The sequence below is a fragment of the Hippoglossus stenolepis genome, chromosome 17, assembly GCF_022539355.2.
Source record: "Hippoglossus stenolepis isolate QCI-W04-F060 chromosome 17, HSTE1.2, whole genome shotgun sequence".
Lineage (NCBI taxonomy): Eukaryota > Metazoa > Chordata > Actinopteri > Pleuronectiformes > Pleuronectidae > Hippoglossus > Hippoglossus stenolepis.
The window spans coordinates 13858675-13930763 of record NC_061499.1 but is presented as its reverse complement, the minus strand read 5'-3'; the positions used below and the strand labels follow the sequence as shown (position 1 = coordinate 13930763).

At 42.8% G+C, this 72089-nt stretch overlaps 2 protein-coding genes across 2 annotated transcripts in view; both read right to left on the bottom strand.

Annotated features, from left to right (window-relative positions):
- ptp4a2b (protein tyrosine phosphatase 4A2b) overlaps positions 1-18097 on the bottom strand; it is a 21536-nt gene extending 3439 nt beyond the window's left edge. Inside the window, exons 1-5 of the mRNA XM_035182051.2 lie at positions 17917-18097; positions 1160-1451; positions 740-848; positions 552-644; positions 329-459 (exon numbers count right to left, since the gene is read on the bottom strand). Of these exons, the coding sequence (XP_035037942.1) occupies positions 329-459; positions 552-644; positions 740-848; positions 1160-1164 (338 nt within the window). The 5' untranslated portion in view covers positions 1165-1451; positions 17917-18097. The remainder of the gene's footprint in view (positions 1-328; positions 460-551; positions 645-739; positions 849-1159; positions 1452-17916) is intronic.
- Positions 18098-21189: 3092 nt separating this feature from the next.
- Positions 21190-69926, bottom strand: col8a2 (collagen, type VIII, alpha 2). The gene is made up of 3 exons (XM_035182050.2): positions 69144-69926; positions 33236-33427; positions 21190-26519 (listed from the first exon to the last, which is right to left on the bottom strand). The coding sequence occupies exons 2-3, from the start codon at positions 33396-33398 to the stop codon at positions 24616-24618; spliced, it is 2067 nt and encodes a 688-aa protein (XP_035037941.1). The 5' UTR covers positions 33399-33427; positions 69144-69926; the 3' UTR covers positions 21190-24615.
- Between the last annotated feature and the right edge of the window lie 2163 nt (positions 69927-72089).

Sequence of the window (72089 nt, the reverse complement as noted above, 5' to 3'; positions counted from 1 at the left end):
TACTAACAGGAAGGGGAAACTGCGGACGAGAGCGATAAGGTCAGCGAGACACTGGGGAGAAGATGATAGTTTGTGCTGCTGCCCTTCCAATAAATGTTTCCAACCTCACAAAAAAAAGAAATCTGGGAGGATGAAACTTCATATATGTGCCACTGCATTTGAATTTGTTGGGTCCCATCATGTATTTAATGTCCCCACCTGATCCATGTCAAAAAGGCACGTTACTCTAATGACTCAACACGGTTTACTTTGTAGGTGGAAAGTTGTTGTCTTTGCCACAGTAGACCAACAATCCAAAAGATGAGACACAGTAGTGGTAGTTACTCACCGGCCAAGCCCTGCCACGCAGTGCACAGCGATGCAGCAGCCAGGCTCCTCTCGAAACTTGGTGTTGAGCAGCTTGAGCCAGTCGTCCACAATCTGAGTGGGAGGAGGGGCGCCATCATCGAAGGGCCAGTCCTGGAGGAGACATAGGAAGCGAGATTAAGTTGGACATGAGAAACTAACAATAAGAAAGGCTGCCAGAAATGTACCTTTGAGTCAACTCTTACCAGGACCTGGATCCCCTCCTTCTCCACTGGAGCCTTGTCGTAGGTGGAATCACAAACTCTCACCAATGTGTTCACCTCAAACTTTTTCAGGTCCTGACAGATATGAAGAGAGAGAGAGGACTTCAAGCAGGAGAACTAACAAACGGACACAGAGGTACACTGATACAGACGGACAGGTGAGGGCGTACCTCGGTGAACTTGTTGAGCGTGGCATTGGTGGGGTTGTGGGTGATGAGGAACCTCATGCACTCGTAGACAATCTCGACTGCAGCGGGGCGGTTCATGTTGGCGAGACGGCTTAAAAAACAATTACAATACAATACTCTTACAAAACAAAAGCGACTTTTGGCTCAGAAGTCAGCAAAGACTGCTAGGAGATTAATGAATTCAGGAAAATGGTAGAATAAATTAAATTGACAACACGTGGATAATGATGGATCAGGACGACAACTATGGGATGATGTACACAGAGAAGGGTAACAAAAAGGATAAACTAGTCCACAGTACTCCGGGATGTAAAAAATTAATTTATACAAAACAAAAAAATTTAAAGAATAAAAAAGACAAAAAGATGGAGATAATATCCAGGAGTCATCCAATCAGTTTACCCCATTCAGGAGAGCTGTTTGTGATTGGCTGTTTGAGGAGAAAGAAGAGAGCAAAGATCTTTCGTATTGGTTGAGGCAGGGCAGGGCGTTCGGGCCAAGGACTACGCAATATCCCAGGAGGGCCTTTGGAAGAGTCTGCAGTTCCTCGTGCTGGCAGTCAGGGGGGTTTCTGGGTAGCGTAGTCCCTCAGGGGGCGGCCGATTCACTTCTCCACAGAGGTGAGGTGCTGTGCCTGGCAGAATTCTCCGCTCACACACGCCATATAGGTATGGCTCAAGTCAACACAGAAATTCTATGAAGAGAAGAGAAAAAAAAAAGAAGAGAAAGAACAGATTAAGCTATTTTTATAGAAACTGGTGCTGTGCCTGTTGGAATCATAGTGCATCAAACTGTAAGTAAAGTCCGGTTGCAGTCAACAGAACCATGAAGCTGCACCACCGCTGCTGCGCAAAGAGCTGTTCACCTGTATATTCAAAGTTCGGTGAAGCTCAACTCAATACACACAAGTGCCTGTTTATTCTAAGTTTATTAACATTGGACGAATCAAGTGTCCAAATCGCACATAAATCGATAATGCACTTTCTTGGGCCATTAACAAAACACATGTCAAGTGTGAGGCCAGTTCTCGTGGTTATGTGTTCTACATAGAGACACACAGACAGTTATCTGGAATTATTAGATGGAGGACATCACACATCAATTGTGCCTTTATAAATATCAAAATTATGAATAGAAAGTCTACTTTCAAATTGGTAGAGCCATTATTTTGATTACATAATAAACAGAGTGTTTAAAAGGGCAACTTAAAACTAGTAAATCCGCCTGCTAAAATGACAACTCCTAAATTGTAGCTTGTTACCATTAGTCCTATGTGTTTGCAATTGTCTAGTTAATGGGCCCTCAGCATGCGGGTGTCTGTGCGTGCGCTCAGCCAACCAACTCCCATCTGTAAAATTAGATGCTTGAAAAAATACCAACTGAGCTTTGTATTTTTTGCTGCTCATGAAAGACCAGCAGATCAGGAGGCCAATTTATACATGAACACACTGGGTGATTGCCACACGTCACTTTCAGTTTGGTAGCAAGAAGGTCTCTGGGTGGTTGTCAAGTAGAAGATAAGACAGCTCCTGAACAGAGTTGTCGGATTTAATAATATTAGCTTCAGAAGTTCCTGTCAATGGTAGCGTTAAAATTAATCAGCCAATCAAAACATTGTCAAATGTGATCTACCAGCACTTCAGCGTTATCACCCTAAAATTGATTTTCTATAGAGCACCTGCCAAGTTTATTTTGAGATTGACAGCTATTGGAACATTTTATTTGATCCTATTTTCGTAGAAACAGCAAGTTCGGGATTATGCTTTTCACATACGGGGTTTGTACCCTCATGGTTGAATGCACTTATTGGAAGTCACTTTGGATAAAAGCTCCAGCTAAATTAAATTTTACAGTAATAATAATAATAATAATAATAACAATAATAATAACAAAATACAACTTGCCAATTAGACCATAAATACATTGTTTTTCCAAATCATTCGGCTCTTCCCTCATCATAACTTAATATTCATTTCCAAAAAACGGTATTTACTGCAGTCTTGAGTAAGTGAAACTATCAGCAGCATGTTCAAAGCTGTGGTCACAATGGAAGACGGCAGTTTCATTTTCAGCTTAAAAGTTTAATTGGACTCTTTTGCTCAAGAAATGTGTACCGAAACTTGCAACACAGAACTCGTCTCCCACTTCTGACAGTGTGAGTAAATACACAAACACAGTTAAAGCGTGTTTATGATGTATGCCCTGTATATCTTCTGCATTGATTGCCTTCTTTTTTTATTCTTCCTCCAAGTTTCTTTTTTTGTACCTGGAGCATCAGAAACTTTTCTTGGACAGTTCCAACTGTTTTCTCCACCATTGGCTTTTGTCAAACTCCAAGTTGCTGTCCCCTACTGCACCTCAGTGGCTACAGTCACCTGCAGTTGCTCTTCACTGCAGCTCTATCAAAGCAATCTTTGCTGGTTGATTTACAAAACAGATGCAAAACGGGATGTCACCACAGACATTGAATTTAAATCTCCAACATACAGAGTGATGTACCTGGTACTGACAGGCTTAACCAGTGTAGTGTTCACTTCTTTGCAAGACATTTTGTGTGTGTGCTCCCAGTCTCTTCTGACTAAGATCGAGGTGGAGTCCACACACACGCACACGCGCCCTGGGACCCCGCCCCACTCACTCACACGCAAGCAATGATCAGCGCAGCTGCTTAGTGATCAGAGCAGAAGCAGCAGTTGGTTTATACCGTGCTGGAGTTTCCTGTGTCGTCCCTCAACACTACTGCTGACCTGCACCCACTTTAACTCATAAAACCCAACAATCATCACAAGTTATTAGGACCTGATCAGTACATAAAGTAACTTAGTGTTTGTTTGATTCATTCCAGAGTTTATGAGGCTGCATTTAAACATAATGAAAAATGAGTCTTCAACATTGTGTGCGCGCTCAGTACAACACGAGACCTGACGCGCGCAGCCAGGACTCAGCGTTAAAGTGTCTGGAACGACACGGATTCATGATCCGACACCATGGATTTATAACTAAGTACATGATCGTAAGTTTGTCATCTAAATCTTAACCATCCTGTTTACCGAGCTGATTACACATACCCTGTGCCAAATGTTTAATATTTATTCAAGAGCAATTTTTGTTAACAGAGCCAAATAGTCCATTTTATTTATTTATGGTTTATTTATTGAGGATATTATAATATTTTTTAATTCTAATACAAATGTCAGACTGAATATTCATGCAGGGTACCTGCATGTGGAGACAGTGGAGGACCTGATAAGAATAAGTCTTGAGGGAACAAGCTCGGAGGAGGTTGATGCCAAGGTGTCTGTACAGATGAGGTTCAGTCAGGGCAAAAGAGCTAGAAGGCCCAACTACAAGGGTTGGCTTTCAAAGGTGCCAGGCCCTAGTGGTCCTCAGGGGGATGTGCTCTAAAGGGAGGGGAAGTAGGGGCATGCTGTACTGTGCTTGTGCTCCTAAAATCTTCAGCACGGGGCGACAGTTCTCCAAGTGTAAAAGGTTAGTCTGGAGCCCTGCTCTGGTTAAAGGCTTGAATGTAACAGACAATTTTTTATCTTCAAGTCCCACAATTCAGCTTTAAAAAGTCTGCTATGAACCGACTACACCTTTGGATTACATCACTATTTCAATAACCAACTGTCACCAAAATGGAAACTAATAATATGCACAGTATGGAGTGAACAAACAAGCGCACAAGGGTGTCTTAGAGAACAGGTAATGTCTGGTCTGTAACTAGCTGGGGAGCAGTCAGGCCAACTGTGCCAAGTCCTTGACAGTCTAAACCCAGCCGCCACAGACTGGCTGGAACCGTCTCAGAGCAACACAGGAGGGAGGTTACAAAGGGGGATGACGAGAGCTGGCTGTCACTGTGTCTGCCGCGTACACGTGGTGAGTAGGAGGGCAGCAGAGAGAAAGGGCTTGGACTTTAGCACCGTGTCACAGGCAGTAGTCACAAGGTGAGGATTACAGGGTGGGCAAAGCTTCAAACAGCCAAAGTATTTCAAGTCCCATGCTCCCTCTTTTCACCTCCTTGAGATTGACACAGTACTCTCTGTACTCCCTCCATTCCCATTTTACTCTGACACAATTTACTCAGGATATTAAACTTTATGAAAGTGCATTCCGATTGTTTTGTCTCTCAAACCCACCTGCTTGGTTTCCAGTACAGATAAAACCCGAAAAGTCATTTTTTGCAAGCCAATGTCGCTCTTAAAAACTACAACTATCTCCCTTTTTTCCTCTTGCTCCAACTCACTACTCCTCTGTAACTTATCCTTTCAATTAGCTGCCAACCACAGAGCCTCTGTAAAAGATGTATCAACTCACCCTCTAAATTTTTTCTATCCTCCCCTTCATCTTTTGTACTTGGCAATAGCCAAAGGGCCACTCGAAACAGCCTTGATTTCTCTTTTTTCTCCATGTGAGACGGCTGAGATCCTCTGTAAGGCCTTTAATTACCACCTCTGAGCAGTGCTGAACACAATATGGCATTGCTGCATGTACGCAGCTAAAGCTTGGACAAAGGGTAACAGGGCTAAAAGGTTTGTTTTAATCAGCTTCTAATCCTCCAGAGATGAGAAAGGATGGAGAAGGGGGGGAGAGCAGGGACATCAACATGTGTTGTCACCTGTGAAAATGGATGGTGGAGAGGAGAGAACGGACTGAGACATAGAGGAAACACTGAAGAACAAAAGAATCGACAGACACAGTGTGGACAGCTTAAGCTTAAAGATTAAAAAAACATCAATATTGTGGAGGGTTGCCTAGAGGCACTAAATGACTTTATACGGTAAGTGTTTTAAATACAGCCAATAGCAGGGGTTACTGAGGCAAAAAGGAAGATCAAAACACCACTTCAAGGTTAACACACATGAGTGGAAACATATCACGTTTAGGCAGGAAGTACGAGCAGTGGCCAAGAAACAGTGCAATTATACTGTAAGTACTGTCTGTGTTGACTGTCATTCCCCTCACAATGTTCAACTGTTTAAATCCAACACACTTTTACTGCACTGATCTGACGGGGGACAGTAGAAATAGTTCATGTCTCAATGTACATGTCTGATTATTTAGTAGTCAACTGAAAGCTGGAGGTTTCATGTAATGCAATTCAAAATTTGACGGCAGATGAGTGAAAGCGATGCCTCCTCGTCCTCCTTGAGTACACGCTTGTCAAAAGAGCAGAGAGTAAACCGTGGTAAGATCAAGCCCAAAAACACAGTCTGCCAGCCTGTCGGGAACGCATGCAAATCACTCTGAAATGCAAACTGGTTCTGCAGTGAGACACTGCACAGATGCAGGAAGGACAAAACAAACGCACATACATGCACGTTGAATCTGTTTGTTGAAGCGAATAGACACGTTTAACCACACAGGAAACAAGACACATTGTTTACTCAAGACTTGAAAGCTGTAGACTTGAACGTGAATGGGTGATGGATGTTCCTTTCGTGTTTAATTGCTAGTACAAAAAATTAATTGAACCACCAACAGTCCAAGCCACATAGGGAGCCAGTTTTCTATAATAGAAGACAAGATATAACAAAGTTTTTAAATTCCATTCTTAAGTCCTCAAAATCCTCAAAGTTCAATTTAACCTTAAGTAACCAAATGAAATTCCAATACACAGCCACTATTATCAAGTCAAATGTAGGTATGAAATGTGAAAACTGATCTAAAAGCAATGTACAGCATCTTATCACCACTCATCATATTCTATTTTAGTGATGAAGTTACAGTGACAGGTGCCAATGAAGCCATCTTTTCTCGTGTGTGATGAACTACACAGCTGTGAGGAGTGCACCTCGACTAAACAAGTGTTTGTCAGTGTGCAGGGGGACATCAATATATTTTGGTCCCCCGAAGTATCTGCAGAGTGAACACTCCTCGCAGTCACACTGCTCTCTGGGGTAAAACCCTCCCAATACATCGCAGTCATCACGTCTACTCTGGAAAGATGTCGTTGACGGGTACGAAATTAACCCCGGTTGAATCTGGGTGAGACGGAGGCCTGCGTAGTCTCATAGAATACTTGTTCTTTATCTTCTGCTTAGAGGTGGTGAATTTACCGATCAAAGCAACTTATTAGCTGAGTAAGCAGACATCAGCTCAGAGGATACCTTGGCTTGTTTACTCTATTATATGACCTTTGCTGTAACCTGGAAATTACGATCAAGCCCCAGTCAGAAATCTGGCAGTTCAATAAGGCACTGCTTGATATTCAATATGAAAGAGAAAGGGCAGATATTAAACGGCCAAATCTGATTAAACGGCCTCTAATGATGCACTTCTGGTACAAAGTACATTTGGTGTACATGTGTCTATGTACAAGTATATATGCTCAACTGGGAGAAAGGTCACGGAGTAAAGGCAGAGGCCCACGCAGCGGCCCAGAGAAAGCTCCCTTGGTGCCCTGTTCCTCATCACGTGTTCCAATGTTGGACTAGAGCTGCAAGTGGAGGGGTAGGGGGAGTGAGTGGGGAGGGGGACGCATTGATAGGGAGACCTTCCCAAATCAGCTGGCCTCTCCCAGAAACCACCTACAGTGACTAAGGAGAAAGAACAGAAAGAGAGAGAGAAGGGAAGTGTGAGAGAGCAGAGGGTAGCAGTACGAGCTGATAAGGAGCGCAGTATCTCAGAACAGAAGAGGGACACGCAAACCTAAACAGGTGATAAAGCGGCAAACGAATGGGAACTGGGTCATGGGTATAGTGCAACTGCTCATGCCAACACATCATTTTAGAATGATTCATCAATGTGTCGAGCAAAGTATCGCGACATGTCAAGTTTAATTATCAAAAAATGAGAATGAGGCAGCTGTTCACTATCAAGTTTATACAGCTGACAAAGTAGCACAAGGTTGGAATACAGCCATGGAAGGTGTAAAGTGCAGAAACTGAACTGCTACAGTGGGAGTGCTAACTGAAAGCCTTTTACTTGTTAAGGAATTCACCACCAGTAGTACTGCCGTGGGCAGGTTGTGCCGACACCTGATAGCTGTCAGGAGCCCCATCTTCAATCAATAGCCTATAATGTGCCAAAAATTCACCAAAGGGGTGACAGGGTTGTTCTAAATTTAGTAAGAAAAAAAGACAGTCACGGGAGCAAATGAGCTCCAATGTCTGGATATGGCATGTACAGGGGCACTGTGGCAAAACGTCAGGCCGTTGCACAAAATGTGGAACGTCTTAGTCTGTCTTCTTCCCCCATAGTGAAAGATGTTAGTGTCACATCCAGCCATGTCTGGTGGTCTGAGGTCGTGCCTGAGTCCTACTGATGTTTTGTCTGGAGCCAGACTGGGCATGACCAGACTGTACTGCCTTGAAGCAGCTTGAGGGCTAATTTGATGTGTGGGAGCCGAGTCAAGGAGCAGGGGGAGTGCCTGTCATCCATGGCAGGATGGACTTTGAGAGGAGGAGGGAGGGAGGGAGGAAGCCCCTGTTCTCCTTGGGGTGAGAGCAGCATGGACAGCAAAAGAAAAGATTAAGGCCCTGATACACTTGCCCCAGATACAACCTGCTTGCAACACCCACCTCTCCTTTTAGTTTGCAAGGGCTGTTGACTCAGCTTCACACTTTCATTAACAAAATTACACACACACACACACATACAGGCAAGGTGTCAGAGACATATTTCTTTTCCTTCACACTGCCTGATCTCAAACTCACCAAGAGGTAATATTGAAAACCACATTCAAATGTAGAGAAAGCAGTCTGGTTGGAAGTGAAATGAGGTGTCACAAAAGCATTTCCTCATTACTATGGCCGCAGTGATTGCCAAATAAGAGATAATTGATATCCATGGAAATGTCAAGAGGGACGGCGACAAAGGAATTGTGACATGGAGAAAGCCGGTAAGACTTGAAGAAAAATTCTCAAGAGGACATAACAATGGATAGGCCAAATAGGAGCAAAAAAACACAGTCAAGCCAAGAGATTGGCAGTGCCAGTGGCTGAGATACATCACACCTGCTGAATGGTCCAGCTGGTTCCATGCAGTGACGTCAATGCTGCTGATGGGCTGAGTGCGTGGATTTCTCAAATTGGAGCCATCCTCAACCCAACTCATGTCTCGCAGCAACAAGAGATAAAAGGAAGCACCATTCATCCATTTCAAACCAATCCTGGTTTATGAGAATAAAAAACAGCAGCGGCTGGTTGAGCAGAGCTTAGGGATTTGGTGACAGAGAAAAGTTGAGCAGAGGCCAGCCTTATATGAAAAGCCTTGTTGACACACACACGCACACACCCTTTTTATGGTGTTTTTCACACATTGAACAGGGGATGTTCATATGGGCCTGAGGCCATTTGCACAGACCTGGGTATATATACATTTTGTGAAACTTGAGCCGTTTTCAGACATGACCAGCGGGTAAAATCCAGAGTCATGGCTCAGGAGTTAACCCGCAGGCTGCCTTTCACACATGCACAACGCAGCAGGAGGTTCTCTTCAAAGATGCGTTTACAGGAGCAACAAATCCTCCACATTATTCAGGCAAGAGGTGGAGGAGCCGGACAGCAGACAGAGGCAGTAAGCGACGTATTACCTCCAATGCGGAGATCACGGGATTTTCTTGTCAACACACAGACACCCGCGTCGGCTCTTATTACCACAAACTCGCTATTCCACGTGTGTGTCATTCCTTTTTCACCGGGAGACTTTTTCACATTTAGAAGCATCATCAGAATCTAGCCTTGTGGGGGAAGGTGCAGCTGCATTGTGAAATGACACACACCCACAACCCACACTGGTTTTCCTTCCTCACAAATTTTGTTTAACTTCAAGTATTTGCATGCGAGAAGCCCTCAGTAGGTCATTAGATTACAGCATTAACTTCATGGACCGAAGGGGGCCTGTCAATGAGGGGTATGGTGACAGGTCACCACAGCATTCCGCAAACAGTGCACACATAAAGGAAATAGTGTGCACACCTCTCCCTCACCATCAGTCATACTTAAAAACGCACAAAGACAAACAGACGAGCAACAGCGCAAACACACACACTCAAAATTATAATAAGCTGCACTAGTTAAGCCTCTGCCCCTTTTTCTAAGCCTTGCCAGTTTATCTAGTGTAACAAGCAAAACACTAAAATCCCTAGGCATGCCTGGACAAGACAGCATTGAGAGATTGAGAAGAGAAGGCTTATATTCAAAAAACCTGAACTCCAGCAGCGATCCCAAACTGTTGCTGTGCCTCCCTCTCATGAGCTGCACACTCCTGGGATTCGCAAACAAGAGCCTCAGGCTGAAAGTGATACTTTAAGTCACTAGATTCGGTGAGGCCTCGTGCTTTGTTGACTGAATTCTGATAACGTGCCCGCCTATGGGTTTCTGAGAAGGGAGCCATGGCTCTGGGAAGAAGCGGTAGACGTTTATTCAAAAATGTTCTAGGAAAGGCATCTTTACTTCACCTGCTGTGCAGGTAGAGCAAGAAGAGCATAGCAAAACTTAATTATAGCTGTGTGGGGAATGCTGCCTCAACTACAAGCAACTTGAGCTGTTAGTTATAATTTTGTTATATATATAGGACCTCACTATATATATATATATATATATGCAAAAATACCAAACATTCTCTGGTTATAGCTTTTCTCATGTGATTATTTGATCCTTTTCTTTCATATATATATATATATATATATATATATATATATATATATATATATATATATATATATATATCACAGTAACTTGAATATTTTTAGGTCACAGGCTGTTGATCAGACACAACAAGCAAACTGAAGGTGTCAACACATGCTTGGAGAATGCTAAATGGCATTTCTCTCATTACTATTTTAACATTATTGATTAATTAGTGGCACATTAATTGATTATGGAAGTCATTGTTAGTTGCAGCACCTGCTGCCTGTATTTTCATTCTCAGACACTCAGTTTGAACTATAACAAACCTGTGGTTTACACAGAGCTATTACTGCAGGTCCCTAAGATATACAGCTTACCCAGTGTGGGAAGTAATATAAAGAACAGCATTCCAGAGAAATGCCATCACAAAAAGGTAAGGTAACAGATGTATATTAATTAACACAAACATCTTCCATTGCTGACAAAATGTAACCTGAAATGGCAACACTATATTTAAAAATAACTTTTTCAAGACTTGCCTGTAAAGACGGAAACATTCCTCCTGTTTTAGCTTGTCTGTGGGTGGACCGCATTTGATCAAGCCTAGAAATATGCTGGGGGTACAGTATGAGCCTCTTAAACGCAACAGTCCAGATTCAACAGATGCACAAAAATCCTGAGGGCTGTTTACAACTTAAGTCCACCAAGCCACAGCAGACCTCTTTGAATTTATAGATCTACCACACAACAATGCTGGATGTCTATAAATGTGTAAGTAGAAAAACATCAGTTAACTGCATTGACAAATGGCTTAGCACTTGAGTGTCATCTGACATAAAGGAATACAGTATTGAGGTGCAAATAAATCTTTTGGTAAAAAAGACAATCAAAGCCAAATGGTTTAAGTCAAAAGTACAGATGATGTCTTTGTGACAATAACCTGACTCTGATGCAGACGTTTTAATTTCAGAAGCTAAAGATAATAAGGTGCTTTACACTTCATTAGAAGTTTAACTACTAGATTGTTTCCTGAAGAAAGATTAGTGATACTGTCCAACAGCTTTAGTTGAAATATGATAATAGAAGTAGTATTGGATCCAAATTGTTTGTTTCCAGAGAAAATATTTGTTATGTATAGATACTGCAGCAGTGACGCAAGTTCCAGAGCGCACACTAACCACACCTCAGCCAAAACTCCCATTTTTTTCTTCTTTGGCAAACTTACAGAATTTTTTTGCTGCAACTATTAACAATTGCAAGCAAAAGCAAATACTATCTAAAAGATTACAATACCACATCTATCCACCCAAATCAGATGAAAGATTTTGGGATACATAGCTGCCTACCAGTTGTGAATAACACACACGTACCATAACTGCACAGGAGAGATGATGTGTATTAAAAGCAAATGAATAAATAACATGACGGTAATAGATTCTCTGTAAACATTTAACTATGTCCACAAACATTTTTGCAGTGTTTGTCAAAAACAAGGAATGTCATTTTATCATTTCATCTTTTTGATGAGATCCACTTATCATGCAAGCCTTGTCAATGGTAGCACAATATGTAATGTTGTTGTGAGCCTGTGTCCATCTTAACAGTGCATAACATTAACTGTTACTGGTGTGTAGAGCTAATTGTGTAGACTAATTGCAATTTACATTTAACAACTTAATGTCTCAAGTTTCTGTGCAAATTGAGCACTGAAACTAGCTCAACATGCTATTATATACACTACGTCCATACTACATACCCAGGGAGTCATCCTGTTTGTTGTTTACACCCCCCCCCCGGCAATGGACTGAGACACCATGCATTCTGTTACCTCGAGACTCATGGACACATTACTGTCATCACATTTACATAATTTTCTACTCACTTCCTGTGTGACTATTATTGTTACAACTTCATAGTTGTCAATTGTTACTTCCTCTTTCCTCACTGTATCTTGAGCAAGTGTAACACAGCAATTTCCAGACTAAAAATGTATAAAGTTTTTTTGACATCCTCATTCTGTCCCCTATACGGCACAACGGGTTACCTCATCTGCTCCCAGATGACAGGAGCTGATCTTCCTGTGGAGTACTTGTTATTCTGGCCTTTGCTTTCCGTGTGTAGCAGCCTGTAGAGGGGAGGTGAGAGAATATGTAACCCCCCCACCACCACCCCATACACACCCCTATTTCCATGAACAGACAAGCACCAGCTACACACGCGCTCACACACGGCGAAGCCCACTTATCACACTGCTGTGCAGCCTCTGAGTGAGCACAGATAAACAGTGTGACGATCAAAGGCCTCTGATAGCGCTCTGGGGGAGGGTGAGGGGGGACAAGGACTGATCCGTCTCTGGAAAAGACTGAAAGAGACCAGGGCTTGGTACCTTAGAAACGGGAATGAAAAGGGGAAAAACATTTCCTGACAAAGGCCTATTCTCTCCTCGCTGTGGCCTTATTGCACTTTTAATCACACTTAACACAAAATTAAACTCCAGCACATGAAAAACAATTACATTTGAAAAGCAAAACAAAGCCAGAGATAACACTGACATTTGACTATGATTTGAATGAGGATTTAGAGTGACGACACAAACTGATTATCTGCTGACAACAGAGTGAAAAAGGACAACAAAAACAAGTGCTTGGGCCTAAAATGTGGTTCAAAAAGGGAAATCAAATTAACTATTCTGGTTCATTACTTTTGTCAACATAGAAGTGCAGTTTTACAATTAGGTAAATATTTTCAATCTCGTTCACAGGTTTCTGAAAACTGGGTCAGTATTTTGTAGTAAAAATCGCTGACTACTACTAAATGCTCTGGAGCATTTCAGCCTGGAAATTGTAGCCGCTAATGAGAATTTGCCAACAGCCAAAAAAGACAAAAGAAACAATATTCTGTCCTTAAGTTGGCACTGTGATTGAAGGCGGTAAACTATTTTGTGGTTCGCCTTTACAGCTTAACTACAGTGTGAAATAACGTGTTCACATTGGTGAATACATATACTTAAATTTGCTTGAACATGTAATAACCAATTAATAATGACAGCATCAGATTTTATAATTGTTCCCCTTTGTTCCCGCACTTTCTCGGACCAATTCTCTCATTCACCTGGCACAATTTACTGCATAAAGGAAGGGCATCTGCCACTATGCAACCAACACAGATAGATGATGATGCTTTTATTTTACCTGGTAGCTATGGGTAGGTTTACCCAAGTAGCAGAAATGTTGGTTAGCAGTAAAATCAGGGACCAAAGTTTAAGACATCCGACTGGAGGCATACCTAGCTGGTTACGTATTACTTTTCACAAGCCGAAGTGTATGAAAGTACCCCCATTAAAATACCTTTCTGTGTATCAAGATTGATTATTTTTTTAGTACTACTGCAACTTCACCAATACAAGTCAGGTGTTCTAGTTTATTCTGGACTATGGTCGAGGGATTATATTAAGCCATCACTGTCCTACTGTGGTTAATCATTATCTCATGTCAGAATCTCAAATTTCGTATCTAGGATAACATCTTGCAGCCTGGGCGGACATGTACATGAGTCACACCTCCACCTGTTGGCCAACACATCAATGAAGCTAAAATCAGGTTTTAAAGAAAGCGGTTTAAAGATTAGTCAATCACAATAGAAATTCTGGCAAATAAAAAACACTTACACTGAAGTAAAACCAGAGTGTCTGTGCCGACAAAAGCTACTTGTATGTAGTTGTGCGTTTTTGTTGGTCAAATTAATTCTTGAAATGTGTTTACAGGAGGCAAAAATTTACCTGCAAAATTCCATGACAGCCTGAAGAAATAAGTTTCGGTGCAAGAGGCCAGAAGACAGAAGAATGTCTGCTCGCATTTTGCCGAGAGGTGCAGAGTCCCACTGCGCCATCAATTCTTCTGACATTTGGAAACTAACGTGGCCTTCTGACAGCAGCATCAGGGGATGCCTGTTGCCACATCAACAATTGTCCCAACGGTAGCAACAAGTGCTCCTGAGGGGAATTTTGGTGCTTCTCGTGAAGCGATCAGAGAAGAGCAATGGTGCTCTCTTTAAACATTCACAAAGCGAAGCTGAAGAAGCGGCAGGAGGTACAGCCTTTGAGAGGGTCAGGGTTCAGAGTAGATGGCAGCACATATACACTAATCTAGGAACTTTTTAACTTGTGAAAGCCAGTATTCCTACCAGAAGCTTAACGTATACCCTCTGAACTTAGAATAGTCCCTGATAGAAAATCCATCTTTTTAAGATTACGGCCACAGTTAACACATTAGTTCGAGGTCATGTTGTAAGAGGTACCCACACATTTAATGCGTTTAATAAGCTGCTTAAGGAAATTAAGGAAAAGTCAAGCTCTACCGAGAAACAACACAGTGCCCAGGCAGTAGGAAAACACAGCAGGCTTGTTTATGTGTAACAACCCAGCCTTTTCTGGACTGTACTTGCTTCAAACCTGGAACATTTTCTGGATCAGCAAAGGTGAGCATACGCCTAAAAACAACAGCTCTAATAACAACAACAACAACAACAACAACAACACCCTTCACTATAGCATGTTTTGGCAAAGGACTGTGTTTTCCCCAGCTAACTGAAGCTCTGGCAGCTTTAGCTAGACTAGGTGGCTGAAAACACTAATAACAAAAGGTAAATCCTATGCCTACCTGTTGCTATAGTTTCAGTAGGCAGCCTTGCAGCCTCATCTAGAAGAGGCATCAATCTGTCAGACACGGCCAGCGCTACAGAGCTTGTGCCTTCGCTTTATCCCAGCACTGTGGCAACAACAGTAAACGAACACCGTGCCGACCCGAACATGATTCATTAACAGACACAAGCACAAGCAAAAGAAAAACAAAAAGGTGCCCATAGCGACTGGTGCATAATTATATAGAGGTTTTTTCACTTAATGGCTTGAAATGACAAGAAAAAAGTGTGGGCATTTAATCCTGGCTTTCTTCTTGGGCTGATTTCAAAACAACACAATTCCTTTAAAGCCAAGGATCTTGAACACGTAGTAAAACCAACACCTTTGTCCTTTTAGCTCATCACAGCCAAAGACCCAGGGGCATTACTGGATTTTAAATTGGCTAAATCTGTTCAGCTGGTCACTGTGGAACGGACCCCAGCTTTCAACACTCACAGCCGCCCAGTGGCGAGATGGGCTGAATGCCAGCGGTCTACAACATAGGTGTTCCTCTACCTCAATAATTCTGCTTCCTAAGTTGGTGTCATGTTACTGTTAACTGGAATCACCTTTCAGTTACGGTAACCAAGGCCAAGAACTTCCTCTCTGTCACATAGCCTTTATTTTTAAATGTCGCCTTTAGACAGAGGAACCACCCTTTTGCTGGGGTAAAATCCAGCTATATAAACGCCTACTATCACACTTCAACATAAACCAATTTATTCATAAGCAGAACAAAGCAATGCATATCTAAAACGTAGCAGCTGCCATCAGCCAGATTCTTAAGAAACATCTCTTAACTGCTTTTTTGCAAACACAAAAGCATACAAGGCCAAAAATACCAATTATGTTAGTTACAATTTTCTTCAAATTAAAATATTACCAAGTGACGTATGATTATGTCCATTTCGTGGGTGTTACAAAGAAATTGTGTGTTTTGTATTGAAACACTTCTCGGAGCGTGGGCCTGGGGATGATGGGGGTCTCACTTGAGGAATGGCGCCTCGTGATAGAGTGCCTTACACTATGCGGGGCCTGACGTTCACCGCAGCCTCTGCTCTGAGTGGACCGAGCAGAGTTAGGCTATTTCTAGATTGAGTTGTGCATCATGTGTCAATTAGCTATAAAATAAAGCAGGTCACTGGCTCAAGTGACCTACTTCCTCAATAAAAAAACCCGAACAGAGCATAAAGACTCGAGTGGACGCCGTTTGTTCTTTTGCATAAAACAAAGCGGTGGAATTATGTGATTTGCATAATGAATATACTGATTACAACGACAATCTCAACCGTCACGTCTTTTGTACGTTGGCATGGCCTCAAGTTTGTTTTGATGACCGACGCATCCCGTCTTCTTCACTCTGTGCCTGTAATATGGGTCACCTTGCAGTGACTCATAAGCAGGAATGTATAATTAGCTTACCTGTTACTCCAGTTAATCATTGACTCATACACTAATGTGGGTGGGAGTGTTCGGAAGCTACTCTTTTGTTTTAGCCACCCATGAGAATTTACTACCGGAGAGGAGGCTCAAACCATTGGAAGGTCATGAATTGAAAACTGAGAGGCATGGGAATGTGCTGCGGCCTTTAGTGTCACAGCTGCTCCAGTCAACTTCCTCCCTGAGCGAGTTTCCTCATTTCACTCCAGCCCACATGGCTAAAATGGGGTTTTGGGTGCTTTCTGTTAAAGGGAAGCAGACATGGCTAAATTAAAGAACCCACCTAACCCGGGTGTAAGCTCCATTTCCACATGGTCAAACCGGCCAGTGGACAATAGAGGCAGTCTGACTTATCAAATGATGACACTAAAGGCAGCCAAACAACCACCAGACATTACATATCTTGACTTGTTATGTTGTCATGTTTTGACATTCGGTTTGTTAGCTTAGCACAAGGCTTTGAAACAAATGGGTAGACCGTGCTGTGGATCCGGATTTTGTCACAAAGGGCGGAAGGCAGCTCGCTCGGTCGCCATCTACCTTTAAGTCAAAGCTTCTCCCAGCTACCGACGCCTGTCGAGACCGCACCGTGACCAGCACTGTGACAGAGCTGAAAAAAATGCTCAAGAAAACACGGGCGCCGGTTATAATGTAAACCCCAAACCACGGTGCTAAACATTAGCCGAGACAGCTGTTAACATGTCACCCACGCTGTTCGTTAACGCGGAGCTAGATGTTGTCCAGGAGGAATGCTACCTTCACGGATGTACCCAGAGCTCATTGTGTAGCTAAGGGTTAGCTCTTATTTTTACAGGATTGCAGTCGACGTCAAGTTGAGACAACAACACAATACTAACAGACGCCCTATGTCGCCGTGTTTCACGACAACACCCAAAGCGAACGAGAGCACGTTGGTGTAATTCTTCCTCCGTCGTGTTTTGTTTTTCTTGAGCTTCTTCTCCATCTAGGAAATAGCCCTAGCCCTGGTAGCAAGCTAGCATGGCTACATCAGCTAGCAGGCTAGCTCAGCTCCGTACTTTGCATTTCCCGGCAGCGTTTAGCAACAAGCCCAGACATCAACTATCGCTAGTTGACATTTTTTTAAAAACACGCGTTACTGACAGCAATATGCTCAAAGACGATTTCGCATAATAATAATAATAATAAATGTCAACACCATTTTTTAAAAAGCGTACGTAGCCCCAACACTACCGCCCAAGCTTTGCTCGGCGAGCTAATGTTAACGTGGCTACACACAGACACAACCACTCACTCACAATCCTCTTTATCTGCCCCTGTGTTATCACAGCGATCGTAATATTATCCGACAATATGGAAAACAACTTTTTAATCGTCGGACTCCGGCGCGTTAGTGTCGCTGCAATCGCGTCCGATCACACGAGAGAAGACGAGCTCAGGCATCTCGGTTAGTTTCAGTTCAGTTCGGGGTCATTCGTGCTACTTACAAAGAGCAGGCTGAACATTGAAATCCCGTGACTGCCCCGGAGAAAGTGGAGGGAGAGTGGAGAGCTGTCAGGTCGCTGTTTGTGTTCCTCTTCAATGTGGCAGCTTCTCGGCGGAAGTGGAGAAGTGTTGTCGAGGAGGAGCCTCCTCAGCCCGGAGACTCCCTCAGGGGCAGTGGGAAATGTGGCTTTCAGGGCGGCCTGTCCACACGGCGAGAGCGGGGACCTCTTCACTCGGGGAGATTTGTAGTTGTGAAAAATACATCGTTTTTTGACGGTGAAATTTGTAGATCTACGTAGTTTAACAGAGCAGCTAGTTACTAGACAATGCACAATGTCATCGACACGAGTTGCTGTTTCCTATTCAGACTATTGTCCTAATCTGGTTTATGGGATTTAACTGGAAATGCTTCATTTATAATGTGTAGTTTATTTTGTAGATGACGTTAGTAGTTTTGGCAAAGTTCAAAAGGGATTTTTTTTTTTTTTTTAAATGTCAAGTTTTTATTTGTAGTTTTGACAATGCACAGTGTTACTTGCTGTTTACACGACAGTGTCTTATTTATACTACTGTCCTACTATCTGGTTGATATAATTTAACAGGGAAATTCTTTTTTTATGTCAATATGTCTGTTTTTATGAGAAATTTTGACACTGTACATCGTAAAATACAGGCTACACTACAATGTCTTAATTGTTGCTGTTTAAATGGCAGTGTCTTATTTAGACTATTGTCTTAATCTGGTTACTATGTTTTAACAAGGATTTTTTTCATTTTTATCTGTAAAAATGTTGTGTTTTTTGTTGATGAAATTCGTAGTTTTGAGACGACACTACAATGTCTTCAACGTGACTTGTTTATACGCCACTGTCTTATTCCGGCTATTCTGAGAATTAATTATTAAATTATAATTGTCAAAATGCACACAGCGAGGTGCAGGCTACACTACAATGATTGCATCATGTGTGTGAGGCCGTTTGAAACGTTTGAGCCTTATAAACAGTATATTAGAGAAGAGTTACGCAAACAAAAATGTCATCATATAGACAGATAGAAAATGTTATAATCATAAGTGACACACATTTCCTACTCATGTGTTCAATGCTTGTCACTCCCTTTGCTCCCCGGTTGTAGCGCGTTATTATAACTACATAAGTAAACAACAGCTGTTATTTCACTCTGCTACAAAAAGCTGATGTAAGCGTGTGAACTCACATCCTCAAGCACTGTGTAGGCAAAGGAGTCGAGTTTCCGGAGATCACTGAACGCAGCACCGAGGCTCTGGCGTCAATACGACGTAAGAAGAATCCGGGTGCGTGATGACAGCTCACCATGGTGACGACAGTTCCAGAAAATAAGCGCACAATATTATCCCTGCCCTCGTGGCTTGTTTTGTAACATACATATTTTAATACGGTGTCTTCTTCCAGTCACATGTCAAGTAGCTCCATTAGATTAATAGATACAGAATCTATATGGAGACAACAACACCATGGTGTTCTACAGTTCTTGTTTTAATTAAAAGTGAATTTATTTCAGAGTGTGTTTGTGTGTGTATATATATATATATACTTGTTTGGACTACATACTATTTTAGATGGATACCACTATCACAGCAAGACTTCATTATATCAGATTCAGCACCCAATCTAAAACAAGACAACCCCGTCAAATGGAACATAACACATCAAGCACAACAAAAACAAGCAAACACTTTACCCAGTTCCCCCTGAAGCAATTTGCATTTCCTCATCTCGTTTGTAGCTTGTTTCTTTTTTTATGTTTACATGGACAGCAACATCCCAGCTATTGGTCCTATTCTGAATAAGATATTATTCTGATTATGATGTTTACATAGAATATTCCATTCAAATTCACGTTTTACATGTTACAGAGCATTGTGTCATTGTGTCACAAAATGTTGTAAACCTCCAACAGGAAGTGTAATGCAAATAAGATAAATACATGTCTACTATGCTTCACATTATTTAAGTATTGCTTATTCTGGGTATGACCTTATTCAGGTTACGGTCATGAGATAATGCTGTTTACATGGCAGCATCTCATTCAAATTGTTGTCCTAATTGGGTTAATATCCGAATATTACTGTCCACGTTAACACAAACTCTAATCGAGGCATGAGTGTTGAGAGCTGACAGGCTGGTTTCTGAAACCGTTGATCTGAGGTTTTCACACACACACACCAGTCTGTAGAGTTTTCTTACAAAGGTGCGAAAAAACCCTGTTGACAAGAGAGGCCAGAGGAAGAAAGATGAGATGGCAGAGAGGCTACGCCAGCAGTTTATCCGTCTTTACACAATATCGAATGGATACGTAATGCACCATGTCACAAAGCAAACATCGTCTCAAACTGGTTTCATGAATATGGCAGAGAGTTCAGCTGCCTCCTCACTTGTCAGATCTGAATCCAGCAGAACAACTTTGGGACGTTGCAGAGCAGGAGATAAACGGCATGTATGTGCAGCCCAAAAATGTGCATACATTATGCGAAGAGGTTATGTCATCATGGATCAGAATGTCAGTGTTTCTAGCATCTTTGGGAGACCGTGTCATGAAGAGTCTGTTTTAAGATGAACGCATGTGATGTTATTTACAATTATTTGATATCCCAAGTGTCTGACCAACACATATTTGTTATCAAAGTGATCTGAACTGATTAGCAAAAGCTTATCTGAGCTTAAGGGCAGATCAGATGTATCAGAGGCCTGACGCACAGTGTATCCTATAATTGAATATCTCCCCCTAGTGTCTACTCCTATTACCTGCGACAGATATCTTCACCAAAAGTACAACACAGATATCTTTACCTGGAAAAACAAAATTAATTGTTCGACATATTCCCCCTGAAGGCACCAAGATTTGTTAAAAATTCCAATTTAGTATGTGATCCATGTGGATTGACTTTATCCAGCCCTTAAGACAAGATTGTACATGAGAGATAGGTGCATAACTTGAATTTCCCAGTTGTCTTGTTTTATTTTGTGTTGTTGAGGTTGGTACCAGAAATGGAAGATGCAACTGTTTTTGTTGCGATGTATGATTGTAATAGCAGGCATGAAGTAAAACAATTCTAATTGTCTTCTCTCTGAGGGCCAATAAAAAGCAAATTAAACAAGAAACTTTTAGTGGCCCCTGAAAATACACTAATCCCACTGTGTGGTAGTGACTCGGTGCATTTTATGTTAAATTCATATTATCAACATATAATAATATACAGTATATGCATCAGAGAGAAACAGGAGCCGGACACCAACTTTCAAGAAGGTTTTTATTGATGTGGTATCAATACAATCAAGTACTGTAGATTTTGTATAAGCAGACAAACATTTTTCAATCATAAAGAGTGCATTTTATACCCAAATTCTATTGCATAGAGTGCACGCAATAGCCTTGTATGACAAAAATCCTATACGTTGATACATTGTAAATGACACAAAATAGAAAATAAAAGTCCACAAAATAATCCTTCACAAACAACACTAGAATGCTAACTAGAAAATAGTAAATGCTCTTAACTCATCAATGCCGTTAAATACCATTTTATACGTTCTAGGCTTCGGTGGTCGGTTTTGGCATCCCTATTAAATTATCATAAATGTATAAATACATCTTCATTAATTTCATGTGCAAATGGGAATGACCGTTTGTGTTACTTGAAACTAAGACAAACAAATATCCCTTAAGAACCGAAGCGAGGCTGTTTTTTTCCCCATATTTTTTGTTCATTTTTGTAAAGAAAAACAAAACAACAAACACTGAAAAGCAGTTTTGTGATTGAGACGGTACACGGATCTAACTGACACTTCACTTGTGAAATGATTTGCACACGGGGCAAACTCTGCAAGCAAGTGACATTGTCTACGAAAACATAAGGAGAGCGAGTATTAGCCATGTGTAACTCACATCACCATGTCATATGTTAAAAAAAAACTAAAAAAAGAAAAGAAAAAAGAAGGTGACAAAAAAAAAAGGCAACATACAGTACATAACGAGCCTCGGACTGCCTTGTAGACCCACGTAACAATAATGACACATAGCAGTTGTAGGTGTGTTCATGTTATTAGACGGAAAAGGGCGAGAGCGAGTGCATTGTCTGCATTACATAAATGTAAAATACTGATTTGGCCTCCTCCTGGCACTGCTCTCCTCGAGCAACTTTAACTGTTTACACGTAGTGACGCAGCATGATTTGGAGAAACCATTGGTAATGAGTCAAACAGCAGACATTCATTTTGATTGCAAAGCTAGGTTTGGCACAATCCTTTCCGCACATTGACGTTCCCTCCATCAGGGTGTAAGGTAGTCAGAATTCAGTGTAATGAAAGCGTTATTGGGCGGCACGAGTTTGATCAGAATCCTGCCTGAGCTGAGGCATGTACAGGCACAGATATGGTAATATAAGCACCGGCGTTTTCATCGTTTAATCACAGCAATGTTGCCCAGATCTCTTCTTTAACGGCAATATTGAATAAAGAACTCGCAACACTTCCCCAACTGTCTTTTTTTTTTTTTTGCTCATGACTTGGTAAAACATAGAATTATTGCACACCATTGGAGCAAAATAGCCCATTCAGTGTTCACCAGGAATGTTATCTTCTTATCTCATTGTGTAAATTAAATTCCAGGATTTGTCTGTCTCCCATCATCGATCCATTACATTCATCACCTGTTCCCTTACTTTGCAAAGGCACTATTAGAAAGCATGGAATTTCCTTAACCCCCCCGCCCCTCCTCCAAAAGGATGCAGCACCATTTAAAAGTCAGATTTCTTGTGGAACATTAACAGGACTGTGAGGTCTTCCTAACATTTTGTCACTTTGTTCAAGTTTATTATTACCTTTGCGGAAGTGTTCAAGACCTGAATGCCAGGGGCCCAACGTGACACAACGACACACACACACAAACACACACAAACACACATTGACAGGGTGACAGAAAGGTACATCTAACACACACACACACACACACACACACACACACACACATTCAGCGTGTATCTTTAACGACTTATTCAACAGAAATGAGTGAATACATAGCTCTCACCTCTGGCCTACTACCTCTCCCAGAAATCTGGCAGGGATTTGTTAAATGTTACACAACCTGCGTTTCACAACCTGTGGGCCTCAGTCAAGTCCCTTTACTTATTCATCCAGTAAATGCATATCCAATCTCATTTCCAGCTGTACGCTTTGACATTAGTCAGTTCTGTCACATCCTGTCCTCATACTCACGGATGTTCCATTAAGCTAAATAATAATCCGGCCATTTCCGACACAATGGTTTGGGAATTAATAGAAAGCTTTTTCAACCAGAACTACAAATGATTCAGAATTGCTCTCATTTGCACGGGAACAAGTCACACGGACCACTCGCATCCAGGGAAGAAGTGGATCTATTTGATTTATTATGCTTTTGCCTCCTTTCTTATTTATGAGCATAAGTTGACAGCATCTTCACATGTTATGTAATACATGGTCAGAATGGGATTTTCATAGTATGGCAGTGCAGATTACTGACTTGGAATGTTAATGTTACACTGATTTATTAGTAGGTAGTATACCAATAGAAAAGTGGGGATGTCGTGGTTAGAGCACGTGAAGATGATGCCTGCCACATGGTGATGGGGAAATCAGATCCATACAAGGAAGCAGGGCCTTCGATCAATCTGTAGTTGAGTCCTTAAAATCCATTTTCATTTGCTCTCAGTATTTATTTTATGGCATGTAAACACTGACTGTATACATACATGTAATCCTTGCATGATGGTGTTGATCCTTTTAACACGGGTGATTTATATAAAATAATTCCAATATTGTAAGGCCATTTTTTCCTGGATTGTATTTCTGGACAGATTAGTAAATTGTGAAAAAAGACAAAGACCCATCGTTTAAAATGGTCACCAACTAAAATCAGAAAGATGCAAAGAAATCAGCACCAAACAGATGCCTATACCAACTAAATGTCAAACTATATATATCTCACGCTAAAACAAAGATTCAATCCCATTAATATTTTTTTTTACCAAATAGGTCAAATAAAAGAAAAATGTACTAAATGCATTCTTTTGCTATTGTTTGTCTATACTTCCTATGTTGTACTGTTGCTCTTTAAGTCAGTATTCTCGGTTTAAATAAGAGGACATGGGGAAAGTAACTGCAGCCAGAGGAACCAATCACCCCCCCACCCACCCCCACCAGGGTCTGGTGATGTCGTCCTTATGATGTCAGAGCTTTGGGCAGGATGTGCAGTCACACGGGAAGGTCTGTTACTAGCACATTACAAAGTAAGGCACTTAATAGTCTGAATTCAATAAACAACAACAACAACGATGATGACGAGGACCAAATAATAACAATAAAATTATGACAATATAATAATTAAAATAATATAAGCTAAAAAACACCAACATAAAATACAACCCAAAACACACATTTGAAGGACACTGAAACAAGGAAACACAGTATGAAATTCCATCCCCTGCTTTTTTTTTTACTTTCCATTTCTTTCACAAAGTTTGTTTTCTCTTTCGCTCATATTGTTGAGGGTGAGATATTTAAAGATGAAGGCAATTAGTTTGAGAATCGTATGGGTTTTGTGTTTCTATTATGGCTGCAGGTAATTTAGGTTTAGGGCTGCTCTGAGGTGCCAATACAGGAACATATTTGAAGGAGAGGACAAGGTTATGTGGGACAGAGCAGGAATCCTGAAAAGGAGGAGTGGATGTACTCGGTAGAATAGAGGCCATTTGCCTGATCCGAGGGCATCTGGATCCATACCTGGTCACCCTCCTTCAGCTCGAGGACAGCACTACCAGACGCCTGGTCCATGTAGCCTTTCTTGTATTCATCATATGTGTAAGTGGCTGGTACATTGTTCTTGTACAGTGCCACCCACAGGCTAGTTCCCTTTACATGCATATGGTATGCAAAGTAGTAGACGCCAGATAAAGGAGCAGTGAACATGCCAGTTGCAGGGCTGTAGGCATTTTGCCCATTGTAAAGGGTCCTGTCAAATTTGATTGGCATGCCAGAGGGAGGAAAAGGTGTGCTGAGAATGGCTGTGAACGCTGGTGCTACAGTGGCAGAAAGTGGAACTTGACTGTACACTGACCCCTTCCTGTCCCCTGGTACTTCATCCCCTTCCAACTGTGAATCTGTTGGCCCTGCAACAACTGTTTGGCCATTTCCTGAAGGACCAGGGGGCCCTGGAGGCCCAGGAGGGCCAAGGTTACCATTGAGCCCAGAAGGGCCTGGTTTCCCTGGAGGACCTTGTGGACCCATAGTTCCCTTCTCTCCCACCTTACCCAGTCCTTGAGGCCCTGGAAGTCCAGGTTCACCTCTTGTGCCAGGACCACCCTGTGGCCCCATGGGACCCATGGGCCCCTGAAGACCAGGAATGCCTGACTGGCCCCTGGGGCCTGGAGTCCCAATAAACCCATTCTCCCCTTTAGATCCTGGACCACCCATAAACCCTGGATTCCCAGGTAGGCCAATATGCCCTGCTTCACCCTTGGGTCCAGGTTTTCCAATTGGACCATTAAGCCCAGGGATGCCTTTTTCCCCAGACATGCCAGGTTTCCCATGGGGTCCACTGGAGCCTTGGTCACCTCTGAGGCCAGGCAGTCCAGGAGGGCCTTGGGGTCCCAGCTCTCCCTTCTGTCCTGGCATTCCATGTTTTCCTGGAAGTCCCATTGGGCCTTGAAGTCCTGCTGGCCCTGGTTGTCCATCAAGACCTGGCTCCCCAACTTGGCCCACCATTCCTTGCAGTCCTTTGTCTCCCGGGAAACCAGGCAGGCCACCATGGCCTTTTTCTCCTTTTATCCCACTCAGACCAGGTTTTCCATAGCCAGGAGTCCCAGGAAATCCAGGAGGACCCCTGGTTCCTGACTCTCCTTTTGGCCCTAGTGGACCTGGTGCTCCTGGTAGTCCATCTGACCCAGGCTTCCCAACCCCGACTGGCCCTGGAAGACCTTGTGAACCTGGAGTGCCAACCTCTCCTGGTTCCCCACGATCCCCATGGAGTCCATGGTCACCTTTAAGACCAGGCAGTCCAGGCAAACCTTTTAGTCCTGGTTTGCCTATACCTGGAAGACCAGGTGATCCTGTACTGCCCTTTAGACCGGGAGGACCCCTTATACCTGGAACCCCTGTCTTACCATTTCCATTCTCGCCCTTAAGCCCACGCTCTCCGGGTTGGCCAGAAATACCCTTGAGTCCTGGTTCTCCCCGTGCCCCATAGGGGCCTCTGATGCCTGGAAGCCCAGGTTTCCCATTCAGAGAGAGACCAGCTGGGCCAGGAAGGCCAGGCTGCCCTGGAAGACCTCTAGCACCTGGTTCGCCACGAGGGCCAACCTCACCAGTCAGGCCTGCCATTCCAATTGGCCCAATCTTTCCTGGAAGACCTGGAAGTCCAGGCTTACCAATTCCTGGAAAGCCAGGAGGCCCCTGAGGGCCGGGTTGGCCATTGAGGCCTGGCTTCCCCAGTCCGGGTTTTCCTGGAAGTCCTGCTGGCCCAGGTGGGCCTCTTGGTCCAGGTTTTCCTTGAGGGCCTGGTTCCCCCTTCACTTCCATCATGGGTGGCATATCTAAAAATGAGAAGAACATGTTGCTGGTAAAATAAAGTGTATTTAAAAACTGAAAAAGAAAACAGACAAATTAGAGTCAAATTAAGTTGTTTGTGTGTAGTGTATGTATCTTAGGGTTGGGTAGTAAAAAGGTAATCTGGTATATTTGGTTTTTATTTTTTATTACTAGATGTTGTTAATGTTGTTACCAAATACCATTATGTTGGCAATGTTGTTCAATAAAAACAAATCAAATTTTTTCGCATTTGCTTTTCATAGCACTTTTCAGAAAAGAAATACTAAAAATTCTTTTAAGGAATCACATAAACAAACAGACAAAATGAACATAAAAACATGTATTTTTTAAAATAAGATGTAGAATACAGTTTTGTAAATGTTTTGTTTACTGCAGCCATCTTGTGGCTAGAGATGGTATATCAGAATTTGGCAGTTGATTTTCGATTGCACTACTGTAAACCACTAACATTCTTTGAGAAAATAAAAAAATAAACTCTTTAAAATTCTGTAATTCAGAAATATTACCAAAAAATGAAAAATTCAATTCATATCAACACAATACGAAACTCTATCCTACAGCGTCCTCATGAAGCAGTTGGAACGCTTTGCACGATACTGCCACTTAGTGCTATTCCCATCAGGCTGTTAAAGGGGCCAAAATGAAAAACAATGGATGAAATATTTACCAACAATGGTTTATTTGTATTGCATGATATTGTTTTTTGATTCCTTTAACCACACATCATATAAGGGTGTATACAAAAGCTGTATTTGTTGAGGAAAAGGAGACTGCACATCTCTGTTGTAAATGTATTTGAAATGACAACATAATCAATTTTAATTGTTCTTAGTAACTGGCTTAGTTTGGATTAGTTTCCACAAAGTCCACTTCCAGTAGAATTCAGAAATTGTATATGTGTTATGTTTATTCTGAAAGATTCTGACGAATTATCAGACTCTTATTTCTTCAACAATTATCGTTACCAAAGTTACTTCTTGGTTTATTTACATGTACTCATGGCACCATACTGACACCTGCTGGGAAGAACACCACATTACACGTGAGAGCCACTTGTGGATGCACTTGCAGGAGAGGAAATAAAACAAGCTACTGCTCAGAGCAAATGTTATTGATGTGACAAAAAAGCGCATTTTGCAGCAGTGTTGGAGTAAGGACCTAGACACAAGAAATGTGGCACAATGAACAAGCCAGGTAAAAGTAGGAAAGTTAACAAAAAATCCACAGAGGTCATCTGATTATCTGAAGTTCCACACTCCTTTGAAGACAAACGTGTCACCAGTAAGACAGAGGAAGAGAATCTGAAGAACCTGGATGCCACTCTGCAGTGATAGTAGTAGATAATAGTGCTTGCGCATTGTGGGAACTGTTGGGTTTCTCTATAAATATTAAGGTATATGATTTGGCCCTTAAAATTGAACTGAATGGAATTCCTTTTATATGAGTTCATTATGCTTTTTCCCATGGATCTTTTTGTGAAGCACTTTGTAACCTTGTTTAAATAAGTGCTATACAAATAAAGCTATTATTAATATTATCCTACTGACCTACACTAACATGTGCATTGCTCATGTCTATCCTCCTTGATACGCCAGGCTTCAATTTTGCTTAAGACATCCAAGATCACCCGTCAACTTCTTCCTTTCAGCTCAGATCTTGTTCACATTCCTTATAACCTTAGTTAAAATACACAGACACACACACACACAGACACACACACACAGACACACACACACACAGATGACTGAAGTTGTATGCTGTTTGCGGTCACATGGCTCCACAGTCTAGGCGAGTTTAGTCGAGTTTAGTCTAATGTTGACAGTAATTGGATGGTGGTTAGTTACAGTGACACATGCAAATACCCGTAGTTTTAGATAGCACTCTGTTTTATTTACTGTTCAATGTGGTTTACTTGTGTTTATGGTGCAGCCTCTTCGTTGAGTGCCAATACGATTTATGGCCTCTTACTGACACCTGGTGTCAAGAACAACACATTACAAGTGAGAGTCTCTAAGAAGCGCCTGTTGCAGAGGAGATGATATAAGCGAAGAAGTCTCTCTCTGTCGTATTAGTGTTGTAACTTGCAGTTTGAGTAGTACTCGGGAAGATTGATTTGAAAATGCTTGTTTTTAATGCCCTGCATGGTCTGACACCTCAGTGTCTCCGCCCTGCTTGAGCCATGAACCAGCTGATCCCTCAGATCAACTGGAAAAAGCCGGCTGATTATTCAGTCTCCATGAAAACTGGTGAACATAAAGGTGATATCTGACATCATAATATCAATAATAGGAAAATGAAAACTCAAATTTCACGCTTGTCAAAAGAAAAATTAGAAATTGCTCAGAGGACATCTAGAGTCCTCTGGATTCACTTTTATATATTTTCGGTGCCTTGTGAATTTTTCCATCCAATGCATAATATCTTTTAGAGCATTCAGGTAATGTATCCATTCTTTTTTAATAACTGCTGGTTATGGATTGTGTGAGGTTACAGTTTTCCTGGCACAGAGTGGGCAGAAGGCAGAGTACATAATGGACAGGTCGTGAATCCATACGTAAAACAGTTCTCTGTGAGTTCCTGAGTCAAGCACTTCTTATATAATAATTAGATAATGCTTCTGTTCTCCAACTGACTGACGTGAGAGCTCTTATCGGGTTTGAGTGTGTGTGTAAAATGCAAATGTTTTTGTTTTGTGTAGCAGACAGAAAACTCTGGACTGAGGACGGATGCCATATGAACTCAGAAACGGTCTCATTATTCTTTCCCAGCAAAGTGGAGCAGAGCGGAGAGCGAGGCCGGGCCAGAGAGAAACACAAGCCTGGTCTGCAGAACACAACAACAACCCCGAGCCAGTTTCTGCTGACTTGTTGTTCCACTGCCTCATCTCAGAAACACTGGGCCTGAATGTCACTCTTCAAGGCGGCTCACACGACCCCCGGGGGAAATCCAAGCCTGCTCAGTCCTCCAGTCGTGTGAATAATTCCTCTGAAACTTGTATCCATATCAAAATAAACGTGTGACAGTTTATCACATTATATTACTCCTAATGCTTATTGGAGGGCACCTCAGCAGCAATAAATTACTCTTTCCATTCCTTTTAAGTAAGCTTGCAAGGAAAGTTCAAATTCCCACTCGATCCCTGAATGCAACCACAGCCCACTACTTCCCCCTTGTGGCAGTCGATGAGACTTGCAGCCTTTTCAAGATGATGCAGAAAAGGGTTAATGATCCTCAACAGAAAACAATAATAGAATTTATGAGTTTTATTGTAACAGTCATGACGTGTGTGAGCAGCATGACACGTCAAGTGGTTTTAAGCCTGAAAATTATAATAAAAAGTTCCAGAGAACACAAGCACATTTAATATAAGTGGTCGTCTATGGCCCTACACACTGTATCTTACTTTAGGGGCTGTGGTCATCCTTCCTATTGTTTTTACTTATTCTATTCACCAACTTTATTGCAAAAATCTGCTAAAATGCTTAAAAAAGCTGAAAAAGCTGAACCATCAGGCAGATTATAAACAAAACCCTTAAAGGGGAAATGTGGCAGATATTAAAATGAATATCCAATATGTGTATTGTCAGTATCCATGATTTAAATTACAGACCGACTTCCCGCTCTAACTTTCATCCGTTCTTTCATTCACCGCAGGTTTTGTACAATAATGAGATTTTGGGGTCGCCTCATTTTAGGTTTCACTCCCACATACATGTTTTACATAGCGTGTCTAAACTTGTGGTTTGTCTACATAAGTGAGGGGGACACCTTCTGGCCGAACTGCAGTTTTGCACCACATCCAACAGAAGCAATTCTTTTTTTCTTTTTTTTTTTTGTGGAAATGTGCAATAAGCATTAAAGGCTCAGTCTTGTTTCCTGTTATGCAGCTCTGTGCTGTAAACCACCTTAATATATCACACAGAGAGGAAAGATAGGTGCTTAGAATATAAAGGCTTCTTCGTGTCTTAAGTAAGTAAAGTTGAGTTAATATGGCGCCTTTAACAGAACAAGCAACACAGTGCTTCACTAAAGTACAGTTTAAAACTGAAAAAAAAACAGACAATGCATTAGCACACATTAAAAACTCTATTTCCTAGAGGTTTTTACTTCATCTTTTCTATTTTTCCTCTTTTCTCCCTCTCTCTTTAGGCGAAGGCATGCTGGAATAGGTTTTTTGCTTGTTTTGCGAGCAACTAGTAAGCCCTGGTCAGATGACCTACAGGTGACCTGCTGGTGATGTGGAGTAGCAACAGGTCAGAGATATATACATGTCTGGCAATGGAGCGCTTTGCATGTTATAACGAGAACCTTAAAATCCATCCATCAATCCATTATCTATTCCTCTTAGCCTGTGAAGGGTCGCGGGGGGAGCTGGAGCCAAAGAGCCATAAAATGATTTCTGAATTTAATGGGGAGCCAATGTAAAGAAAACAGAATGGGTGCGATGTGGGTCATCTTGCTGAGTCCAGTTGTGATCACAGAAGTTGTGATAGTTGTGTTTTCAAATATATCTGTCTGATTATGCCCAGTAATTGTAAAACTGCAGCAAAGGTTGCAGTCTGACCCAAACTCCAGTAGATAAAGTGTCAGTTGGAATTTTAATGTTTCCCACAGGAGAAACTGGGAAGAGGAACTCATGTATTAGTATTGATCACATTGTCACATTAAATATCATATGTTACATTCTCCTCACTGACGTAGACAGAGAATTACCTTCATAGGAATAAACTAGGAATCTTTTCAAGTGCTATACGAATGCTACTGGACTTGCTTGTAGCTCTGGAAAACTTTTTACCTCTCATGCAAAAGATGAGATCGGAGGTGAAACATCTAAAAAAAACTCAAGTTAAGTCCTATTGCTTTCGTGCAGCAGTTGGAGATACCACGACCCATATGACTGAGGATTTGCATAGATGTAGAACATTAAATATCATTATCCTGGGTAGTATTTAGTAATCATGGTCTGACTGATAGCGCTATAGTAATGATTTACAACATGAAAAATCCAACATTTCTGTAAAAGTGAATAAAAGACCATTGCAGGAGATTGATTTAACACCTAACACAGTAGATCTAATGACGATTGTAAGCTATAAAATATATAATTAAATTAAAAAAGCTGAAATGATATATTGAATATGTTTTTTCATGCAGTTGTTTTCTTGTGGGATGTGTCAGATGTGCAATGTGCACATGTGACCACTGGGTGGCAGAGCAGTGCACTCATGTGAGGCAGATGAAGTCTAAGTTGCTCTCAGCCCAGAGTAAATCTTGTTCCTCTTTGCTCTCCACATTACAATTTAACAGTGTGGAAATTATTTTAGCAGATCTTTGATGTTTCTGTGGGAGATTTAAATCTTCAATTTCAGCAGTGAACTTGATCTCAATCCACCGTCAAACATCGTTTTATAACGCTGAAATAATAATTTGCTTTGCATTTCGCTTTGAAGAAGGGGCCTTCGATAATGCAAAGCACATTTCATAGGATCCAGAAATCCCATTCGCAGCTTGAGTCAAATTTGATAATGATGGCAGTGACAAAATGCACATTTTTTAGGGATGATTATTGCCACACGGCTTTTCTCCCAGTTCCCGTCTCTGACTTTTATTGAATCTATTTTTATTTCCTTCACACCCTCTTCTCTTCTTGCAGCTGAGGAGCATGTGTTAAACAATGGATTAACACCATCCAGATGGCAGGAGCAACAACTGGCCCAGTGGGCACTCGGGCCTCCATTAGGACCCGTCTAAAGCTACTGGACCCACACGTTCGTGAGCCCTTCAACTGCCTGAGAAGAAACGATAAACTAAACCTGTGGCTTTAGTGCAAAAGTCTGTCCTGCTCATGGGCTGGACTCCCTATCAGTTACACATTAAACTGTGATGATGGAGACCTCTTTGTTCGAAGAAGGTAATATTTATCCTTATTATTGTATAGGTTTGGAGACTTTGTGCAGACTGATCATTATCATATGATAATTATCATGCTCACTTTGGTGCAAATAGCTGGAAAAAGATCTCAGGCTGCTGCCAACAGGACACTGCATGGAAATATGCTGTTTGCAGCAAATCACTTTGGGCCATGCAGGGACTATTTTGTGAACATGTTCGAGAATACTTGAGTTGATATAAGAGAGACACAGAGACAGGGTTGTATCTCACAGAATCAGTGTAAAGTATTAGTGCTTCCACTGACCCAGTGGACTGTTATAAAGTTTCCACCACGGCAGTTCATGGGCCGGTTAAGAGCCAGAGACTAATCTTGAACCAGTTCTTTGTGTTTCGACAGCCAAAGAACTGGTTCTTGGCCAGAAGAGAGGTTAGATTCTGTTCCAACATTTTGCTGGTCTGGAAGAAAGAACCTCTTACGTCAGGGGCTGAGGGCGGGATCATGATCAACCAGACCAATAAGACCAACCAAAGCATGACGACTATTTTTTTTAAATTCAGAGCTTGGGTCGTGTGTTATCTGCGAAGAAGACTGAACATTTGAAATAAAACTGAAAAGAGAACACTGGGTGATGACGTGGCTCTATGCTTAAAACCTATTAAAACCTCTACTGGTTCTTAAAAGCACCAGGTTTCCCTTGATCAAAAATGAGTGTAATGAATTGGACCTAGTGACCTGCAGAGTTGACGAGTAAGACCTTTAAATAAAAGAGACACACACATATACTTCACACCCACAGGGATGACTTACCAACATAATGCCCCTTGCCCTCTCGAAACGGGGGTCCAATGGGCCCTTTCATCATGGGCTGCATGTACTTCATGTGGGGTATGGGGGGATAGCCTCCAGCAAGAGCACGCCCCCCCAGCATCAGTAGCACACATACAGGAGCCAACAGCATGGTCACCAGCATCCCAGGCTTCAGGCGTCAAACACAAAGAACTGCAGGAGACAGAGAAAGAGGACAGGGAGTGTTTATTAATATGAGCTTCATTGGCTTTGATTGAAGACCTGAATTGTTCACATAGAAATAGCAGTGATAATGAGTGAGAGAGCAACCCTGATAAACGTTTTGAATAACACAGCACAGTACCACACATTTGTGTAAAACTCTTCATTTGAGAGACTCGAAGGATGCAAGGTGAAACATGTGTTGATCAGCTGAAATCACTGAACGAATCTACCAAGGTTTGGTCTGACATTCTCTCTACCTCCTCTGTCTGTGTCAGCCAACCACACACACTTAGCCAAAGCAAACCAAGGGAAGCAAAGGAAACATGTTTCTTGCTCAGAAGCCTAGAACCTGCTTGGTACATATATGTCCAAATATAAAGGGAATGTGGACACAGCCTCCAGCTCTGATGATGGATAAGTTGGAGCGATCCCTAAAGTTTTATACTTGTAAACGCAAGATGCAAAAACACACAAATATGACATGTAAGCGTATCATGTAAGTCCCTGCAGCCTGCTGCCACACAGGTAGGGAGCAGGATGTGGTAAGTACTTGGCCGGGGCAGTTGTTTGGTCTAGGTGGCCCTAAGAGGCTGTGACAGGCCGATCTGTTTACTTTAATTTACCCCAGGAAGAAGTGACCACATCGTCCTCCGCTAAATATTTTCACAACCGTGGTCAGGTGCGAACAGGAAACCATCGGAGGAGGGTGAGTGTGTTTGTCGACCATAAGTGGGCAACTGTACGTTTTCCAGTACAGGCTTTAACCGGTGAAATGATGTGTGAAAATGGCAAAGAAGGGAAAAATTCCACTCCAATTCTGCCATGAGCTGTTTTCATCAGCTCTCTCCGGACTGATGACCTGTCAGGAGTTGATGCCAAGAATGCCACGGTTACTGTATGTGAGGCACGGAAAGGGTTCACTGCAAGTTTCTCTCCATTAGCCTGTCGGACAGGACGGAGCAAGTAAGTCACAGAAATATGTGGGATGGAGAAAACACAAGAGATACACCTCACCACTCCGGCATTTTCAATTCAACACTATCACCTTTTAGTTATTCTGTCTTATTAGAATAAAGCAGAATTAAACATACAATATGTTACTTTGGCCATTAGGGGTCTCTCAGTCAAAACAACAACAAAAGACAGAGTTTGATGATGTTGTGAAACAGCGTGGGATCATGGGAGATGTTGTCAGACTATGCTCTGTAACATTTCAATGGCAATATAAATAAATGTCTTACAGTATAAGGTCAACAGTCATGTTATTGGTCCTTGTCTCTCACTCCTCATCCAGTATTTTATTCAACCATATCAAGACCTTAACTTGTTTATGTTTGCAGATCCAATCACATAAAACACTAATCTTTATTCTTAATCTCTCCGGTTTTATAGAATATTCTTTTATTTTTGGTGTGTGTGTATGAGGGAGGGTTAGGGGGGGTCAGGTTTAGAAATAGCCTCAGCTGAGGTTTGCATTATGTCGAGGAGAGCTCTCTCACAAAGTTTATTCAGAAGCACGGGAGTTAAACAAACACCAGTTGACGTTTTTTCTAATTTGCCAACGATCTGACATTTTCCTAATTTGAAAATGACATGAAATTACCCAGCGCAGTTAATTGGAAGCAGGGATTGGGCGTAATCTGGGAGTCCGCAGCAGACCTCAGATCTAAAGTACTTAGGAAAAGGTGTGTTCATTGACACCATGTGTGCTGAGCTCAGGTCTGTTTAACAGCTCTGCTCTCCCCGGCCGTGTGTGACTGCTCAGCAACCGCATAGCTAAGCAGTCAGATTCTTGTTTTACAGCCATTCACCAAAGTGTTTCTCTTTAGCTTTCGGAGTTATTTTATTTGTAATTACTCGTAAGTGTGTGTGTCTGTGGTGTCTGTTTATGCTTGTTTCTGTTGCTGTGTTGTCTTTGCCGCCGTGAATCAAACATCAGGGTTTTTCCCACCGAGGCTAAATCCACGAGAAAAGCGAAGATGTTGAGAGAAATAAACAGGCGAAAGAAAGGGAGAGCAGGAGGGTGGTGTTTGGTCGTTGGCCGACTTGCCGGCTGGCTGGCAGGGAGGCTCGTCTGGTATGGGGGTCTGTGGTTTCGGTGCAGATGTAATTTAGCAGGCAGCTGGAGATGCCCACCATTCTGCAGGCGTCAAAGTCTCTCGAAGAACCATAGCGACGCGCATCAAGACACAGAAGCTTTGCATGAGCCGGGCTCAGACCCAGATGGGCGGTTTCGCAGACCTCCACAATCTGTTTATCAAATGTTTTTGCTGAAAAGCTCTGCAGACGTTGTGAGACCCAAAAAAAAAAATTCTCAAGCAATCTTCCCTGCCTGGTCACCACTGCTGGACCCACACTCGCACAACGCACACCAAGAACACTTCGTGAAACAAAACACGCACTCTCTGTACACAATAAAGTGGTTGCGCGTAGGGTCTCGAAAATTCTCGTTAACGTTCCTTTTCCCCTTTTTACATAAAAATCCAGCCGTTCAAAACAAACCAGAACAAATAACCCTCGGTCTGAGAGGAGAGGAGCTAATGGCGAATCAAAGCCTCCCTCAGTCATTAAACGTGAGCGGCATTCAAAGTTGCAGCGAAAAATCCACGTCTGGCGCGTCGAGTGACACTTTATATGAAACAGATTTTTTACTGAGAAATGAAATCACCACACACACACACACACACACACACACACTACAGCAACAGATCCCAAGAACAGAACAGAAAAGCAGCATTAATAAGGAAATAACAGAGAGTCTGAACAGAAGGTATGAAAGGCCACCGCCAGCTCCACCATTACTTTCTTAAAGTCAGGACTTTGCTGTTCCTACTTCCAGGCAGCTGTCCAGTTACTGAACACTTTGTCTGATGCCATTACTAGCACGAACTATAGAGACTGTATATAAAGATGGACGATATGGCAGCTCCCTAAAAGTGAAGCCAAAGCGTCTTCCTCACCTCCTGGTGGCTGGCAGCAGTATAAGTCATAAACTCCAGACTCCTCCATGTTAGGATCCAAACTAAAAAGTCAGAATGCACCTCACACTGATGTATGTCCAAGTGTTGTGTTTCTGATGACCTTGGTTAGTTGATGCTATAAAAACTGGGGTAAACGTGAGGATTGACAGCTTAGACTGACTCTTGATTGGTCGAGCACATGGAGCAAAGGGATACGATACCACCACCTCGACTCTGGCTCCAAATGACGTTCAAATGAGTAAGACACTCAAATACTATGAAAATACTACCAAATACTACTAATAGGCAAAAAATGGCAACATATAATTTTCCTATTTGAAGTTATCATATGTCTGTATGAATTTTTCAGTGACGATTTGCAGCAGGACCATAATCAGACCCGATGAAGTGTAATGTGTAGTGATGATATTGGTTGGATAGTATAAAAAGGGCCTCCTCAGTCCATGGTCGTCTCGGCCTGTGCCTGGTGGGCCTTTCCAGCAATCCATCGTTCATAACCCATACCAAACACAAAGACACATGTTGGCAAGTGCACATGAAGAACATAGACAGACATCCCACTTTCCCACACACGGTCCGCCTCACAGATCCGTCTCCAAACCACCCGGTAATCCGATTCACCAACACAAAACCCAACTCCAAAACTTGCAGTCGTCACTTCTCTTGAACATGTTGTTGGACGCCATTTTAACAGAGCCCAAAACGCATATTCTGCAAAAGCCTCGGGGCGGCCAAAGCAGACTCAACAGTCTCCAAAGCCACACTCAGCAGCATCTCAAGTGGCCTTCTCAGACAGGCAGAAGAGACACAGACACCGCAGCTGAGCCCGAGCCAAGCGCACACTTTCCCGACAGCTCGGTCTGCCCGCTAATGAAATCAGCAGCGTTGGGGAGGTGAGGTTGAAGGTGCCTTCATTTCCCTAAAGCGGCACATGTGTGGGTCCAGACTGCCGAGCGTTTCCTAAACCACGTGCCACAGAGAGTTTATAGGTAGACTCAGTGTGAGGTTTCAGTGTCACGGAGGGAAGAGAAGACGGTTGGTTTTGTGGCGAACGATTGAGCCGCTGATTGAGTGGAGGAATCGTCACCTGAGCATAATGAAACACGAAATACCAGCTTTTGCGAAAACAGCAAATAGTTCAACAACAACCACGCTCCATGGTCACGTAGGTATGGTGGCAGCTAAAGGGCGCAATTAAAACCCCGACCGCACATTTTCGCTGACTCGTACAGCCGTGACAAACCTTCACCACAACTACGACAGTAACCTTTGCTAACTGCATCCACCAGCGGTCGGCTGGTATTCACCCACAACCATCCTCCTTTTACCAAAACTTTTACAGTACATTCAACAAGCGAATGTTGGAAGCGTCCCTTTCACGGCAACAACGAGTTCCCAGCACTGGAGGGGGAGAAAGAGCACACTTCAAAAGTAAATTCAATTTATACATCTGTGGTTCATTATTCAATCTGTAGTCTAGACGTACAAGTATTAGCAGATTTCACAGATTTGTAGTCAAAGACGTGCACCTGCAGACGTCTTGAAACATACACAAGCAGGCCCAAATATGACTCACTCCAGATATATCACTTCAGAGCAGCACAGAGCTTCATTGACCATTGACTACGCCTTGTTCTATACAAGAGGGAGCGAGGGAACGACAGCGAGGGGAGAAAGTGAGCGCAGCAGTTACCCAACACACAAACAGCGGGTTTTGAGTGTGCGTGTGAGGGGAAATCGACCGTGTGGGGTTTTGTTTAGAGAATCACCTTCTTTTCAATGAGTTAATCTCTCCTTCAGCCACAGACCTCATGCATGTGGTGAGACGTTAACATGTGTCACGTCTGTTGCCACCATGTGGAAAGTGTAGTAAAGATTTTGTTTGGTCTCTTTTCGGGAAAAACTTGTCCTGCTCTGCCCCGCCACAATAAAAGCTCCTATGTTCTCTTATAAGTGTTTCCAATGAATCATCATGTAAATAAGAGTCATTAGAAGCACTGTTAATGATTATTTTTCAAGTCAAGACGTGATGTATACTGTTTACTTACGTGACCACATTTAGTCACATATAATTACAGTATGTACATATACAGACACATCAGAATTTCCATCATAATCAAACTACATGGTGAAATATATGTGGACACCACCATTTATATACTTTGTTTGGGGTCTGTTCATAGTGAGGCCATTTAGTTCCAATAAAGGCAAATCTCATTGCAACAACTAGGACTGCAGCACTGATTAATCAAACTTAATTATTTTATTCGACTCAATGATAAATCATTTGTTTGAAAAAATTATAACAAATGCTCTTCGCAAGTTCCCAAAGCCCAAGTAGTCAACGAAGCAAATATATTTAGTGGAGTGTAATATAAGGTCGGCAGAGTGGTACAGTGGTTAGCACTGTCTTACAGCAAGAAGGTTCCTGGTTTGAGTCCCAGTTCGGCCCACATCAAGAATGTGTTACAACATGATGCTGTCCCCATGCACAAAGTGAGGTCCATATAGAAAGTGATTTCCCAGTTTGCTGGGCGTCGCTGGCCTACAACCCTAAACTTAGCCTCATTAAGCACCTACAGGATGAACTTCTCCAAGAGCTACGACTTCACGCCCCAACATCTTATGGGAAACCATAAAATATTAGAGGTGGTTACAGCAGCATTACAGAATGTGACATGTTCATTTATCAGAATTTATCAGGGAAAGTGGAGAATGATGGAGAATCAACACAGAGACTTCATCCATCTCTCTCTCTTCTTTGTGGATAGCAATAATGATGATATACATCTGAGTTGACACACAAAGGACAAACTGACTACAAACACTTGCACGCTCGAGTGCAGGATCATGTTTAATCATATTTTGTGAATCTGTCATGCCTACCTAAACGTCTATCGTCTGTTTTACTTCTTGACTTCTATTGATCCCTGGGATTCCCCTGAAATGGTTTAACAGATTGTGCAAACGTTATTGGAATCACTCCTGCACACCGTCTGTCATGCGGTGATATATTTATTTGTGATGTTTCAGTGCTAGCTCTTCATCTGGCAGAAACTGATAACTGATTGTGCACCCTTGGTTTTCATCTGTCTTAACCATTATGGAGAGGACACAAAATAGAAGATGACAGTCAAAAATCGACTAAAAGTGAACAGGAAGACAGGACTGAAAAAGGCCTAATCTTGCTTCTTGTAAGGAAAAAGTTAGTAAAACACAGAGAGGACGAAGCAAAGGAGACTCGTCAGTTCAGGAAACGGTGCCTGTGGAGCAGGGCTGTGTTTTCCTATAACGTGCCGGAGGGTCAGAGCGGGTGTGAAAAGGATTGGAGGTGTTTTGTGCTGAGTTTATGCCGATGGAACGGTTAAAGAGGGAGGAGCAAAAACCAAGCGGAGGATGTAGTTTTCGGAAAATGGGGGGCGCGAGGCAGGTTAAAGGGGTGTGAAGAAAACACTGGGAGGAGGGGAGAGGAGCGAGGAGGTCAGATAGAGGGTTTTCATTTCTTGATGACTTAATCCAGAGGAAGCCGTTTAATACCCCTGGGCCCGGGTCTAAGTGCAGAAGCAGATGTGCTAATCGTAAGATGGAGGGAGGAGATGGAGCGTGCATATGAAAGTGTACGCTTACACTCGAGGACAAAGGGTGAAGCAGTCAAAGTGAGGCTAATTTAATTAGTCACTTTTATTAACCTGCAGGACCTCACACATGTACAGTTGCCATGTGTGGTTTAAGATGATATACATACATATATGTATATAATATAATAATATATATGATATTATGGCTTGGGGCTGAAGAATAACTGATGGTCATCTTAAACCACACATGGCAACCGTACATGTGTGAGGTCCTGTAGGTTAATAACAGTGAATAATGAAATTAGCCTCACTCTGACTGCTTCATAGTGCAGAACAGGGGGAGCCGAAGATGGGAGAAAGCAAGAACCTGTGGGCAGACAGACACAGCTATACCTTTCCGTCTGACCCGTCGGTGAGCCTTAAACCCAATATGAGCGCTTGATTAGGTAATCGAGAGGAAAGAGTACAAAAATAATCTTATAAAAGCCAAACTGCTTCCACCTTTCCAGGCCAATAAATGTTCTTCTTTTCAATGCAGCGAGACGGGCCACTGAAAGCACACATCCACACTCCCCACAACCGACGTTACTGACCTAGTATCATTTTCCCCATCACATGAAAAAAAATTGAAATTAACACAAACACTGAGACTCCAGTATTGGAATATATTACTGCATAGAGGATTGTGTGTTAGGGGGCACTGCGGAGATGACCTCACCTGAAAAGGGAAAACTTTGAGGACCCCTGGTAACATAATCGCCTGTAAATCAGAATCACTGCAACTCCACTGGCAACCCCAGCTCTTTCTTCCCTCTCTTCGATTCCCCATATTCTCTCCTGCTTAAGCCTCCAGCTCGCTGCGCCGCTCATTTCTGGTGTGAATACTTTTATTGTTTTCTGCCCAGACCTGACCAAGCAAGTCGTCCCCTCCCCCCCTCTGTAAGTCCACTGGTACTGACGTACACTCAGCTCTGTTATTCTTAATTTACAATAACGGTAAAGGTCTGGTGAGAAGAAACGAGCACACAGGAGAAAAAAGGAGTGAAATCTCTGGGAAAATAAATAATAAATAAATATAAAAAAAATATATAATAAATAAAATATAAAAAATATTTTGCATGTACTTTGACTATTTAGTTTGGTCTATGTCCCACCCATTGACATGGAGGAGGTGGGACTTATGACCTATACTGTAGTCAGTCACCAGGTGGCGATCGAGACGCTTCGGCTAAGATAACATAAGAAAACATAAATTATTTGATGTGCTCTATCTGTAGGTCCTCGAGCATTGTATATAAGTATATAAGCAGATAAACACAGTTAAATCTATTAAAATCTGTTCCTTACAGCCATACTCAAAACTCTTTGTACTATGGTCTATTAGAGACCCATGCATTTTGTCTTTCGGGGATAAGTAAAACTTGCTGTATCTATATACAGCATGAATTGATAATCCCTGTTTGGGGGTAGGTTTAAGTGAATAGTCTATTGGTCGGTAGTTGGATTGAATGCAGGATCCTGTGGGGCTCTATAATGTACTAGGTTTTGTTTGGTCTGTGTTATGTCTATGCCATGTCTTCAAGTAGCTGTTCCCTTGTTCCCTTCCTTGGGTGGGTGGCTTTGCGTCTGCCAGAATGGGGGCCTCTGAAATGTGCAGTCCGCACACAGGCCAGGGAACACAAAGAAAAAAGTCAGGACAAGGGAAAGAGCTCAAAACAAGCAGCAATTTTCTGTGAGCTTTTTTTGCGTTACAGCTTTGTTATTTCCTGACTGTGTGTCAAAATATCCATGGTGGCAGTTCATTCCAAGGCGAAGCTGGCTGTGGCAAGGAGCCAAAGCCCATGTGGCGAGGGAGAGCATGGGTCTATTCAAGATTCGGCTCTCTGAAGGTAAGAAATGTTTTGGGGCGCTGAAGTAGCGGGGCTAAACCATGCAGGAACAATCGCACACCATCAATTGTTCCATTCTGTTTTGCCAGGACTGGAAAAACTCCCAAGTTGCACGTAGCTGGGGCCAACTTCCAGGAGGGAAAAGCCCAGAAAAGTCCTCTTGTAGTCTGCTTCTACCAAAGGATTCCACAGTTTGACACTCCATGAAAACACTAAGCTATTACAGATCACATTGTCAAAGGCTACGACTGGTGATGGAGGGAGGTGGAAACTTGTGTCAAGGGATAGGGAGAGGAAGAAGAAAAGGAGGGAAGCGGATTAAGACCCTAAATGAGATTGAAGCAGTAGAAGGGGAGGAGAAAGCATGAAGCCGTGAAGGAGACATGAAATCATTACGACAGGCAGAAAGAAAAACAGGGAGATGGACGAGAGGAATGAAAGGGAGCTGAAAGTAAAAGCTTTAGCTCTTGATCTCCCCGCTGACCCACTTCAGATGCGTGCCCCGCCAATCATCTCACACACTCCTGCTGCTGGCAGCCGAGGCAGCTTCACACGTACATGCACGCGTCGCACACGCACAAACACACTCATCAGTTGGCAGCGAAACAGAGAGGGAGGCCTATTTTTCTGTCCGAAGTGGAGGGAAGGAGGGAGAGAAGGAGAGGTAGAAGGGAGATTATAATTTAATAAGGGGCAGGAAATCTTTGTCAAATCCCCCTGAAGGAGCTGAAATGCCTCCGTGCTGGAGGCTACTGGACTACAGACTGACTGGGCTCCATCTGAATGGGCTTCTCTGGCACAGGCGGCGGCCCTGACAACCACAAAAGCAGACAAAAGACCGGGAAGAGAGGAATCCCGCTCGACCCCGGCTTGGAGCCATATTCCCATATGAAATATCAAACCAACAATTTGTAAATCCATAGTATCAGCTGCGTACTTTCTGCAGGATACACACGGAAAGAGGCTCAGTGCCCAAAGGTTTAAAACTTACTCTTCCACATGTTTATATACCATATATACCACTTTTTTAACTGCTAACCTAAGTTTTATCTACTATATATAATAATATTTGGATGCTGGTGACAATACAGTACCCTAGGGTCAACACTTTCTACTTTTACTCTATGAACTATAAATACAATTTTTCCCTGTGAAACTTTATTTGTTCATTTACCAAAACGAGCTAAACCTATCAAGCAAAGCAGTGTTAAATGTTGTATTAAAGCAGGCAGCCATTGACTGATTTTGACTAAATAAAATTGGTAATAAAATTGGCAAAATTACAACTCGAGAAATATCTGTTTATAGTTAATGTTAACAACACATGGTTTGGAACTCTATGAAGTGCTGAGCAAAAACAATGCTGCAGTTACCAATGGCCACCACTGAATTTCCATTTAATAAGCGAGGCTACATCACTACTGAAAAGCCACCGTGGCCACAAGTACAGTTACAAGTTAATAATAATAATAATAACACACTGAATTCCCATTTATGTTTAAAGGTTTTCTTAGGTTGCCTAATTAAAACGTTTTTAATAGAATTGGCCTAACAGAGAACGAGTGGAAGGATGGAGGCTCCTGGTGAAGTATGGTGTGTTTACTTTTTTGTTTTAATTATTGAAATGTTTATTTATAGTATGAAAACATTTTATGTTCCACAAAAACATGAGGACTCACTGCAAATTGACTCGGTAATGTCAGTAACAGAAATGTCTATTTAATGCTAACCAACATTGGCCCTCATTAGCTGCCCATACCAGACCAATTAAGGCTGTGGCTGCAAAACCACTGAGTGCATCGGAAGGTCCAAGAGTGTGTCTCATGATGAATGAATCTTTCATTTGAAGAAGAAAAAGAACTGGACATGTTTGTTTTTGTCATTACACAGTTTGACTTAAAAAAAATACACATTTAGGAAATCGTTAAAAACAATCACTCAAGTTTCTCTGCTCTTTATTCCCCCCAGGCCAATGCAAAGTGCAAACTCTTTTAAATCAACAATAAAAGGGATTGACTAAATGCATTGTGAGCTTTCAAAAACAATATCGCAACTGCCAGGAAATGAGCTCGCAAGTAACCTGCGCTTGTTGCTCCAGTCCTCAGGCAGTGGGACACAGGGCCATCTCAGGATCAAACACAAAGTGATGGGCTGCCAGTTCTTGGACACCATCGCAACTATGTTCCTGTCAATCCAATAGTGTAAAGTTAAGTGCAGTGTTGGTATAGTGTGCTAGTGATTTATAAGTCTTTATACAACATGGTCTAGAGATTGGATCAAACAGGCAGTGCATTGAGCAAACCAGCGATGCATATGTAACACTACTCTGAAGCGAACTTTCCCACTACATCTCTGCTCCGGGGGGCTCTCATTTCAGAAATAACTTGTTTCCCCTTCCACCTCACACTATGTTTTGAATGGAAATTCATTGGATGGTTTGAATCCCAGTTGTGGACCATTAGCTGTTCATTGGCCTCCGCTTGACTGATCACTCACTTAAAACGCCGCTGACCCCAGCTGGGTGTTTCAGTCTCCAGGGCTGGCCAACAGAAAAGAACCCACAGAGTGGCTACACACATACACACACAGACACACACAAATGCATGCATAGTAACCAGACCACCAGCATGCAGCATCGCCCCCTCTGACTGTGGTCCTCCCTGAAACCCACCCCACCCATCAGGATCAATGCAAGTCTTTATTAGCTGCTGGCTACGAGCCCTGGTTGTGTAAAAGGACCCTGCCAGTTCTGGCCTCACACCTCCCAAAATCCACTGCTGGGCTGGATAAACATCGCTCTGTCTGTGAGTGTGTGTGTGTGTGTGTGTGTGTGTGTGTGTGTGTGTGTGTGTGTGTGTGTGTGTGTGTGTGTGTGTGTGTGTGTGTGTGTGTGTGTGTGTGCGTGTACGTGTGTGTGAACGTGTGTGTGTGCATACAAGTTCTGTCTATACAGGTTGTGTGAAGCTGAAAGGTTCAAAGCAACAAAGAAAGATTTACAAAGCATAGTGAAGGGAGGAGTGACCATTAGAAAATGAGAATAAAATCAGAACTATGGTGAAAAATAAAATACAGATCATTGCGTTAAACAAAGCGTGAGAAGACGTTTAAAAAAAAAACGCAAGTGAAACAATGTAAGCCACCGACACATATGTGGAGTACAGCACAGAAAAAGCACAGTGAATATCCAGTCATCCCTCATATACAAAGCAATAACTTTCAAGAATTTCCATGTACTTCCTAGCAGGGCTGCTGAAACAACAGCGCAGTGTCAGTGGAGCAAGCATGTGATAAGTGGTATTTTTACTGTGGCTACATCTGTGCAGTCATATTCAGTCTGCTTTTCTAGTATGAAACGCATAAAGGAAGCTGGATGACTGCAGACGTGCTTCCACAGGGGTCATGTAAAAACAGTAAGAAAAGCCAGGTGATACGTCCCATCTGAGTAGTGTATTGTGGGCCCACGCTAGGTCCTATGAAGGCTATAGGAGCCACCAGAGAGCAACACAGGTCAGACCAGACACTATTAGAAGAAGCTTTGGGGAGTGAGAGACACTCAGGTGAAGAGGAGGACAAGTGGAGGATTCATGTCTGCTCCTATTTTACATGACTCTATATAACTGGGTGTCTGATGTAGTTTGATTTAAACTCAGTGTGTGTGTTTGTTGTGTATCAGACTGACTTTCCTGACACTGCATTTAACTAAGCTGGACAGTAAAGTTAATGTCTTCTAGATTGACAATGCTGTTTCAGATGTTGCAAATGATTTCAAAATAAAACTAAAATAACCAAACTCTAATAAGAATTTGACATACGAAATCGTCTCTATGGAGTCTATTGCATTGTTATATTCATGAAAGATTTATTAGTCACAAAAATGCACAAGGTCAGTTGACCTTGACCTTTGACTTCAAAATACTAATCAATTTATCCTTGAGTCTACGTGAATTCCTGCACCAGATGTAATGAAATCCCCTATAAGTGCTCTTGATGTACCACATTCACAAGAACATGAGGTCACGGTGACCTTCGATAGTCAACCACCAAAATCTAATCGGTTCATCTCTGAGTCCAAGAGAACATTTGTACTGAATTTGAAAGAATTCCCTGGGGCTGTTCCTGAGACATTGTGTTCATAAGGCAAAACATGTGCTTAGTGAAGTCACAGTGACCTTGACCCTTGACCACCACAATCTAACCAGTTTATCTTTGAGCCAAGTGAACATTTGGACCAAATTTGAAGAGATCCCCTCGAGGTGTTCTTGAGATATGTGTCGGACATATCAACTGCTGAAATGGATCACTTGCAATTTGGTTCCAAGTACCTCCTACTGAACTACAGGGGGAAACCAATAGGGCTCATGTTAGTCATAATGAATGTTGTTTGCAACTCAATAATGGAGCTAAATGGAACAATACTTGTTGTCAAGATCAATTAATTGTTGGTCTTCGCTGATAATGAGATACAGAGCATCACCAGACTTATCCTTTACGCAGACAATTCACACACCTACAGCCCTAAGGGATGTGGTATGTGTATTGTAGTCTATAACTCCTTGAAACCAAGAATGTCATACCAGCTACTTCACAGAGGTAACAAAGACGTTTCCCTGTTCTCCAGGTCCGTCAATTAGAAACAGGTGGCGATGTAAATTTGGCAATATCACAAAATAAAAAACAAAAACCTTGCCTGCTACAGCTTACAACAGCCAACATGTTCATTAAAACATCTGAAATCATATTTGGATTATTTACACTAATTAGCTGAGATATTCCTGATTCTAGACACAAGACAAATTGGGCATGCCGTTTGCCAATTTTGCTTGTGATCCAGTGCAGCTCTGCAGATGTGTTTGTTAAATATCAAAGAAGGGAAGGGAGACAGGGACGTGCTGGTTGGCCAGAAGCGTTGCACCTTGTTTTAATAATCATAGTGTGTACACTGAAACAAAAAAAAAAGGGGGCTAAATGAGATGCTGCAGATCTGCAGTCATGCCAAGAAAGAAAAGAAAGAACACAGCCTTTACGCAGGACTCACTTTCAAATCCAAAGGCAGTGGTGCAGCTCACATTGGCAGACAGGCCGTAATGTGTTTTCTTTGAGAAGTAGTGTGCTTGTTTTTTATCAGGGTGGTGAGTACCGTCATTCCACTGCAAGAAGGTTCCCGATTCGAGCCCCGGTTCGATCCCCGGTTCGGCTGGTGTCTTTCTGTGTGCATGTTCCCCCTGTGTCTGTGTGGGTTTTCTACGGGTACTCCAGCTTCCTCCCACAGTCCAAAGACATGCAAATTTGGGTTAAGGCTAATTAGAAACTCTAAATCGTCCGTCAGCGTGAATGTGAGTGTGAATGGTTGTTTGTCACTGCATGCTGGACAGATACGCTGAGGACTTTTACAGGGTTTTCCTCACTTCTCACCAAATGTCAATTGGGATTGGCTCCAACGCTCCTAGCGACCATCAAATGATAAGTATAGATAATGGATAGATGGATGGATGGATGTATCCCCTACACTACAGCAAGGTCACTGTGTAACTGTCCCTCTCATTGATCATGTCTGTCCATCATCCTGTCAGTTAATCTGAATCCAGGTGAATGGAGGAAAGAAACTGAAGTGTGGATGTGTGGGAGTTGAGACGGAGACAAAGAAGAGGAATAAATAAGTCCAACTTGGAGCAGGACAGACGGAGCATGCCTCGCAGATACAGAGGTTAAGTCAGTATTTCCTCCCTAAAACCTTACGATGCAGATGAGGAGGAGGACATCCGTTTTATTTCCCTTTATCTCTCTGTCTCACTCTCTCTTCCACTCTGACATTGTATCCTCCCTCTGACCTTCCCACCCGTCCTGTCAACACCCCCCTGCTCTTTTGACACTAATCGCGATCGGGGTGACTCCCTCTTCAGTTCCCGTTTGAGTGATTGACTTCATCAGTGCTCCTTTTTTCATATTAAAACCATATCTCTACATTCTTCCTCTCTTATCTCTTTGGCCCAGTCACCGGGAGGTGCTCGGACACAAAATGTGGGATGTTTGAGCTGTGATGAGAAAAGATGTAACGTCGAAGATCAAAAGCTTGAGTTGATAATAACCATGCATCAAAGTTATATAATGTGGGTATGACTTCAAAAGTCCTCTGAAATGTCTGATTACTACACGAGAGCCTGTATAGCTCATGCATGATTTAATTTAGTGAAAAGGAATTATTTGCACATCTGTTCGATACAAAAAAATCACAAATCTATTGTTAATGGGCTGTAAAAGTGTCTGGTCTCTTCCCATGAATGTCAAGTTTGAGCACGGTTCATCAGGAAGGGAGGAGGAGAAAAAGACGAAAGAGCGTTTAATGACAATAAACATTCACATAATTGTGTAGTGTTGAATGAACTCCGTTTCCTCGCTCACCTGCCTCATGGAATTCCTGCAGGACTGCCAAGAGCCAATAAAACAGCAGATTCAACCTTTGCAATGCTAGACGCAATAACAACCGCCTAATTATGCTTTATGTAGAAAATGGTTGAAAGTAAGTGGAAATAAAGAAACATGGAATAATAATTTTTCCTGTGTTTGAACAGTAGGATCTGTGCTCGGTGCTTCAGTCAGATTTTATCAGCGAGTCTACCACAACGGAGAGCACGCACGATAACCCTGCGGGAGGCTACATGAGTCTGCGTGCATCTAGTGGTTCATTAACGCTGATTCTCCAGATCAAATACAGTACGTGTTCATCTCAGAGCTGGCAGCCAGAAGAAGGGGACATTCTTGAGAGTCTGGAGTTAGTTTAGATTGATGGGCTCTTGCTTAGATAATCACCAGACCAAAGGAGGGCTGAAGCAGCTTCTTTGTCTCCGCTTGGCAGCGAGGAGGGACGGGAGGATCGGTGGGAGCAACATGAGAGTTAGAGAGGAATAAAACTTACACCACAGACATGAGAATGAGACACATCCTTGGACACTGGAGGAGCAGTGGGGAGAGGGTGGAGTTGCTGAGAGGTGATGGAGGACAGGCTCCCTACACAGTGTCTATATCCAGGTCAAGCAAATCCAAAGGGAAACAGAGCCTGCAGGTGCATGTGTGCTTCAAAAAACAGTTCTGAACATGAGTGATGCAGCAATTTTTATATCTGAACTCAACAAGTTCTACTATTTTAAAGACCTAAAAGGGGCTATCTTAAGAATCATCATCCATTGCCTGGAGTTACTCTCAGGCCACATCCACGCTATGTTTCAGTTTTAAAACACAACAAATGTTCACACTGCTCTGGAGTTTGAACGCGCATGAAACAAAAAAGTTTGGAAACTCTGCAGGGCCTGTTTCAGTTTGAAAACTCTGCCGCTGAGTTGTATTCTGGACAGGCAAAAATGAGATGAGAGATGTTAGTATTGATGAAGATTATTACCGATGCGGTTATCGCCTCACTTCTACAACGGTTTAGAAAAATGTCCAGAACATTGTTTTGGTGTGCCAACTCGTAATATTATCCTTTATAGATAGTGGCCTTTTTCTCTAGCTAACTCCTGTGAAAAAGCCCTGAACTTGCCACCTGCATGCTACCTGCCCAACAGTTGACATATTAAGTTAGAGACTACTTGGTGAATGTAGTGGCACACGCTGTGTAAACATGCAAGGTGGTAAAAGGTCACTGTTATGTTCAAAGCTTGTTTGCACTGCCTCCAAGTGGCCACGGAATCAGTTTGAACAGATTTAAGAACCCACAAAAAATGAATTACTGTACTTTCAATCCAGCACAATAACTCCTCTGTGTTCAGTGTATGACACATAGAGGGTCACAGGAAGAACATTAATAAGGAAGACAGGGTGAAAGGTATATCTTCATGAAGTCATGTTCAGTCCTTCCAGTGAACTAAATTCCTCCAAGGGCGGGGGCCTCAGCAGTGTTATTACTCCAAACAAACCTTAATGACAGACCCCGCCAAAATAAGGAATGACGAGGATGAAGAGCGGATTTGAGGGCGAAGTGGTCCTTGAGTGGCCTCTTTCACCAAGTTTGTTTACAAGTTGTCAGTTTTGCAAACAAGCGCAAAGTGGAGCAAGGGGGCACCGGGCCAAGTGCACTTGGAACATGGCGGGGAGGCAGCAGTGAGTCAGATTAGCTTGAATATGTGATCTGGCCCTGCCCAGGCAGATGCCTTCGAACTACGTGTGAGAGTGAGATCATAGATCTGGGAAAATGTGTCATTTCCTCTGGGATACACCCTCGTTAATGATGTGTTAAGTTTTACACACAGCGGACTTTATGTTCTGTTACACACCTGATACGTCTACAAATACAGAGAACGAGTCAGTTAGCGATTATTCTGATGATTTGCAAAGAAAAGGTGGTCTTTCTAAAGCCGTTTTCAGACATGGACTCTGGAAAGTACCCCTGCAAAATTGGGTAGATGGGGATTTTTTCTTTCTCATGTGAAGAACGCAGCAGGAGATTGCCCAAGTCAGAAGTCAAACGGCCATTATCATCAACAGCTCTCAAATCTCGTGGTCTCTCGAGTTTTCAGTTTTGCAGTTTTCCTGTTGTGTGGTAGAAACGCCATCAGCACGCCCATTTGCTTGCTGAGAATTTTTCCTGCTGTATTCTCACCTGAGCTCACTTGGACATTTTCCGGACATCTTATATGGGGGCGGACAGGGAAAGTTCCACAAAATGTCTGGAGCAACTAACTCACATACAGTCCCTACAGAAAATTTCAGGAAAATGTTCATTGCCGGTCGTAAAGCAGCTTATTTCATTCTGAAATAATACAAAATAACAGGCACGTTCAACACTGTGACATTTTAACTCTCGGAATAAATATCATGTGCAGACTAATTAAGGGACTTGAACGACTTACATGGAACCATGCAAAGTTCAGACTGACTTCCAACCACTGACTCAGCAGCTCAATGGCTGGAACTGAGAGAGACAGTGGAGGGAGAAAGAAAGGAAAAGAGAGGTAGAGACAGAGAAAGGGAGAGCTGCTCGGGTTCCTCAGATGACACAGAGCAGGCCGCTGTGGGAAACCTCAGCTCCTTCATTCACTGTGGTCTGAGAACATAAAAAGCACCAGCACCGTTTGATCTTCAGACTTGAATACAACTCTCAGCTTCACAAAAAATAACACAGCTTTGAAAGCCATATTCCTCAATTATTCCCCCATTACTCCCCTCTATTTCTACCTCTCTCCCCCTCCCTCCATTCCTCCCACATTAGTGATTCTGTCTTTGATATCAAAGTGGGAAGAAGATTAAAGTCTGGGTGAGGGGAAGGAGTTGTGCGGTATGGAGCAGCACCGGCACTTTGCCACAGCGGATGGAGTAATTCGCCCTCTGTCTGCCCACTTTGAGCTCTGTTCTAGTGACCGAAGGTGGCTGGGAAATGAAGGAGGGCCTTTGTTTCGTCTCATCCACGCTGACGTACTCGATTCACTTTGACAGCTCTACATCTGCTTTCCACTCAACACATATTCACTTGAGCAGAAAGAAAAAAAAACTCCATTATCCATTCACACCTCATGCTCCAGCATCTCTGGAAGGATTTAAAAGTCTGTGTCTGGGAGGAGAGTGACCCAACAGCACTGTAAAAATGAAGAAAAACCTTCACTGTGAACTTCTTGTCCGCTCTCTATTTCTACATTTATCAACCCGCATGTGTCTATGAGTTATGAATCTGTCAGTCATAGGGCACCAGACCTTCACCACTTCCTCGCTTCCAACTGTGTATGGGCTGTGACCCACCATGACCCAGAAGATGTCACCAATTATGAAGCTGTTCAGAGAGTCACAAGGTCAAATCTCATGTCAGTCATTCTTAAAGGTCAAGTTTATTACTGTTGTCAAACTCTATGTTTGCCTGCGCAGGTTCTTTACCACAAAAACATGTACTTTTAGGTATTGAATACTTAGTAGGAGTAGTTTTGTATGACTATGCAGGAGACTATGATCCTTAGCTTTCTTAGTCTTTACATTATTTGTTCCTATGAGGACAATGCACATGAAAAGTCTCTTCAGGCCGCAAGATCCAACTTTCATGCCATTGCTTTTTGAATACAGATTTCATAAGATAATGTCAGGCCTTCTCTTTATCATATAACTTGATGATTGAGCCACTCAAATCAATGTGGACTTCACCTCCATATTCATGTAGGGTGCGATGTCAGCGACCTTACCCCTGATTAGGTAATAACTTTGAAAGCAGGCTCGTAAAACATTCCATCATTCCTTTAAGCAAAGTTGTATTTCTTTACACGGTTAGTAAATGAACTATTCCTTCTTCCCACTAAGCCTCTCCTCTTTTTAAAATAGTTTTACGGTAGTTTTTCTCAATGCCAAGGATGGAGGATGTGAAAAGGATGACGAAATTGAATTGATCCATCATAGTGACAAAACTGCACTTGAGTCTGCAAAAATCCAAAACAGGTGTAATAATTCTACGGAATGGGTTTTCATAGATTGGGGAAGAAACAGCTTAGACTTGAAAAAGTAAACTTAATAATGTGATTAAAGACTATAACATAAAACAAGTATATTTGTACTAAAACAAGGCGAAAAGAAGAGCAATGCATGTGGCTGTATATGACAAGGCTAACAACCTCATGTTTAGCAGGTATAAGATATATATAAAATATTTCAGCATTTTAGCATTCTAATATTTGATTATTAGCAGTAAAAAAAAGTTTGACTAAACCTCTGTAGAAAGTATTTGCTCACACACATAAGTACAGAACAAATGCTGGATAGACAAAGTGTCAAAACCCAGAAAACATGAACTTCATTGTAATGCTGGAGGGAGTCAGAGGATCACCCGTGTAATTAGGACTCATCCTCTGGGCACCATGAATATCTGCACCAAATGTCTTGGCAATCCATCCAATAGCTGTTGCGATATAACTCTGGACAAAGTGGTGGACCAAAGACACTGCCGCTTTGAGAGCCATGTTACTACAATGGTTTAAAACGCAGCGTTTCTAACACATAAAATGATCTAAGAATTTTTTTTAAACACAGCCAATGGAGCTAGAGATTTTTTGAAAAACATGTTCTCCCTTTTTTGGAAAAATAACTCACAACATACATATTTTGCAAACTGAAAGTCCCAGTCCAAGGACTCCCAAGTTGTTAGCGGGACTTGGGAGCAGCATCATTTGAGATAACTATTACCATCACTGACTTCAAAGAAAGAAAGGGGGAGCGACAGGGGGAGTATTTGCACCAGTGCAAAGCCTCAACCAATCCCCTAATGCTACCCGGCCCATTTCCATACCGCATTCTGGCTTCCCATCATCACTGACCTCATAAAACCCTCGTCGAGATATAACTATTGTTGTAGAAAATGTGTTTTAGCTTGAAAGCACTGAAAATGTTTAAATAAATTTAACTGGCAATCAAACAGTTTCACACACTCTGAGGACACATGTTGCTCAATCCACGAAACAGCCTTGAATTAAAGGTATTTTCAACGTGTAAATATTCATTAGACTGGACCTTATGTGCACATCTCCATGGCTAGTGATGCAATTTCCACAAACACACTGTAAGAATGGCTGTGTTAGGTAGTCATTGATTATAATTTGAAGAAAGTGGAAAATGAGGAACAGCATGCCCATAAACAGAGTGTTTTTTCTCCGCAGCACATGGACGCGAGTGCTTCCATGAGAAACAGGGACAGAGGAGAAGGGGTTCAGGCTGGAGACTCTGCTAGAGCAATTATCTTGTTCCTCAAACCTGCCGTTTAATGGAAATCCTAGGTCTTAGCCAAACTACACGCCTGTCTTTAGGTATGAACCTCTGAACTGATCCACGCCCCCCCTCTCCCGCTCTCTCATTCCACCAAATATTTTCATAGGACATCTGACTTCAGTGGCACGCTATTAGTTCCACAGGTGTGGAGAGACAAACTCCATTAAAACATCCCAGCGCATTCCACCGCTGCACTTGCCATAGGCCCAAAATACATTTCTGACCCTCCGTCTCGCCATACAATTCATAATTTTAATGTCTTTTCAATCCCTTCTGCTATTCCCCTAAATGTAATCAGTCACCCTATTTTTAAACTATAGCAATTTAATCGTTTCCGTGTATGAACAGGACACATGCGAGTGAGCATGTGTGTATTGCTTCACAGTAGCTGGAAAAAGTCTTCTCGACTGTGAACTGTTGTTGTTTTAAAGCCATTGGAGGTCTCTGTATCACTGCCACTCAAACTGGCACAGGATACAACTGGGACAAGATGGAGGACTTCTGCCATTGTTTTCCAGTTGAGCAATATCTAGCTAGAGGGCAACGCAAATAAGAAAATATAATGAAAATCTGAAATCTGTGCTTTGAGGCCATGCAATACACAACTGGAACAGATTGCATGTCAACTCTTTCCGTCTTTTCTCTTCATTTGTGACTTCCCCTTTTTTATTTCATTTCAGGAGCAAAAATTGTCTCCCCGTTTCCCAACCTGATGTGTGCCATCGTAATCGAGTCGAGAAAGGGCACGTGTGAACGAAGGCCATCAAACAGAGATACGATGGTCCGGTCAGAGCCGGAGGAACGACTGCCTGCAGCACCGCAAACGACCCCGAAATGACTTGAGGTCCTGCCATGTAATTTGCCCACAAAACCTCTCTTTCCTTTCAAATCAGTCATCCACTGCTGAGAAAGCACAACCCCAGGCCCCGTCTGACACGTCTCTTTAGCACGACTCTGTATGGTTTGGAAGCCGGCGTGTTTACTTAGGTCTGGAGGGGCAGGGAGCGAAAACCCCAAAGCTCTTGGTGCGAGTGTGTGTGTCCAATGCAACAGCAAAACTAAGATGGGGGACGGGAGACATCGATTCATGTTCACACTGCGAGACTTCAGAAAAGTTAACGTGGGTTGGAGGTGGTTCACGTGGAGGGTGAGGTTTGTTAGAGGTGGGTTTAAAGGAGAACAGGCTAGTATGTGTTCTGTTAATCAAGGGTAATGGCTTTTGAATGGTGTGTTAAAATGTTCTGGGCCTTTAGCACGTCAGTGGGGGTGAGGGTGTGCATACGTGCCTCGATGTGTGTGCGCATACATATGCATAACCGAATGCGAGTCTCAGTAAAAATAGAGAAGAATAAAATAAAATAGTGGGTGAAAAGGATTGCTATGGTAAATGGTTTGTATCTATATAGCAGTTTTTTAGTCCTGATGACCACTCAAAGCACTTTATAGTAAACTTTTTGCCATTCACCCATTAACACAAATTCATACAGTGCGTCTTTGTGCAGCATTTTATGAGAAGTGGCCATTTTTGGGTTCAGTATTTAGCCCAAGGACAATTCGGGCATGTGGAATGGAAAAGACTGGGATCCAACCGTTGACCTTCTGGTTAGAGGACGACTGCTCTGGCCCCTGAGCCACAGCCACTATAGAGTGCAAAAACCAGCAGGATATAGCTGAATATAATTGGTTTTACATGTCAATATTTTTTTAGATACTTGTCATTGAGATTTCTGCTGACGGCTCCTTAGGACAAAGTCACAATTACTTTCCAATTCTTGGCTGTGAATTTCCAACCAAACACCAATAAACCAAGGTGAAGTCCTTAACTTGGTTTTGAAAGCCCTTGCAAGTCGTCATTTGTTTGTCTGCAACTCTGCACCGTGAACACCTGTATCCGCTTCGTGCAGCATGGTTGTCTGCTGTTTGATTTATGAAAAATATGTCTGTTTTTAGATGCTCTGCACTTTTTAATGACATAGAATCTTTGGGCCTGGGGGAAATATCAAGTCATTCCAAGTTAAGGGGCTAAAAGTCATGAATCGGTCGTGCCAGAGCCAAAGTTGAGTCGCAGGTCTTTTGTTGAGTTCGCTGAGTCGGGTCCAAAAATCACCAGACATGTGACCAGAGTCTGGTTTGAATCTGATTCACACTGCGGAGGATTGTATTAGTATGGGTGCAAAAAGATCGAAAGAAGGAAAAACCTTGATGGGTACACAAAAAACTTCTCGCATGACTAGGCACCACTATGTAAGAAAACAGGCTTTGTAATTTGGTATGTTTCAGAGATCAACTGAGGATGATAGAAAAAAGAGTTGGATGAAAAAGGATCAAGACACCAAAAAATTGAAGACCACAGGCCAGAAAGTCGAAGGAGCGGTGATTATCCGACATCTCCTTCACCCTGCTCCATATTTGCACTCAGTCGGCTATGCTAACACTGGCCTGGATCGCGTGGTATGAGAGAGCTGTGTTTAGACGGCTTCTCACAGCTCCTCAGTTGAGAACAGTGCAAATAGACATAATGCCGAAATAACAGTCGTCGGAATGCAACGCTGCATATGTGGCTGTTGGCCTTGGATGGAGATTTAAGGTTGTGAGCTAGACAGATAACCCTCCCCCCCCACACACACACACACACTTTCCTGCTACATGTCGCTCTGTCACGTTTTCAGAGGAGGTTGTTGTCCGAAGGTAGTCTGGGGTCTCAATGGGAGGGATGATTAACTGAATCAAACAATGGCATGTAGGTGACGGGTTACACACCAGGGTAAATAAACAGGTATTAGCAATGGCAGCAAAGCACAACCATATGGTCCGACATCCTGTGAAATGTTTCTTGGCTTCAAGCTGCCAACATGGGGTCGATATCTGGCCGCCGTGATATTGGCAAAACACCGCGTTCGAGCCAACAGACACATAGGCCGGTGGGAAATATCACACATTTAGCTACTAGAGGAACTGAAGTGATTACTGATAAGACTGGCAGGATATATAAACCCTTCGCACCTTCCTGCTATTACTAAATCATTTTCCCAGACAGGAGAACTAGCAGGGCGGCAGAATGACATGAAAAAGATCCAGTGCAGACTTGAAAACAAACATTGTCTGACTTACTTTTCCTGCATTTTCTTTTTCTTACTAGCCCTCATCCCCCGAGCCTGGCCCGACCATGCCATAACTTTCCCTCCCTCTATCTCCCTTGGACATATTATAACATATTATAATGGCTGTGGTTTTTATTGGAATGACTTAAATGGCCCTTAAAATGCTGTTTGAATGATGGGTGCTGGGTCTGTCCTCTTGAGAGTGCATGCGCTGTATGTGTTTATGCGCGAGTGTGTGCCGGCTCCAGGCCCCGTTTCCATCGGCGATGCCAAACTTTTTGCACCCACCCACCTACCCACGAAAAATCCTCCCCTCCCTAGACCTCCACCTCCACCCCCACTTCTTGATGTTCACCACATCTCCCACAGTGGTCACACTCATTTTTGCTTGTGTGCGTTTTCTTCCTCCCCCCTCTGCCTCAGCTTCTTTGTCCACACCGTGGGGAAAAACACAATGGCCCTCTCAAACTCTCCTAAGGTAATGGCTACAATTTGCTTATCGCCGGAGCACAGATGTGTAAGTGGAGTCTGGACTGATAGTGGAGACAAAACCCTACCATCTGGGTCGAAAAACCTGCTTCACAAAGCATCGCAAGTCAATCGAACAAAGATGTGTTTTGTTCTGAGACACTTTTAAGAAAACAGTCCAGCCCTGTCCAGTTTTAATTTCTATATCTGTAAATCAGATGATTTCCTCAGCTCACAAACGTCACCATCCATTACTTTGTCTGCCTGTCTATGCTGTCTGCATCTCTGCATAAGCTCCCATCTATCACACACGTTCTGTTACTGTTTTGAGGTTCCCTCTCGCTGAAAAATGCACTGAAAACGATTACAGACACATTCCGGACGCCCACGGCCGAGTGAATGATGGACCGACTGAGAAACATGAAGATGCAGAGAGGACATAGGATGAGGCGCATCTGAGGTTACAGAGGAGCCATGTCGAGACCCTCTGCTCCCTGGAGCTCAGAATATGTTGAGACATAAAGTTTGAGTGTCTGCATGGGAACATGACTTATGCTTGTGTGTGTGTTTTGCAGCTTAACGCGTCAACGCTGCAATGCCATTTCTTGACAATAGACAGACAAGACATGTAGGCAGTAATCTTAGCAAAATGCCAGAAATGCTAAAGGACACAACAGAGGGCAGAATCAAAATGTGCCAGATGGAATAGAATCCACAGACAGGCCGAGACTGTGAATATGCTGTTGTGTCTGGCAGGCCTGAGAACTATTTGGACAATTTGAACCCTGGCAGCGCTACAACTAATGCTTTTCTTTTTCCTCTCCTCCCTGAATAATTGTATTGAGAGCAGTGTAATGGGTAGGGACGAGGGCAAGGGGAGCGTCACATGGAGCAGATTAGCAGATTAATCGATGCAGACTCCATGGAGTGCATACCTCAATGTTGTTCGTCCATTTGGTCGATACGCACCAGTGATCAAGAAGGAATGGAGCAGTGCGGAATCCCACAAGCTTCTGTTTAGCTGAGGTTTGATTCCCCTTTAGTTCCCTCACACAACCTTTTCACAACTATGGTGTACAATATATGTTTAACAATGGCACGCACATGGCTTATAAACCTGCCACTTTTAAACATGTTGCTATTTCCTTTTCTAACCCTGTCACCATACAAGAATGCTGATATGGATTTTAGCACCTATTCACCTATGCAGACATTTCTGTTGGGGCGGTAAACTGAGCCGCTGTAGCCGATGCTGTCACATGGAGAAAGGGAAAGTAGATATTTCTAGATTTTGTAACAATTATGGCTAAAATATGCTATTTTATGCTGTTTTAAAAAACATCTCTTACAACAATTTCTGCACAAGGTACCTATGTTATGGGTAAGTTTAGGGAAACATTGTGTTTGTAGGTATTTAATGGAAAAGTTATTTGCATGTCTGATTGTGGTCTCCTGCATTAAAGGGATTCTTCTCCTCACATGCGATGCTGTACAACATAGCAAACAAGTATTATCTGTCTCTGAGAGTAACTCTGTATGATGACTATCACTTCCTTCTCCCTGGGATAAGTCTTTCGACAAGCAAAACTCCAGAGGAACCAGCAAGACATTACATCAACAGAGTTATGCATGGGAACATTATAAGACACAAGACACAGAGAAACGTTAGAGAACCTGGTTTTTGGATAACACACACCATATACTGCCCATTGGGGAAAGACCCACAATCCATCGGGGCTCTGTTAGTGTGTACTCTGCTGACTTGGAGGGGGTCTATGTGCTTTCCCCACAAGTGTTGAAGGCGTCTGGATTTGTCGTTGTCTCATGTGAGTGGACGGCTGTTTGTGCGTTTCGCTACATCGTTGCGCCTGGTTTGCCTCAGCTGGCCTTCCTCGGCCTCCCTGAAGACGAGATGTCCTGGCTGATCCACTCGCAGAGAGGGATTATGATATGTGGTTCTACTAACGTCGCTGATATTTTAACCATTTTCACACAACAAGGATGTCTGTTTTTATACTGCACATGATGGACATCCGCAACCGTAGACGAGGCTCAGTCTTGAAACTCGAAAATCGAATTCCTGCATATCTGCATACCTTCTTGTTTTTCATACAATAACACCATGACAGAGTTTTTTCTCCTTTTCAATTTAATTTAAACAAGATCCCTCTTTAGAGAGAACAACTTTCAAGGTTTACGTGTCATATTATATTGTGGGATTAAATAAATATAGAATATTATTAAGAGGTTCTCCTGGGATTTAGGATTGAAGACTTGCGAGAAGCCAATTAAAGAGTTAGAATGGCACTCAGCCGTTCCCTTAAATTCAATCAAGCTGAAACAAATTCCACATATTTGTAGATATCCGTGCCTAAAACATGCCTGCTTTTTTTCATCAAGATCTCTGTATTTTTTCTTGAGATATTCGCAAAGTGAAAAAAAAAATGTCCGGATCAATCCCCTTAATTGAATCTGCTCCAAAAGTTAATGGGTTCTCCCTTGGCCCACACCCCGCTCTTCCATTAAGTTTCAACTGAAATCAGTTCAAGCAGTTTTTGTGTAATCCTGCTAACAGACAGACAAACAGCAATGAAAACAACTTCATTGGCAGACTTTTAGCACTTTGCACAGGTCAAACACAGGAGCCAACCTTGATAACATCTCTACATTTCTCTCTTGGAGATTTGTATTTTTTGCGTGACACAACTCAATATGACCTTGATGACATCAGACTTTAGAAAGCTCCATCAAAGGCCAAGGTTTTGGGACATAAAGCCAAAGCAAGGAGATTAACGATGTTAAGAAGGGTCTATAGAGAGCAACAACAAAGTTGGATGATCACTCTCTGTGGGGTTCGCTAGTATTATCGATCAATTTCACATTGCACAGTCATTTGACCAGGTGCAGTTTTAAAAACAAAAATGGTTTCTCTCTTCGACAAAAGACCTTATCTGGATGGACATTGTTTGCAGACTAACCATGAACAAGCCCCTAAGTCTACTGTCTCCTCACTGTCTCTCTGCTCCCGACATGAGGTTTGAATCAGTCGGCTGTCATATGGCAGAGACACAGCATTCAGGACACATCCTCTCACTATAACGATCTGGCGGACATGTCTGCATCCTCGTCTTCCTCCTCCGCCTTCTTGTTATCCCTCCTTCTTCCTTCCAGACTACGAGGGATACAGAACATGCCTCGTCCCTGTGATGGCAGACTGAAGCGACTGAAGTGGAATGATTTGGATCCTGAGCTCGATGAGGAATGGCTGTGTTGCTGAGTAAACTACAGAACATAAAGGCTGCACTGTGTGAATCAAATATATCTTTACAATCTTCAAAACTACACCGATTTTTGCTTCCCCCTAGAGATTAACGCCATTGAATGTTTCGCTGATTGCAGGAGTACTGGGGTATTACCGAGCTTGCTTGAGGAATGGGCCCGGGTGTTCCCGACAGGGTAAACAAACATTGGAGTAGTAAAGAGGTTGTGGCAAACTGAAGCAGAGTAATTCATGGAGGAATGATCTGTGTCTGGGAGCAAACAGACGGCCCCTGCATGTTTCTGTTGACACTGGTTCAAAACCTTGGCCAGATCAAAGACGCCACATGGTTGCAACAAACTGAGCGCTCCTCCGACTAAGCTTATTTTCTCTTTTCTGCTTCTTCTACCTCCAAATCTTTCACCTCTCCTCGCCTCTTTCCCACAATAATCACCGCTCCCTCCACTTCTCTTCTTTCCTTATTTTCATCATAACCTACTTCAATCTTCCCCTTCTTTTCAAAATGGATCTATTGCCATTCCTCTTCCCTAACCCTGCCTGATATTTCCTATCACACTTTCACCACATGTCAGGAAGAGAGGTTTGTGTGGTTTCTGCCCAGCTCTGGGAGTGCTCCAGCTCAGGCTCCACTGGGCTGGTTGTCGGTTCGGCTTGCGGAGCAGACCGGGGCCCAGTTAGGAAATGACCACTTCTCTGGTTCAAATTAGCACTGAGGCAACGCAACAGGGCTTTTTTTTTGCTGGCGGCCCGCAGAGGAAAGAGCAGGAAGAATGGGGGAGAGAGAATGTGTAGCCATCTGCAAACCACATGAAAGTGAGAGGTAATTGTTTCAAAGCCCTCTCTAATTAAGTATTATGTTGGTTGGCCAAAGAACATCCTCCCAGAAGTGGTTGTACTTCTGTAGAGTTCACTGTCCAAACAATTGCAGACTTGCACGGTTAACGTTCGTTGGAGGATGTTTTTATTCTGCAATCTATCATGCATAGGACATCCAGGTTTTAACTCAGCTTATGTAAATCTTTGACCTTCCTCAGTTTTTAGTAAGACAGTTTACTTCTGTGGTGCTTTATGCTGCTACAGCTGAGTTCTTACAGCTTCCAAAACCCTTGAATCGGGTTCACACACATGAAAAAGGGTAAAAATGTTCCTCGTATGAGACGAATGTGCCATATCTTTAATGGATAATGCGTAATGTCATCACTATATATGGTGAATGAGGCACCACTATAGCTTAAATGCCAGGTTTTATGAGGAAAAACGTTCCGTACTCTCTTGCATGGTTACTTATGTTACCTACTTGAGTTGACATTGACAGACAAAACCAAGCAAATGTATGACGAAGAGGCAAACAGCGCCGCTGTCATCCAATTAGTCTTGTGTTTGTTTATCTTGGTCTTTGCGCCGCAGCATCTCACATGTTCTCCATGAAACTCTACTCAACTTGTATCCCTTAACTTAAATTATTACCGGAGACAGAGCAGTAACCCTTCCTGTCTTATGAGCATGAAACAAAATAATTCTTCTTCAACGACTTCTTGACGCGCCTAGGAATGGTGCCAGACTCCTGTGCCTCTCCTGTCTAACTTCAGGAAGCATTACATATATTGTAGGGATAAACAGAAACAAGAGAACTGCAGTTAAGACCACGTACACACACACAAACAAAAATCACTCAGCAAAGCAATGCTCACACAGCATTCACCTAGAACGAGTTGGAATGAGCACAAAGTCGCTTTTTCATTTCATCGTCTCACTACTTTGCTGCTGATTACAGGAAATGATTAGGACAAAATCCTTGAAGGACTGGTTGTGTTGTATGCTGCCTAATGCCCCTGAGCATTGCATTATGAAACACATGTTGCTCAATGAGCTCAAAGTCTGTACAGAAAAGATTACGTCTTTAAGCCAAGGCCATTCAAACATCAAGTCTGAGCGACCAGCACCCTGCATTGAACAATCATGTCTTTTATTTATTTACTATCTTTACATGGGATTAATACGGTGGCCCTGAGAGCTCAACTCACTACAACTTAAGAAAACCCATGCAAATACACACAATACATGCAAATGGTGAAAATGAGTTGATGAAATACACTTCAGTAATTGAGAGACAGGCAAAGGTCATGTCAGCTGGCTATATGACATCTTAGCCTCATCTTTTCACATCAAAGTGCTACAATAAAGACAACACATGTTGACCTTAGCATGTTACATAGCTAACATGACATTAGCCTGTATTTCAATTGATTAAGTGTATTTCTTCTGATTAGTTAACAAGGCAAGCTAAAGGGCCCCCAGCCATGTTCACTTTTCAATGTCGCATGGAAAAACTTCCATTTGTTGCGAGTATTTGCTTGTTTCATGAGTATTAAGTTGTTTTGCCAGTATTTGGTTGCGTTGTATTTGGTTGTGATGCTAAAGAAATAGCTCTGAAGTCCAGGAGGGTGGTCCACTGCAGGGGATAAGTCCTCTTACATCTGTTTTCTTATAGGAAATCTGTGAGCCAAGCTAAATTTCAGGTGTTTATCTGGGCAGAAACTGGCAGCCCCAGTCAGTTTGTTTAAGGCCGGAGGAAAGAGGGCTCACAGATGTATGTGGTCGGCACCTGTAGTCACCTGCCAGTGACAGACGACACAGTGGTTACGATGTGAAAGGACATGAGACACACTGACTGATGATTACATGTCATTTTATGCTGAGCAGGATTAACCTTATTATCAATATCATAATTTAATGATATATGAATAGATTAGCATCAATATAGGTGCTAAATGTCTTTTTTAAGTGACATGCAAACAATTCTTTTCTCAGATGTTTGTGCCATAACCTCCCATTGTCAACTTTTAAAGCATATCTTGGATTAGATTACAATGACTGCGCATAGCTCTAATCAATGTTGTACCATACTACCTGCCCAAATATTGGTATATTACAGTATAATACAGCATGTCAACAGTGTGTTTATGGCTTGTTACACTGCCTCCAAGTGTAACAAATAATTATCTGTTACTTAAAATGTGCTATAAAAGTTTTAGAATATAATAAATTAAAAAAATCTCTTTTTATTTTATTACAAGGATTCTGTCTGGATACTAAACACAAAGCTACTTATCATTGCTGGTTGGTTTGGCCAAGTTGAGGTGAAATGGAAGTGGAAATGTCTAGTACGACTCTTATTTATCTATAAAAATTTTATTTCTCATAAAATAAATCCAAGAACTAATTGGAGGAACAAAACTTCTTGATGCATGGTAGATATTATGTTACTGTCTGAAGATTAGGAAGAAATTAACTGCGAGTGAAATGTATGATGCATGTGTCACCTAGTAAGCCTTCATCTCAGACTCCAGAAAATCTGTCTCAGTGAAATAAAATGTTTTTTATTATCCTGCTGCGAGGGGACTATAACAACACAATAACCCTGACAGTCTTTTCTCTTTTTTTTAACGAACACCTAAGCACACGTCTAAATCACCCTCAGACTGAACAATAACAAAGTCTGGAACTTTTCAAATGGTCTCAGAAGAGATGTTTCCAACCCCTTTTTTTCAATATTGACCCATCAGAGAGAGAGAGAGAGAGAGAGAGAGAGAGAGAGAGAGAGAGAGAGAGAGAGAGAGATATCCATCCTGCATCTGAAGTGAAACAATAAAAATGAAGAGTTGGCTTCTGAAGTGTGTCTGTAACAAGATGAAAAGAGGCATAATGGGAGTTTTATATTGAGGAGTTGACCCCTGTTAAGAGTTGGCCCTAACGCCCTCCTTTTGGACGCCTCCTAACCAAACTCTTGCCAGACGGTGAACTGAGGGGCAATGAAAGAGCCAAAAGCAAATAAACCTACACACACGCACCGTACGCACATGCTCATTTGTACCTAAACATACAAATGTTTGTGCTACACAGCCAACCCGACATCAGACAAACTACATTTGGTTTCGTTCAGTGTGATGGATTCCCCTCTTTTTTTCCCCATAACTGAGGCTGGTAAGCGGGGAGGTTGTACACATCCACAGGAGACATGGGGAAACTCTCGCTTCCTTGCATCCAGAGTTGAACCAGGGAAAACTAAGCCTCGACGGAAGAGCACAAGATGTCACAACCCATTAACTAGGAACAGCACAGTTGCTGGATGAGCAACTGGGCTCTCATTCCTGTTTGTTCCTGTTGGATTCTCTTTGAAAACACGAGCTGCCGTCCCCAAAAACTCTGACGCACCACTGGAAAAATATACATCTGAGTCCAGGAAGCATTGCTTAATACGTGTGTTGTCCGCGGCTTAGTCACTGCGCCTTGTTCAGGCCTCACTGACTAAAAGCAATGTCTGGCGTCGGAGAATAAGGTTGCTTTACCGCAGGGGTTTCAGTTTGAGCCCAGTAAATAGTGAGGGTTTGATTCAAGAGGATTTGTATCCTACACCAGTAGAAAATGATGGAAACGGTTGAAAGAAGGGAAGAAGCAGAGGAACGAAATCAAGAAGGAAGAGGAATGTTATAAGTTCTGTCTCATGAACTAGCCTGCGATAAGTTCCCTTTGGTAGCTGAAGAAGGCACGTTGTCAAGCTCCTCTGAGTCTACAGGGTCTTCTAAGACGGCGAAAGTGCTGACAGAGTCAACGGGAGGCGGACGAAAAAAACCCAGGGACGTGTGCCAAGCCTCCCGACTGCTCGGTCTCCCTGTCCCTCTTCCCCCCGCCGCTGCCAGCCCAGTGGAAAAACTCCCATCGGTCCAGACACAGTGATGAGAAAATGAAAGTGCAAGTGGGAGACGGGCGAATGAATCAGACGATGACAGAGAGCAAGAAATATTAATACATGTAAACAGAAATCAAATAATAGAACGATTTCCTACTGTTTTTTTGTTAGGTCTGTTTCTTCACAGCTCATACAGAGTCGAGGGCCAAAACAAGGTCCTCTATTGTTAAGATTAATAACTTGCTGCTTTATCCACAATTTGGGGCCTTGTGTTTGTGCAAATTCCCTATTGGCTATATACTGTAGCTGACCGACTTCCACATGTATTACTCTTACTCTTTTTCTTCACCCCTTTTAAGCTGAAAAACAAATCCGGTCAATTAATCTTAAATGTTGTGGTCCAGGGAATGATCAAGAGCAGGGCCTGTGTTCTGTTTCCACCTCCCTTCACTGCAATTCCTCATCCAGAATATCGGCAGCTCCAGTTAGCAAGCTTCGTAACACATGCTGATGAGTGTGTGAGCATGTAGAGTATATGTGTGTGTGTATGTAATTACAAGCAGAAAAGAGGAGCATAAGAAAATACACTATCTATTGGATCCTGTCTTTCCTCTTTATGTGAAAGTGTGTGTGTGTGTGTGTGTGTGTGTGTGTGTGTGTGTGTGTGTGTGTGTGTGTGTGTGTGTGTGTGCGTGTGAGTGTGTGCATTTGTGTGTGTGAGTGTGTTCTGAAGGTGTTTGCGTTCCAGAGAACTAACGGAATAAGTGGGCGTTTACTTTTCCTTGAGAATGAGTGGCATTCTCTTTCATTTCCTGCTAGCATGGTTGACCCACACTCACGCACGCACGCACGCACACATACACACACACACACACACACACACACACACACACACACACACACAAACAGAAAAGCACATACAAACATGAAGTTAAGGAAAAGTGGGGCCGAGTGGTAGGTTGGTCAATAGAGGGCGATAGGGAGCCACCCTACCCCTCCTCATGAGACCTCTTCATATGTATTCTTATTTAGCAAACTAAATATTAAATAGTTAAGGAATAACATATATATTCTGCAATAATGTTATGGATTAAAAATGTCAATGGGCAACCATCTTTGGTGGTACTGTACATGCCACAGACTGTATATAAAGATGGATGACATGTCAGCTCCCCAAATGTGAAGCCAAAGTATCTCAATCACCACCTGGTGGCTGGCTGCAGTATAGGTTGTAAATCCCACCTCCACCATGTTAGTGGATGGGACATGGGCCAAACTAAAAAGTACTCATCAAAGAAATGTTTCTCAAATATGTTTTCTGTCATGTTAGTTAGTTCTTATCACACTGTATGTTCAAGATTTTTCTACTAAGTTTCGGTTTTGTTCTTTGACGCAATAAAAATGGGGTGAAACATGCTCAACCACTTGCGATTGGTTGAGCATGTGTATCAAATTTTAAAAGTTATTTATGGCATCTTTTTGGAAACCGCCAAGTACAATATACTGTGTTTTAATCAGCGTTTGACTGGTATTGTGCCTCCTTGTGGCCACACAGATTATTTTACAAGTCACAGACAGGGTGATACTGAGAAGTCATTAGTGCAGTAACAGCTCCTAACAGTCCAGTTAAAATCCTGTCGGCTTCTAGAAATGGTGCAAGTATAGGTCAACTCTGCCTTACTCCCTGTGACGAAGCAGGAGTGACAGATTTTTAAGCAAGAATCAGCCTTGACTGAGCCTTCCAACTCTCAAGGATGAAAGTTCACCAAAACGCTTAAAAACCCATAAAGAAGACCTTGTTCTTTCACCTTGACATCAGAACAGGAATTATACTCAAGTATTTTTTTTAAATGCAACAGCCGATGTTAACCTTGGAGTTTTGAGTCCCAACTTCAACACGTTCTGGCCTATAAAGTAACTGCAGTGGGGCGTGTGAGGCTCTGAGCCATGTGAGCAGGCGGTTTGGCAGCGGACAGTGTGAGTGTTCATCTGTTTGAGTTGTGTGTAACTGTGTTAAATCCATGTTTATGTTGCACAGGGCATAGAGTTTACATGTGTGTGTCGCTGTGCATCAACAGTGATTGTTGCTTGTGTACGGTCGGTCACGCTTCGGCAGAGACTATCAAAAGACTGCAGAGCGACCAGCCAGTTGGAGGATGTTAGTTGTGGTTAAACAATGTGTCACACACACACTTCAGCTGCTTGTAACCAGCCAACCAACCACTGACCAGTAGCAGTGGCACAGGGTTGCAGCCGTCCCAGCATAATGTTGCCATCACCCTTGTTCTAGGCATGGAATTACATGCCATGAAAAAACGCAGAGTGATGTTGGCAGCACCTGAGAGGAATATAAATCTTCTCACCTACAGATACTTTAATAGAATCGAAGAGAGGGTGGGACGCTGCCTGGAAACTGCTAAACCTATACGAAAGGCCCTGAAATTTATGAGCAAATACTACTTTGAACAGTAAAGCAGACGCTGCTGCGCACCAGCAGCTCCGTCCGCCTCTGAAACGTCTGTCGTAGCTCGCTGCCAGGGGAGGGAGAGTTCACACTTTAATGCGTATCCATTCACCCGCTCCCCTTGAAGATTGTGTAACACACTTTGATACGCAACACAGATTCAGTCACCTAGGAGCGTGCATGTGCGGCTACACGTGTACCAGCACATACACACACACACACACGCACACACACACAGGTACATATTCAGTTGACTTTTCTCGCCATAAGCCAGTGAAAAAGACGGATGCCGCCAAATGTTTTTGGATTTCAGAGTTCCAGTCCACTGTCTTTTCCAGACTCGTTCCCCCCTCCCCCTTCTCTCTCCTTCTCTTACTCTCAAGCTATACCTCTCTCTCTCTCTCTCTTTCTCCCTCCACCTCTCTCCCCCCTCAGAAAGCCTGCTGTCAGTGCACTGAAACACATGTGATCGAGAAATGTATCATCCCAGCAAATCATGCACTTCGGAATCCTCTCTTTTATTTTTTTGGGGGGCATGTTTTTGTAGCTTCACTTTTGTGTTCCTTTCACTCTTTATTTTGTTCCTTTTTCACTTTTGCCCTTTCCGTTATTTCTGTCACGCTGGGTACCTGAGGACTCACTGTTGCGACCATCCCTCCTTCGCTCTGTTTTGTGACGGAGGGATGTCGTTACAGTGGAATGCAGCGTCGCTTGCCAGAGGCGTCACAGTGGATGGACAGAGAGAGGAGAGGAGAGGAGAGGAGAGGAGAGGAGAGGAGAAGAGAAGAGAGGAAAAGAGGGGAAAAAATGACCATTTGAAATATTCCGTCTTTCTCAGTACATTCCATTCGCAATACAATATGTGTGTTTACCAAATCTATCCAAAAAAAGCCTATAAAACAAGCTGCAGTCTATGCCAACTGCACGTGACAGTGAGTCACGACAGTAATCACTCATGATCCAAACACAACATCTCTCTACATTGAGGACGCTCCTCAGCATATCTCTACTATCACACTGTCCCACCTTGATACACCCTCCTAATGCACAGCACGCCCACTTAAATATCATCAGCTAAGGTCCCAGATGTACAGAATGTGGGTATGGATGTATCAACACTGTTTTACCAAAACTCCTGGAATTTTACATACACAGGGCAGAATCCATAATCAATACCATCACAAACATCCCTATCTTCCATAACAGATCAATACAAGTTGCGAAGCCACGATTTAAACATTAGAATCTCTGTCCATATGGTGGTTAGGGTTAGTTTGGGGCTGGGTGAACCAACTGTACCAGATCTTTCTAATCTGCATGTTGTGCACTAGTTTAGGACTGAGCAGAATTATGCCGGTCCCATGACTAAGATATAGCAGCGTCTGTTTTTATTTATTTTGTTTTCTCCGACTGTTTCTTTTGGCCGCTCTCACTGCAGCCCCAGGTGAAAAGACAAGAACAGAGATGATAAGACAGGAGGATGCTAACACAGCCAGAGGAAATGTAAGGGCAGGTATAGGGCTTACCTTTGTCTCCTCAGAGCGTGTAACGGTACAGAGGGATGCACTGGGTCAGGGAAGCTGTAGGTGCAAGCTTCAGGTGGGTCTCTCTTCTACCTCCCTCCTTGCTTCAGCCACGCATGTCTCCCATGGGATGCGATGGCATCAGATAATCAAGGAACATGCAGCAAGAGAAGAGTAGTGCTGTCCTCCTAGGCAAAGAGCCGGCACCCTGAATCGGTCCAGTGCTGCTCGCAAGTGCAGGGGAAGGAAAAAAAGACAACCAAAAACAAAAAAGTTAAAAAATTGGATATTTTCAACTGCGAGTGGAGCAAATTGTCTGTTCAACTTTTTTCTTTATTTTTCTGTCCCCAGCAAAAAGCGAAAAAGTTCATCCATGTGCTCTGTGGCAGCGGTGGTCGAAGTGAGGGAGGAGATGAGAGAAGAGGGGGAAAATCCTCTCTGTGCTGTCTTCAAGCTGTCCAGACGCAGGTCTGAGGAGCACCTTCCCAATCCGTGCACTCTCGCTCTCCAGGGTGGAAAGTAGGAGGGAAGGAGCGAGGGAGCAGGACAGAGAGGGAGAGAGAGCGAGTGAGTAACAGTGGAGTGAGTCAGTCAGTCAAGTCAGTCAGGCAGTCAGGCAGGCAGCAAGGCAGCATATATGTGAGTCCAAGCAGGCTGCACTCCCACTCCCAGGACTTATAACCAGGGGCTGTGCACCTTGCTGCTCCAATCTCCCTGGCTTACTCGCCGATCCCTCTCCCACTGGCTTATTTTTGGGAAAAGACAGACTGGATTGTTCATTGGGCTAAACCCCTTCACACAAAAAGCAAGTGTCTGTGGCTGGCTGCACCGAGGGGAGTGATCAGGAAGGGGTGGGGTAGCAGCCGCGCAAAGAGGGGTGGGGTAGGATGAAGAGGAGGGCAGGGAACGAAGAAAGACGGGAGGAGAAGAGAGGAGCTGGGAGGCGGCTCTCGCTCATGTTCTGCCTCCCTCCACTGTCCTCTCCTCTCCTTCTCAAACTCACCTTCCATGATATCACCCGGCCCTTCATTCTTTTGCTTTTCAAACACGCTCACAAATCAAATCATCAAATCGAAATTCAACGGTACCTGCTGGTATGACACACCCCAGAGATTTTGATCATAGAGTCTCCGACCAAACTTCTCTCTTCACTCACCTTGTGGTTCTAATGGCCAATTAATAACCTGTGTGCATGACATAACGCTGGATAAGTGTATAATACATAAAGGAGCATTGTGTTGTCGCCCAAAACCCGCTGCAGTTCACCTGTAGTCATTACATGATAGCACTCTCTTGGGGTTAATCACCAAAGCACAGCAGTAAATGACAGCGGTTCACATTTCGCTGCTACAAGTCCAGCCATTCATTTCTAAAAGATGTATTACAAGCATCTAATAGAACTTACATTTAAAACGTGCCAAGCGTTTGCTGGGAAAACACATGAAATCTCGTCAACATGGGTAATTGGAAATCGTGTTTTGGGGACGTTAGCGAACAACCTGGACGAACTACAGGGGTTTCTTATTGTAACTTTCAACGGAGCAGAGGGTTCAGTGCAGGCTTAGCTTTCAGGCTTTTAATTGGCAGAGTGTTAGCTGGGCCTATGCTATGGTAGTGAACCTTGAAGAGCGAGCTGTGCATGTGCTCGTGATTGGACGAGTGGCAGGAAAGCTGGCCTAGCCTCTTCCTGAAAGAACCTGCTTGGACTGAGCCATTGGCTGAGTCAGAGATCAGATAGAGACTGTTATTCCAAGTCGATCTTGAAATGCTACAGCGAGAGGAGAGAGAGGTAGAAAGAATTAAGTTTATTTTGGCTTCGTAGGTCATCAGGTTGGGACTGATTTATTAAAAGGTCTGTAACATCAGCTGATTCATTACTTTCAATCGCTGCATAAATTCCAGCGAGTTATCAAAAGCTGGCAGACCGGCTGGCCTCCTTTCATTCATGTTTTGCTCATGAAGACTAATAAACTTCTCCAGACGGTGTAATCTACCAACCATTAGAAACAAAGTCAGCCGTCCCTTGCATGAGAACTATAGCCTACATTTCAATAAGGACATATTTGTGTAATGAGTGTCATTATGTCAACTTTTACAGTGCACATGGTTTTTTATGTTTCTTTTTCTCTGTTGCAAAGTGATTAAACATGAATTAGAGGAATAAAGGATGGAATTGACGCAGGTCAGAAAGCGGCCCGACTGTTGATTGTGCTATTAGGGTCGACTGAAAAATATTTTGTTCGCGGCTGGGGCCGGCTTAATTAAATAATTTCCAAAAAATAAGCAATTGCCGTCATGTCTGTAAAAGAACCATGGTGCAGTCGAAAGTTGACTGAATGGCTCTCTGAACATGGAAAGGGTGGAGTGACCAGATGCCCAGCAATGATGTCATCAATAGGAGCCCTGTGTGGTACTCAGGCCTGCCATTCATTCAACCTCCCAGGTGTGTGTTTCTGCGTGAGCGTGCGTGCGTGTGTTGTGAATCACACCCTTACCGCAAAAGAGCAAAAGCTTTCTGTGGCTCAATGAGGCAAAAAATTGGTTGGTGGAGGCTCATACCCAAGCACGAGAAAGCCTCCGCCTCTTCCAGTCATGGCTATGCTACAGTTCCACTGAAGAATTCTGCCTTCTGGCATCTTAAAAAAAAACAAAAACACTCAGCTTACCCTCTTATACGCTCACACAACACACATTCATTCTCACTCATACCCGTTTGGTCAGCACACACCCCTTGACAAATCCCCAAACCATTCACTTCAGCATGGCACACAAAGTCCCCTCCCACCACTCGCTTGCTTTTACAAGGTGAAACATTCCCGAGAAGAGGGGGAAAAAACACCTGGTCGTCATAAGCTTCTTTTTTTTCACCTACTTTTTCCCCCTTCGCTCTGTTCCATTAGTAAGAGTAAAAACAAACAGGAGCCGTTAACTGACTGGAAAACCGTTGCG

What these genes read in the sequence shown, in the direction of transcription:
- col8a2 (XM_035182050.2), bottom strand. Translation starts at nt 33,398, where the DNA reads ATGCTGGTGACCATGCTGTTGGCTCCTGTATGTGTGCTACTGATGCTG. An exon ending in GGGCAAGGGGCATTATGTTG is followed by an intron (nt 26,520 to 33,235) that starts GTAAGTCATCCC and finishes TCTCATTTTTAG; the next exon opens with ATATGCCACCCATGATGGAA.